This window comes from Amblyomma americanum, chromosome 11 (assembly GCF_052857255.1).
Source record: "Amblyomma americanum isolate KBUSLIRL-KWMA chromosome 11, ASM5285725v1, whole genome shotgun sequence".
In the NCBI taxonomy this organism is placed as follows: Eukaryota; Metazoa; Arthropoda; class Arachnida; order Ixodida; family Ixodidae; genus Amblyomma; species Amblyomma americanum.
In genome coordinates this window covers 87,999,557-88,071,645 of record NC_135507.1, presented here as the reverse complement: position 1 = coordinate 88,071,645, position 72,089 = coordinate 87,999,557, and the positions used below count along the sequence as shown (strand labels likewise).

At 47.3% G+C, this 72,089-nt stretch overlaps 2 protein-coding genes across 2 annotated transcripts; both read right to left on the bottom strand.

Moving 5' to 3' along the window:
- Positions 1-33,157: 33,157 nt before the first annotated feature.
- Positions 33,158-34,322, bottom strand: LOC144111370 (transcription factor Jun-like). Its single transcript, XM_077644651.1, has one exon. It carries the CDS (start codon positions 34,189-34,191, stop codon positions 33,334-33,336), a length of 858 nt encoding a protein of 285 aa, XP_077500777.1. The 5' UTR covers positions 34,192-34,322; the 3' UTR covers positions 33,158-33,333.
- Positions 34,323-45,189: 10,867 nt separating this feature from the next.
- LOC144110978 (gamma-secretase subunit Aph-1-like) lies at positions 45,190-71,636 on the bottom strand. The gene is made up of 6 exons (XM_077644052.1): positions 71,269-71,636; positions 67,521-67,664; positions 65,160-65,245; positions 62,563-62,685; positions 56,455-56,582; positions 45,190-45,960 (listed from the first exon to the last, which is right to left on the bottom strand). Exons 1-6 carry the CDS (start codon positions 71,379-71,381, stop codon positions 45,784-45,786), a joined length of 771 nt encoding a protein of 256 aa, XP_077500178.1. The 5' UTR covers positions 71,382-71,636; the 3' UTR covers positions 45,190-45,783.
- Between the last annotated feature and the right edge of the window lie 453 nt (positions 71,637-72,089).

Here is a 72,089-nt window from a genome sequence, read left to right as displayed (position 1 = left end):
GAATTTCGGTCGACGCTGGACCGCCGGCCGTTTTCGTGACGAGGCCTAGCGAGTATGCAGGATTCGTGTGTGCGATTTCGGCGATTGCGGAGAGCGAATTTGCGAGTCTTAGAGCCTGCAAATACCTGTCGAGCGTAGTTTTGGCTACAGTGCCCTAGAAGCGACGACTGCCTACATCGCTGGACGCGGGTACAATAAGGGGGAAGTGCCGATATGTGACCCGGCCTGCATAGCATGTGCAGAAGGCAGCCGGCAGCAGCCGGCAGCGTCGACTGTGGACGACAAATCTGGTTGTTTTCATTAATTCAAGTAATGTCCGAACGCATTGTTAGCTAGGACGCTTTAAAATAAAATACTGATCACATAAGAAGAAGCAGATACAATTAGCGGGAAGCGCCGGTATGCTATACGCGAAGCGTTTCCCAAGCAGGCGATATAGCATCATCGGCGCTTATTGCAGTGTTATCATGGTGTGTAAATGGGTAAAAGTGCAATTTGTGAGCAAGAGTACGTAATATTTAAGATAAGGAGAACCCACCTTGCGTTTTATGCCACGCAAACTTGCGGTACTGTTTGCGCATAGCCATGTAAACAACCTCAGCGCGGGGCTGCACTTATCGTAATCGTCGCACTCCTGGGGCACAATGCGCCCGCACAGCAAAATGCTGTACTATTATTTTGAAGCACTCATTTAGACGGCAGCGTCTATTCATCGGTGCGGGCAGTGAAAGCATTCGAGTCGCGTAGGGTTTTGCAAGCGGCTTGGTTCCTGCAAAATTAAAAGGGTTCTACGAGTCGAAGGAAATGTATGTTCGACCTACAAACGCGTACATGCAGCGGGGAACTCGTCGCACCCGGCACTTTTCTCTGCTCTTTTCGTGCCTCAGGGTTACTCTAGTAGCCCCTTGTGATAATTTGAGTTTAATTATCGAGCCGATGAATAGCGGACAAGAAATTGGTAGCTAGCTATAAAACGCCGCGGCTATATCACGGCGCACATCGGCGAATGCATGAACGGCATGTGCCGCTTTTCACATACGGGGGCACTTGACTGCTTAAAAGAGACCACACTCGTGACTTACGAACAGCATGCTTCTAAGTTTAAGTAATAAAGCGGGGGTCCATCGATTTCTGTTTCCTCAACAATCGGAAAACGGGCGCCACGAGCAAGTCCGCTTTCCCAAGCATCACTCAGCTCGCATACAGTTGAAGGCTTCCCAAAAGAGAACACGGAAAATGCATTTTATTTCGCTAAGCTAAAAGAAAAAACTTTTCGAGCGACCGCTGCCTACGGTGTGCACCGAAGCACCTCAACAGCTCGCAGCAGACGACGTGGGGCGCGTATGCCCTCATGACGTCAGCGATCAGAGGTTGCCAGACCAGCAAGCAAATCGCAGAAGAAACGGGAAAAAAAATTGGTGTTAAAAATATTTACCGCACAGAATCAACTGAAAATTCGGGGAATTGTAATTTAACCTGTTGGGAATTAAAGGCGATAAGCAGGGTATGCGTGAAAATTGGCTGTCATGGCCCCTTTAATACGCAGCAGCCGCCGCGGAGACTCAGTGGCGATGGCGCTAGGCTGCTGAGCCGAAAGACGCGGGTTCAATCTCCGCCGCGGCGGTCGCATTTCGATGCTGGCGAAATTCTAGAAGCCCTATGTCAGTGCACGTTAAAGAACCCCAGGTGGTCGAAAATTCCGGAGCCCTACAGTATATGCGAAAAACGCTGGACGCTCTTCGATATAGGAAAATTGTTAACTAGCTGCAACAGATTTCACTGGGCACTCAAGTGAGATGTCACGGTTATGCGGACAAGAGTTTTAATCACCTTGAACCCCGTGCAGTTTGTCCCTCATTTCTCTCGATGCGTCGAACAGCACCAGTATTCTCTAGTAACTTTCTATTGACAGGAGTATATACAGGGGAGTAACGTTCTACTATATTGCCGCCAATATTTGCAGTGTTTGTTCGTTTTTCAAATCTGCCGCGACACCACCTTATCGCTTTGTTTGCGACGCAAGACGCGACTAGATTTATCTCGATTGATCGCAGCCAGGCAAAGCTGATTCTACGTTGTTCCGGAATGTTCTAGTAACTTTGCGGCCTTTATCTCGAATGTTCGCTATCAGCTTTAAATTGAGCACGGCCGACAGCGGCGGGCATTCTGTTCGACGACCGCCGAGCACGCTTGTCGCTTCGCCGCCGCCGAGTGATTCAGTCCATTTTGGGTGCAAGTCAGCCCAATAAACAGTTCTTTTAGAAGATCCTTTCGTCCGTCTTCATCGCTGCCTCGACTGCCGTCACCACTACGTGACATCTGGTGGAGGTGCGGGGTAGCCTTCCATGTTCCGGACGCCCCCTTCAAGTCGTGAAGCCAGCCCTGAGCGCTTCGCACCCGAGGACGAGCCAGCAGCTCAGCGAGCCAGCCGACGTCTCCAGGGAGAGGAGCCTGAGTTCGGGAAACTGCCGGACCGCACAAGACAGCGAAAAGACGCGGCTACGAGCACCGCAATCTCTTCGATGTCGACACCGATCATACTGCAGCAGCCGCGGGTGCCGCCAACTTTCAATGGATCCCTAGGCGAAGACCCTGAAGAATGGTTGGATCAATTTGAGCGCGTGGCGTCATTCAACAAGTGGGATGATGCGGCAAAGATTGGACACGTTTTTTTCTCATTGGATGGCTCCGCACGCACGTGGTACGAAAACTACGAGTCGTCCCTTACGACATGGGAGCTATTCAAGAGAGAACTATTGAAGGTATTTACCAGTGTCGTGAGGAAAGAAAGAGCCGAACGACTCCTCGAGTCCAGGATCCAGCTTCCGAATGAGCCCGTCCGCAGCTACGTCGAGGAGATGAAGCGCCTATTTCGCCGCGCCGATCCCGGGATGACCGAGGAAAAGAAAGTTCAGTTCTTAATGCGCGGCGTAAAAGAACAACTCTTTGGCAGCCTCGTCCGTCAGCCGCCAAAAACGGTCGAGGAATTCATGCAGGAAGCCTGCACGATTGAGAAGACCCTCGACGTCCGAGCTCGGCAGTACAACCGCCCTTCCTCTGCCTATGCAATCCGTTCGGACACGCCGGCCACCACCAGCGACAGCTTGCGGGACGTTATCCGCGAAATCGTCCGAGAGGAGCTACGCCTATTACTGCCATCCTCCCCACAGCCACAAGCATCGACTCTGATGAACGTGGTACGGGAAGAAGTGCAACAGGCACTTGGCACCCCGACGGCCACAGAACCCCAGGCCATGACCTACGCCGCTGCAGTAAGGACTGCTCAGCCCCAACGACAACCCCCACGTCCTCCCCGAGATGAGCCAATCGTTCCACAACGCCGCCTCCCAGCCCCTACCCGCCCAGTCTATGACCGACGCTCAAGCCCCAGGAAATGCGACGCCTGGAGGACTTCCGACAACCGACCGTTGTGCTTCCATTGCGGTGAGGCCAGCCATATTCTTCGTCACTGCCCGTACCGACGTATCGGTCTTCGAGGATTTGCCGTTAACGCCCCACGACCACGCTTCGGACAACGTCCGCACGAAATCGACGAGTACCTGCGTCGAGAAGAGTACACGCCGAACCGCTTTTCGCGCTCACCATCGCCGTCAACCTCGCGCTTTGCGTCGCCACGCCGCAGCTACGCAGCCGCGGTACGAGGAAGGTCGCCCAGCCCCCGTAGGGGAAACTAAAGGCAGCAACCTCTGGAGGTGAGGTTGCTCACGAGCTAAACGCCGAATATCCTCCACCGACCACGCCCCATGAAGACGCTGCACCCGCGACGCCGCATGAAGAACCGACACTCGCTGCACCGACGCCGCACACAATGAGAACCACGACGCAAGCTACCTTGAAATCGACGCCGCCACCCAGAGGAGCTTCGACCACACGCCCAACCCGTGACTCGCATACGCGACGAAGCCGTGACCCGACGCCGAGAGCGACATGCAATGCAAGACCCAGGACCTCCGACCTAGAAGTGACTATCGACGGCCGGAAAGTTACCGCTCTAGTCGACACAGGAGCCGATTACTCGGTGATGAATGGAACATTCGCTGCGCAGCTCAGAAAAGTCACAACGGCTTGGGACGGCCCACAAATTCGCACCGCTGGGGGCCACCTCATTACGCCATCAGGACGATGCACAGCGCGGGTGACTGTCAAAGGACATACCTATCCTGCGACCTTTATTGTGCTACCGCAATGCTCCCGCGAAGTGATCTTGGGTATGGATTTCCTTAATGAGCATCAGGCGATCATCGACCTGCGATCCAAGCTGATCACGCTTTCGACGGACGAAGCCATCGCTTCGATGAAAACTCGGGAAAATCACGTTGCCCTAAGTGTCCTGGAGGAAGAAGTGAGCGTCCCACCCCGTTCAAGCGTTATCGTGACCGTAGGCGCCACGAAAGCCATAAACACTGAAGCCATCATCGAGGGGAACATGCAGTTGCTACTAGACCGAGGAATCAGCATCGCAAGAGGCATCGCACATTTCCGCAATGGCCAGGCCGAAGTACTGCTGACTAACTTCAGCGAAGAATTCCGGCATATTAACAGAGGAACGACGATTGCTTTCTACGACGAAATATCTGACGTACGAGATTCCTTCGCCCTCTCCGACCCCTCGGCAGAAGATCCGCCTGACCAAGAGAACTCGCCCGCTTTCGACATCAACCCAGCCCTGCACCGGAACAGACAAGACCAGATCCGCAATCTGCTTCAAAACTACAGTGAGTGCTTTTCGACATCGCCGAAGGTGCGACAGACGCCAATTGCCAAGCATCGCATTATAACAGACCAACACGTACGACCTCTCCGTCAAAGCCCCTACCGTGTGTCTCCACGAGAACGACAAGCCATCCGGGACCAAGTCGAGGAAATGCTTCGCGACGACGTCATCCAGCCCTCAAACAGCCCATGGGCGGCACCGGTTGTTCTAGTGAGAAAGAAAGACGGCGCACTTCGATTCTGCGTGGATTACCGCCGCTTGAACAACATAACAAAGAAGGACGTCTACCCCCTCCCCCGCATCGACGACACACTGGACCGCCTCTGCAACGCCAAATATTTCTCATCGATGGACCTCAAGAGCGGCTACTGGCAAATTAAGGTCGACGAAAGAGATCGCGAGAAGACAGCATTCATAACTCCGGATGGGCTGTTTGAGTTCAAGGTGATGCCATTTGGTCTCTGTTCCGCACCAGCGACGTTTCAGCGAGTAATGGATAGAGTGCTTACAGGCCTGAAGTGGCAGATTTGTCTGGTATATTTAGATGACGTCGTTGTCTTCGCCTCGAACTTTGAAGAGCACCTCAAAAGACTTCGAACAGTACTAGACGCAATCAAGTCGTCTGGCCTAACCTTGAAAGCAGAGAAATGCCACTTTGCCTACGAAGAGCTGCTGTTTCTAGGCCACATCGTTAGCAAGGAAGGAGTACGCCCAGACCCGCAGAAAACAGCTGCTATTGAACAGTTTCAACCGCCGGCCGATAAGAAAGCAGTGCGCAGATTTCTCGGACTATGCGCATATTACCGACGATTTGTGAAAAACTTTTCGCGCATCGCCGAGCCCCTGACCCAACTGACGAAGGCAGACGTGCCGTTTAAATGGGAAGCGCCGCAAGCAGAAGCCTTCAAGGAACTTCAGCGTCGTTTACAGTCCCCACCGATCCTTGCGCATTTTGATGAAAACGCCGATACTGAAGTTCATACCGACGCAAGCAGCGTGGGACTAGGCGCCGTTCTCGTTCAAAAAAGTGACGGGCTGGAGAAGGTCATCGCATACGCTAGCCGTTCCCTTTCCAAGGCCGAGGCTAACTATTCGACCACTGAGAAGGAGTGCCTTGCCATCATCTGGGCTACGTCGAAATTCCGCCCCTACCTCTACGGACGGCCGTTCAAGGTGGTCAGCGACCACCACGCGCTCTGCTGGCTTGCCAATTTGAAGGATCCCTCTGGCCGACTCGCTCGATGGAGTCTGCGTCTCCAGGAGTTTGACGTCACCGTCGTTTACAAGTCCGGACGCAAGCACACTGACGCCGATTGCCTCTCACGAGCCCCTGTAGATGCACCGCCGCTGGACGACGATGAGGACGCCTTCCTGGGACCCATCAGCGCAAGCTCTTTTGCTCAGCAGCAACGCTCGGACCCCAACCTAAAAGGCCTCATCGAGTACCTGGAAGGCAAGGTTTCTTCACCCCCCGCTTCATTCAAGCGAGGACTGTCTTCTTTCTGTGTGCAGAATGAGGTCCTTGTGAAGAAGAACTTTACAGCGAACAAAACAGCCTACCTGCTTGTTGTACCTACTTGTCTCCGCGAAGAAGTTCTACAGGCTTCACACGACGAGCCGACAGCTGGACATCTCGGGTTTACTCGCACCCTCCGCCGCATTCAAGACAAGTATTACTGGCCCCGACTGTCTGCCGATGTCGCACACTATGTGAAAACATGCCGAGATTGTCAGCGACGAAAGACTCCTCCCACACGACCAGCAGGATTTCTGAACCCCATTGAACCTCCCTCAAGACCCTTTCAGCAGATTGGCATGGACTTGCTTGGCCCTTTTCCAACGTCAACATCTGGAAATAAGTGGATCATCATAGCGACCGACTACCTGACCCGCTACGCCGAGGCGAAAGCCCTACCGAACGGAACAGCAGCAGAAGTGGCCAAATTTTTCGTGGAGTGCATTCTTCTTCGACACGGCGCCCCCGATGTGCTCATCACGGACAGAGGAACAGCATTTACGGCGGCACTCACGCAAGCCATCCTGCGCTACAGCCAAACCAGCCACCGGAGGACAACTGCATACCATCCGCAGACCAACGGACTGACCGAGCGCCTGAACAAAACCATCGCCGATATGCTCGCTATGTATGTCGATGCCGAACATAAAACCTGGGATGTCATCCTGCCTTACGTCGTCTTCGCCTACAACACCGCAGTGCAGGAGACCACCCAGATGACGCCTTTTAGGCTCGTCCATGGCAGGGAGGCCACGACCACGCTAGACGCCATGCTGCCCACCGTTACAGAAGAAGAGAACGTCGACGTTGCCGCCTACCTTCAACGCGCAGAAGAAGCTCGAAGGCTTGCCCGATTACGGATCAAAGATCAGCAGCGGTCCGACGCCAGACGCTACAACCTAAGAAGACGCAACGCGGAATACAAGCCAGGAGACCAAGTCTGGGTGTGGACGCCCATTCGCCGCCGTGGATTGAGTGAAAAGCTTCTGCGCCGCTATTTCGGCCCGTACAAGGTTCTTCGTCGGCTGGGTGAACTGGATTATGAGGTCATCCCTGACGCAATGACTGCATCCCAGCGACGCCGCGTACGACCAGAAGTCGTCCATGTAGTCCGTCTGAAGCCGTATTATGCCCGCTAAAGGCCGCTGCATTTCCATGCTCTATTTTCGCAAGATCTGTTTTTTTTCCCTTACTAGTCGCATTATTTGTTTTAATGCATCGGGTCGATGCTTCTTTGAGAGGGGAGTAATGCCGCCAATATTTGCAGTGTTTGTTCGTTTTTCAAATCTGCCGCGACACCACCTTATCGCTTTGTTTGCGACGCAAGACGCGACTAGATTTATCTCGATTGATCGCAGCCAGGCAAAGCTGATTCTACGTTGTTCCGGAATGTTCTAGTAACTTTGCGGCCTTTATCTCGAATGTTCGCTATCAGCTTTAAATTGAGCACGGCCGACAGCGGCGGGCATTCTGTTCGACGACCGCCGAGCACGCTTGTCGCTTCGCCGCCGCCGAGTGATTCAGTCCATTTTGGGTGCAAGTCAGCCCAATAAACAGTTCTTTTAGAAGATCCTTTCGTCCGTCTTCATCGCTGCCTCGACTGCCGTCACCACTACGTGACAATATCTTTATTAACAAAGGTGCATAGAACGTAAAAATTATTTTCTAGTAACTTTCTACTCACAGGAGTCCATACAAAGGAGTAACTTATTACCAACATTCTATCAACAATCGTTGACAGAATGTAAAACTAACTACAAGGTTACTAGAGTTCATAGAAAGTTAATACAAGTCTAAAGAAAGTTGATAGCCATTTTTGTAAAGGTACGGCGTCCCTCATAACCTGAGTCGTTGGGACGTTAAACCCCGTGCAAGGGATCGACGATTCCAGGGGCCACTAGGACCCATCGCCCGGTCTCCGTATACCACAGCTGCAGGCTCCCCTCGAACCCCCCTCACCTCGGTTATGGGCGGCGGCGGAACGAACGCGCTGAAAAGAAGCCCAGGTGTGAGGCTCTAGCACACCTGACAGAGACAGCCGCGCGTTCCTCGCATTCCGGGCTGCTTCACGCTCGAAGCCCCCCCGTCTTGACAGACACCGGACGCGACACGAGCAAACCTTTTAAAAATTGTAGTCTTGTCAAGAAGGGGAGCCCCGTCGCGGTGGCTCAGTGGTTAGGGCGCTCGACTACTGATCCGGAGTTCCCGGGTTCGAACCCGACCGCGGCGGCTGCGTCTTTATGGAGGCGAAACGCTAAGGCGCCCGTGTGCTGTGCGATGTCAGTGCACGTTAAAGATCCCCAGGTGGTCGAAACTATTCCGGAGCCCTCCACTACGGCGCCCCTTCCTTCCTTTCTTCTTTCACTCCCTCCTTTATCCCTTCCCTTACGGCGCGGTTCAGGTGTCCAACGATATATGAGACAGATACTGCGCCATTTTCTTTCCCCCAAAACCAATTAAAAAAAAAAGAAGGGGAACAATGGCAATGACAGATGGACAGCGGCGGCCAGTTTTGAGAACCCCAACGAACCGGTATCGGCGTGAAATTTAAGCCGCGTATGCTAATCGAGAATGTCAATCCCCCTGGGAATGTCGGGACCGAGCGGGCAGGCAAACCTGCGGACCAAGGCTTGCGGCGCCTTCTGAGAAAATGGGTTTTTCGTTTTTTTCTTTTTGGAAGCAATTTGATGCCCATTTTTTGTGCTGTTTACTTCAGGGAAAGGGTTATGTGCCTTTACACGGGCAGCCTTAACCGTGGTTAAGCTTAACTACAGTTAAGGCGTTTAACCACGGTTAGAGTTAACTGCAGTTCGCCGCGCTTACACACAGTTTAGCTATCTCGGTTAGTGCGACGAAACAGATCATGTGATACTTGCCTCATTGAAGTTAAAACGTCGCCCACTCAGGCGTATTAAACAGGGCTACGTTGAAAAGAACACATAAGAGGAAAAACGTTGTTTCTTGTGCTAAGGCCGGCTTAAAAACTTTTTTCTTTGTGGTTGTCGTTAGCCGAAATCTAAAAACAAGTTCTAAACAATGATCACAGTCGACTTCGTAGCCGACTGCGCGTTCTACTTTGGCTACTTCAGCCTCTTTTCCCCGTGACTGCTGGCTGCGACGCATCACTGCTCACTGCTATCGTTGTTTATTTTCGTGGCTTTTCTTTCACAGTGCATGCAGTGCTTGTCTAAATAAGTTCCTTCGGACGTCTTGTGTGTCAAGCCTATGTTGGCCCTTAGCAGGCCTGTCGCGAACGAGGGCGACGCTCAATTTTGGGCTGCATTCGTGGCATATCAGGCAGCGCTACAACGCCTGCGCATACAGATGCTGGCGCTGAGCGCTGAAATTGTCATGCTTGAAGAGACGAGGAAGTGACACCGGGGGCTTCCGAAGCTCCTTTTGTTGGCGGCGGCGCACCTGTCCGTCCGTGATCTGTCGGCGTACCCGCGCCCAGACTCGTGGTACGAGACCACGCTTTCGCACCTGCCGGACAGCGGACTCCGAGAAAACTTTCGGATCAACCGCGGCACATTCCGGTACACGGTGGCTGTTTGTGGAAGCATGAGCCGGCAAGATACCAACATGCGGAAAGCGATTCCGCTGGAGAAACGCGTGGCGATCGGCTTGTACCGCCTCGTAACATCAGCAGAAGAGCGGACTGCTGCCAACTTGTATGGCGTGAGCACTGCGTCAGTTAATTTAATATTTCACGAATTTTGCAGCGTGGTTGTGGAGCAGTTGGAAGCACGATTTGTGCATTTCCCAACACCAGCTGAGCTTCACGAGCACATGTATAAATTCACAGCAGTCACTGCGTTAATATTTCGCGAATTTTCCGGTGTGGTAGTGGAGTAGTTGGAAGCACGATTTATACATTTCCCAACACCAGCTGAGCTTTACGAGCACATGTGTAAATTCACAGCAGTCTGTGGTTTCTCTCAAGGTGTCGGTGCAGTGGATGGTTGTCATATCGAGGTGTGCCCCCCAAAGCAAGAAGCTGCTGAATAATACAATCATAAGGGGTGGTACAGTGTCGCTCGCTGTCGTCGACCACACATGCAGGTTCCTATGCACGAATGTTGGGAGCCCTGGTAAGAACAATGACCCGGGACTGTTTCAGAAGTCTCGACTCCCAGCTACTCTGGCTAGCGAGTTGTTCCGACAAGAAGCATAGCTCATTGAATGTGTGGGAGTTGGCACAATTCTTGGTGATCAAGCTTTCCCCTTGCAGACGCACCTGATGAAGCTGTACCCCTTCCAGGTGCCTCTGGGCCCCCTCACAGACCTTTAACTACCGGCTGCCGAGTGCCAGACGTGTTGTCGAAAATGCTTTTGGACGTGTCAAGGCACGCTTTTGAATGGCGCTGAAGGGCCTTGAGTATGACATCCACAATGTCAGTTATGTGATCCGTGCTGCTTGTGTGCTGTACATTTGTGAGCAGCTTAGTGACCACTGTGATTCAAGCCAGTTTGGTGTGGTGCAGAGCGCTGATGACAAACGGCCTCAGCCGGTGTGCACAAGCAACCGGGAAGAGACGTCAGGTGTGGCTGTCGGGGCACCCTGGCCAAGCACCTTACCTTGAGCTAGAACCCAGTCCGTGGGGAACTCAAGAGCAGCTAAGAAGGACATCTCTACCAAGAGGGAACAGCCCTGAACAGGGCTATGCACACATTATTGAAGGAGCAGACTCTGGGTTCGGCTCACCTTAAATGGCTACCATTGCACGCACATGATGCATGCTCCCTACTGGGGTGAAGGTTATGAGGGTTACAACTAGTGTAATTTTCGTAACCTACATGTTCTTCATAAAATAGGTTTGGTTTATGGAGTTCAACGTTCCAAAGCGGCTTGGGCTATGAGTGGTGCCGTAGTGAAGGGCTGTAAAATTTTCGGCCACATGGGGTTCATTAACGTGCACTGACAATGCACAGTACACGAGTGTCTTGCTTTGCACCTCCATTGAAAAGCCGCCGTCGTGGCTACCAACTACTAGTATTCCTTATGACAAACAAACCTTCACCTACATGCAACCATCTCTAATGAACTAATAATGAAGATTTCATTACTTCCTGTAAACAAATCTCTTTCTTCAAACAGTTCTGCTCACAGACGATAGTAAAATTCCAGCATGAGCTTTCCATTTTTATATGATTCATTCTTGTTGAGCACTGCTGTTTATGTTGCTGTTTCATTTCCATTGTACTATGTTTTTCATTGTTGTGTTTGTGTCACATGGTCTGCGTATTGGCAGCTATTCTATCACTTGCTGTTTGCTTATAATTTTCGTGTATAACTGGCCATCGTCTTGCCACATTGCCAATCAGCAACTTGTTGGTACCTTGTCAAGCGCAACACAAAACACAACACAAAACTTTCAGCAGTAAAAGACCTTTCATCTCATCACATGCTGTAATATCAAATAACTTCCAGCTGTTTTGATCACTCTTTATTGAGCGAGTTATTATTTTCTTTGTTGTTCAGAAATTTTGCAACCAGTTGCACCATGCTTGCATTTATGGCATTCGCTTCCTTCTGAAGGCGCACCATTATCTTGCGCATTTTGTGTGCCTTGCGGTCTGCCTTTGCTGCTGCCTTGCTTTCTCATTTATGGACGGCAACTAGCTGCTCTATAGCAGATCCTTGTCGCTTGTGGCGGCTCTTTTGGGGTTCCCTTCTTTTGGCGCTTGTGCCAGCACCGGCACTGCTCCTTGCCCCTGCAGTGGCACTGTTGCTTGTGCCAGCACTGGCTCTGCTTGTGTCGCCACTGCTGTTGCCTGTACTTTGCAGTACAGGTACTGCAGCACTGGCACTGCAAATGGGAGAGCTGGCCGCAAGTTGTGAGAGGTCGTCTCTTCTGCTTCCTTCAGGCAGGGTGTCCTCCCATGACAGGAGCACTTCTGAGCCGTCCAGTGCCTCATTGACAACTGGCAGCTGCACATGATGAAACATACAAGTCAGCATGTTATCATCTCTGAAAAGAGAGCAATCATCCGCTTCCACAATATATTAGAAAAACACAAACTTGTGATGGCCAAACTGGAAAGAAGGCAGCGGTTCAAATTTTTGTTTTCCTGAACATAACTAAATAGATATATGAAGATCCAGACATGTACATCAGCATTCCCTAGCCCCAACTTTCACATGAACCAGTGGGTTCAGTTCAGTTTTTTCCTGAATACTGTTGCGGAGTGCAATCGCCTTCCTTTAGGTTTATGTGACTCAAAATATTTTGTGAAGGAGTTGGAGAATTTTTGTACAGCTCCTAGTGTTGGCGTTGTGCTGAGTGTTGGATTTTATGTCCTTTAAATGACTTGTGGATGTTGCGGCGGCTAATGGTTTTATTGCTTTTATAATTGTGTGCCCCTCCTGCTTGGGCCAAAGTTATGGCTCGCAGTATGTACAAATGAATAAATGAATGAACAGCTGAACAAGACAGTATACCAAACTGATCAATGCCAATAACAAGCAATATGTTAAACATTGGTAAGCATGGTTGACCAAGGGTAAACCGAGCTGATGAGGTTGAGTTGAAAAGAAGTACATGGAAAGTGAGGAGCGAACTCTGGCACATCTAGGCGCTGCGATTTGAAGACGCAAGTGGCATTTCCGCTCCCGATTGCCATTAATGCCCATGGTTGTGGGATTAGATTACTCTATCATCCCCCGCCCCCCAAGTCTGTCCAATGGTTCTAAAGGAAGGATTGCTGGGTCAGTTAGTTCATCATTCAAGGCTTAAAAACAGCACGAAAAATGGGATGATACAAAAAGAAGGAATAGACAACACTGAACCTGCAATTGAGTGTATTTTATGTGAAATGAAAACAAATACAGAAAGCATGCACAAAGAGCTCATAGACAAAAACGCAATACAATACAGATATTACTTATATACTTCGAACGAAGACAGCGCAAAAAAGGACAACCACAGAAGAGGACATGACACAAAGAATGCTTCTCTTCTGTGGTTGTCCTTTTTTACACTGTCGTTCATTCCAAGTCTGAATCACCAACTAGCCCACCACTTTGTTTTATTGAATTACTTGGACATTACAGATATCACATAGAAATTTATTATCTCTTTGCTACTTCCGTTCAGTGTCCCTGTAGAGAAACAACAATTCGCAATAACAGCTTATGATCCACAGATTGCTGTATTACTGCACTGTATTCAAGCCCAGTTGCTAATAGAATCATTGGACAAAGATGAGTATCATGAATGGTCATACAGCACTAGCAATATTAATATATCACACAAATAATGGCACCGAAATTCTGGTGCGTGCCATAACTTCATCTTACTAGAGACTTAAGTCGTATCCATCCGCAGTGTGCGCCTTTTGACATGATTCCCACCCAAAATAAAAAGGACGTAACCTAAACCAGCAATGCACATTGAACTCCCTGTACAACAAAGTGGTCTTTTCTCTGGCATGGTAACATTAAGTATATGGGGAGACAACCAGCTAACTACCGATATGTAGAATTGCTAGAAAAAAACAAGGATTTATGGACGAGCAGTGGGAGTAGCTTGACTAGTTGGTTCACGTTTCATGACAAAGAACAACAGCACAAGGCAAAAATGTAGACGTGGAGGTCAGTGCCCATGTTTGTGGGAGTGGTTCACACAACTGATTGAGTCTGTTCTTTATTACCTATTGTTGGCCAGCATTTTATAATGAGTATAAGTTCCGCACTGAGAAATGAGCAGCAATAGAATTCTGAAGTGATCTGAACGACAGATTACATGCAATGGTATAAATCACAAATTACCTCTAAACTTTCCTCGACTCGCAAATCATCGTTGATGGGAAGGCAGCCGAGGAAACTGGAGCTGCCAGTAGAAAATCCATGAGACACCAGGTGACCCAGTTAAAGTGCCTGTCCATTGAAGCTGCATGGACAAATAAAAATGATGTGAGCTATTAAATGTGTTGCTAAAAAAATTTGAAGGTTGTGATCAGAGCATTTCTCTCAGTGGATTAAGCTTCACTGTACACATTCTCAATGCAAGAATAAAATTTCATAGATAAGTGTCTAATGCATATGCACAGGTACTGCTGAAATTAATGCATGCAATTTACATTTGCAATGTGGCTAAACTACATCCTGCTAGTTGCTGCTTTGCAACTGAGGCTACGACTGCATTATGGTTAAACTATTTTCATTCGAGCAATATCTTACTTGGTTAATTTCTAGATTTATTTCTTTCATATATATTTCCCAGGCTGCACTGTGTATGGACCTCTTGCATGTTTGTAAACAAACGAGGTGGCGCTGCAGTCGCTATCGAGCTCGTGGTAGGCAAAAGGTCGGGGAGTGGCGTCGCGGATAGGTGTTGAGCGCGGGTTTTCAAGGCTTGTAGGCACGTTTCCAGTTTCTGCGAATCATAGCAATGGTCGATGCTTCCAACTTAGTAATTTGTTGAAGTACACGAGCTCGCGTTGGCCACGTGCGGCCTATAAAGAGAAATAGTTTGCCACTGTATTGTATATATGGCTAGTAGTAAACATGTAGAAAGCGTTCCTGCCGTTTATTTATGCGCCAGGCATTGAATAAAACAAGTTTTGGCACTCTGCACTAGCCGGAATGATTTTACTTCGGGACAATAGTGAGGGGAAGTGCTGGCCTTGTTTCGTCGGAGCAGACGTGCGCTCATCGTCTGCTGACATATGTACGTGTCGCGCTGTGCGAAAAGTGGGGACAGCGTCGTGTCCCTGATCTCCTCTGTCTCGCTTAGCGCTGTTTTTAGCCGCATGACCACGCACCAGCCAGGCCGACTTGTCCTCTTGTTAAGCTGGTCGATTTGGTGAAAATTTTTGATTTCTAGAATTATTTCTTTCTTAGCCCTGAAGTCTAGTTTCGTGACGAAAAATTATAGCAAAATATTGAGTACAAATTTATAAATTACGCTTTTTAGAAGTGTGGTCGTCAAAAATTGTGAGGTAATTTCTTTGATTTCAATGCCGCATTTCTTTGACCAAAGCGAAAGCGAAGATGCCATAAGCTTTAAGGTTCGTTTTGTGACCTCTCACATTTTCTGCGACTGGATCGCTCACCTTCGTAATTCGCATGAAAATCAAATGATTCCATTTGTCGCAAACTATTCCTGAGACGTTGAGGAGCGTAATAAACCTCTCGATTTTTTTCCCTACACGTGCAGTACTGTGTTAGTTATTTCTTGTAAGAAACGTTTTCATGTAACTATGCATGCATAAGTACGTACTGATCATATAGAAAAAGAATTAATCGCGTCATCGTACAGAACAGGGCTTTATGTACATGCTGGCATAAAAAAACTGCGCACTATCTACTCAATTATTTGAGACCTTGGGGGGACTTGACGACGGTGTTAATTATAATTACCCAGAACTGCACCAGGTATAGCTATAAATAAAAGGAATTACTGAAACTAGCGTAGGAATTTGATATTTGCACCAAGTTTAGTTACATATCACATGCATGAATAACGAACACTTTTCATTGCCGCGTCCCCTCTCAATCTCGCCACGTGTCTGTTAGTAGCACGCCTGCGGCTGCTTCTTTCCAAACAAGCTTCGCGATCATGTACTACATCATGAAACATGACACATGCATGATGCAATGAAAAAACATATGGCGTTTAGCATACTTAAGGTACGCTATTCTAAGCACACCAACGCGACCGCGCAAGATTGACACAACTTACCAGACTTTTTTCTACTCGAATGAAATAATTACGTCGTCATATGAAGAAACAGTTTCAAGTAAATATTAAATGTCATAAAACGCGCCATTAAAACATGGTGTGCTATTAACAAAAAAACGCATTCCTTGGGGGCGAGTGAACCTGTCGGCGCCCCGTGCACTCCGGCTCAAGGTGATAAGTACGTGTGCAGCTGCATATGTCTTTTTTTTCCTTGAGCAATTATAAGCCTACTATCCTGAAGGTCAGATGAATGAACGCAGTAACTTGCATGCTATTAAGTGCATTGAGTGGCACTGCCTATCGAATCCCAGACTTCGCGCTTTACTACCGTGGCCCAATGCCTGTGGCCAGTTTCCGAATGCGGCATTTATGCGCGAGAAACCTATCGAGGCTAATTTATTATTTTTTATGCTACTACGCGGATCCAGCAGTGACGCAGCTGGTCAATACATGCTGCTTCTGCAGTTCACAGGCTTGAAGCAGCCGCCGGTAGCTGCGGCAGCTGCGGTAGGCACGGGCAAGCGGAACCTGTTTTGCCTACCATGCGAAAGTCGCTGCTAACATCAGCGCCACCGCATCTTCGTGACGTCGCGGGGTGAAGGAGGTCCATACTACTTCACAAATGCTGCTAGTACACAGTGAATGAAGCCTGGTAAAGAAATATGAGATAAATCTAGAAATTCAATTAACTACATTGTTGCTCTAGCAGGTGGCCAGAAATAGCGACGCGTACAGCAATGCTGTCAGCGCTGCAGCTCGCAATTTGCAAATAAAAACGACGAAAAACACGTGTGTAACGAGGAAGACGAAGTTTGCATGCAGCGCCGTGCACGCGTGCACGAGCGGGGATTCTAAGTGCTGCGTATGCTGCTCCTGCCTGAGGACATTACTCTCGAGTTCTTACTACCTCAACAATGCATTCTCAAGATCGTCTTCGACACTCCAGAACTGTGCGACGACGGCGAAGAGAATCGACGCGTTGCTCCAGCGACAACACATGCTACTGTCGCACATGCGAGGCTGACGTAAGCAGTTCAGCTGCACTATGAAAACAGCGCCAAGAACCCGATGGCACGAACATCGTTCGGTAAAGGTCGCACTTACCGTATTTCTTGTCGAGGTTTTCCATTTTCAGCTTCACTTGTTTGCTGGTGTATGGGCCTTGTCCCGGCGGCAGCCCGGCGTTCAGTTCCGCTACAATCGCAGCATATATCTGAGCGTTGCGCGTGTTACCGTGTCAGATCCGTGTCAGATGTGTATCAGGGCCGTATCAGGGTCGCGGTTTTTGAATCAAGCCAGATGACACAACTCTGGGAGGACGAGTCGTTCGATGTTGCTACTGCCACGGGCGCCGCCATCTTGTCGGTTAAGGTGGCAAACGGTGGTCAGCAAGCTCGGTTTGGGTAACTGTGGTTAGGTGGCGTAACTGCAGTTTCGTCTGCCGTGTGAGCGCGGCTAACTATAGTTACGGGGAACCGTAGTTACCTTAACTGTGGTTAAGGTCGCCCGTGTAAATGCTGACATTGGAAGGCCAACCATACACCTGTTTAACCATTCACGTTTATAGTTTAACGTGACTGGACGTTAGTGAATATGGGCCGGGCCTTTAAATCTTTAAAACCAGGGCCCGGAGCCCTGGAAAGTCGTCCTGGGCTAAGGTCAGGTGTAATGCATCTTCGGCTATGCCGAGTAGGGGCCTCCCCTAGTATTAGCCAGTTCCGCCTTTTTGCTGTTTAATTTTTTTGCCGTGTTAATCGTCTCTCGTGTACCAACTTGTTTGTAATGTAAAACAATCAAGTGGTACTCCCTTCAACACCTGCACCCTTATTCGTCATCAAGGCTGTCTCTGATGGGGCACCCCTGGTGCGAAAAGAAGCCTTCGGTAATCAAATCAAGCAACCGTCTCGGGTGGTGGGCATCTCTGGTGCGAAGCTGAAGAACCTAGTAAGGCTCTGCAAGAAAGACCATACTCTAACTTTACTCCCCATAAGCCATAAATCATTCATACGTAACAGCTCCACCGCCTACAGGCTAACCATGCTGAGTGTAACAAACGCGAAATTGACTGAGATACGCTGTTTTCACTATTTAACATTGATGCAAAGAAATCTAGTGGCCCCTAAAATATTCCTAATCGATTTCTTAGAAGGTACGCTGAGCAGATGCCCAAATATCTCTTCCTTCTTTACAATAAATCCCTGTCTACTGGCGACGTATCTAATGAAAGGAAAAGTTCTAAAGATTTACATAAATCTATAGACACTAACAGCGCCTATAGACACTTTCAGCTCTACACAACATATACAACCAAGATGAACATGCAGTATATGTAGATGCCGCAGAATATCCCCAGAAACAAGCGTTCGCACTTACGGCGGTGGATACGCAAGGTAGACTGATAGTCTCCGGCACTACCATAACGAAATCCTCGGAAACGGCAGAAGAGGAGACAATCGCCCTTGCTATCATTAACACAGAAGCTACTACCATACTCAGCGACTCTAAATTTGCCATACGCAATTATGCGAGGGGCAGAATTTCTCAGGCAGCAATGAGCATATTGGGTCAAACCGAAGACTTAGACAGAATTATTGAATTGATATGGGTCCCGGCTCACTCGGGGAACCCTGGTAACGAAGCGGCACACATAACAGCTCGAGGATTCGTCAGCCGAGCAGGGGACGCTGTCGTTGCTGAGAGTTTTTCGAAGGACGGCCTATCATCTTTTCACGATATTACTAATCATTTTAAACTTGAAAGGAGGATATTCTCTCCTCCAGACAAAGCCTTTAATAAGGAGCAGGAGTCCACTTGGAAACGACTCCAGACGCGATCCTTCATGACGCCTTACCTGTTGTCAAAATTCTACCCCGGTGAATACGACCCTGCATGTACATTATGTGGTGATTTAGCCACTTATGATCACCTATTGTGGAATTGTAAAGAGGAGCCGCCCCCGAAATCTCTAATACAGGTTCCTACTCTCGAGCAGTGGGAGGCCGTGTTGGTCAGCTCAGACTTGGGAGTTCAAACCCGGGTCATTGAATGGGCTACCCAGGTCGCTGTCAGGCGTGGACTGATAGCCACCTAGCACGGATCGTCTGCATTCTGCCTTTTCTGACGAATTAAATGTTTTCCAATCCAACAGCGCCGAGTACACATGATCAGAAGCATTTATATTTTTTTAATCTCTTCTTCTAAGTTTAATCTCTTCAATATAAGTTATCATGTGTTTGAAACACATAACTTATATTGAAGAGATTAAACTATTTTATCAAAATCAGCATGGCTTGAGAAAGGGCTTGTCCACAACACATCTGGTAGAAACCGTACATGACTTGGCATAGACGACTGATATGCGCGGGCAAATTGATACGGTGTTTTTTTTTTACTTTTCAACAGCTTCTGATTGCGTGTGGCATCCCAAGGTGATCTACAAAATCCAAAACTTTCTTAGTACTAGTAGGATATATAGCAGCTTATCTGTTTTATTGTAAACAATCTGTTAAGTTCAAATGTCGCCGCAGGGGGGCATCTGCAGCTTGCAGGCGTTGGTGAGTGGCGACACCACGGGTTCCCGAGCATCCGCAGGGCATCCCCGCAGGGGAATGATGGTGAACAGTGCATCACGACGGACCCGAGCACCCGCGCTTCCCCGTGCGTGGCATCGCCGTGTCCGGGGAAGAGGGGTTCCTGGTGGTTGAGCCGATGCCGAGCGTTTGGACCTTTAAGGCCCCTCGGCGGACGCAACACACCACTTTGGCCCCAGCTTCCTGTAGACGGCACCCCCGGCCTGATCCGACCGGGGGAAATCGGCAGTCGCCTTTTCCTATCCTCCCCTCCATCTTTCACTTTCCTATCTCTGTCTCAACTCTCCTATATCCTACTCGCTTCTTGGTTTTTCCTTTTTTCCTGGTGGCGAGGGTTAACCTTGTGTGATCAGCTGCCCTGAGTTGTGTCATATTTGGTTATAGTTGAGGTGTACAGCTGGCGTAGGCAGGACTTGCTTTCAAGTTCCTGTCCCGTCCTCTTGTTGGACTCTGTGGTGGGTGGCTGGCACCATGACCAAATAACTACTTTTTTTTACGGCTCCCCCCCCCCCCCCCTTCAAAACCAGATCGCTCTCTCAAGAAAGGGCGGAACGAAGCAGATTTTTTTTGTCAAAAAGAAACCGACGCTCACCAAGTTTCATGTAATCCACAGTCAAAGCGATGAAAAACAAGCAAGAATAAGTTCTCCATTCCTTGAGTCTAATTAACCGATACTTTGGGCCCTGGCTACAGGGTCTCAAAAATGGCCAGCGGTGACCTTCTCCTCGAACTGCGCGAGTGCATCCAGTTCTCGAAACTCTCAAACGTTGCTGCTATAGGGGACATCCCAGTATCCATAACTGCACATCGATCACTTAACACAGTCCGTGGCATCATCTCTGAAAACGACTTCATACACCTAACTGAAAAAGAAATGCTGGAAGGCTTGTCCGACCAAAATGTCAAAGATGTATACAGAATCAAAATCCGGAAAGACAACAAAGAAATAGATACAAAACACTTGGTTCTAACATTCAACTCAAGTACACTACCTGAAACCACAGAAGTAGGATAGGTAAATTAAATGTCAGGCACTATGTTCCGAACCCACGAAGATGTTTCAATTGTCAAAGATTTGGCCACGGCTCATAGAGCTGCCGCGGCCGCGAAACTTGCGCAAAATGAGCTTCGAAGGATCACGTTTCTGAAGAATGTGACGCAGAACTATGCTGCGCAAACTGTGAAGGAGATCATGCTGTATACTCCAGGGCGTGTCCATCCTGGAAAAATTAAAAGGCGATAATCACCATAAAGACCAAAGAAAACATTTCATTTAGAGAAGCGAGAAGGCGATTTGCCCACGCCAACCAATTCTCCTTCACAGCGAAATCCAGCTTCGCTGATGTGGTACGCAGGGGCGTAGCACCACACAGCACTCTGGCACCTGCCGAGGCGCCTTCTACCGAGCCCATGGCAGGGCCACCCACGCCCCTGGCAGGGACAGCGAAGGCTGCTCTGTCACCCCGAAAGCAGGGAGCGCTGGTCCATGGCTCGGCATCCCACGCGACTTCCCCCCGTCGCGGGAGGTCTGAAACGCAAACACCCGCGGCGACGCCCCTTTCCTCCAGCACCTCTCGTGAGGTGATGAACACAACTCCTCCCTCGCCCCCGCTGCAGCAGCGGCAAAGTTCTCTTGAGCGCAAAAAAAAAAGGGGGGGGAGGGGGGATAAGGTCCCTATAACAGGTCCAAAAAGACCGACAAACCTAGTTTCTAAAACTTATGCTTAACTAGTCTACAATCGTGGCTTTTCTAGTTCACTGAAACTGTCGTGGACTTATAAACAACTACACTGACGTAACAGATATTTTAAATTCATTCTTCCCGGTAGCACTGTGTCTCCAGGAGACTAACCTAGGACCCCAGAAAAAAAAATTCTTAAAAAGTATCAAGTCTTTCGATGTGACCGAGAGACCTCAAGCAGGCTCTCTGGAGGCGCTGCTATAGTTGCCCAGGGTGGTGTTGCTACTCGCAAAATTGACCTAAAAACCTCATATGAGGCAGTTGCTGTCACTGTCCTCGATTTTAAGACGAAATGTTCCATATACATTGAACCTCACCTAACAGTCACACTTCACGGTTTAGAAAGTCTTTTAATACAACTTCCGGAACCATATCTTTTAGTTGGGGATTTTAATGCTCACTCCACTTTTTGGGGAAGCAAACAAACGGATGTCAGAGGCCGGATTTTGGAAGATTTTATCCTCTGCAACAATGTCTGCCTCCTGAACACAGAAAAATATACTTGCTTTTCTCCAAGCAGTGGGAAAATGAGCTGCCTAGATTTATCTTTTTGTTCACCAAGTGTTTTTGCCGATTTTAAATGGGATGTTCTTGACAACCTGTATAGGAGCGATCACCTTCCTGTCATAATAAGCCTGTCATCCTCACCAACAGTCATCCCGACAAAACCACGCCGTTGGAAGTTACATTTAGCTAACTAGGAATTGTTTAGAGAACAGGCCAGTTTAGAGAATATTGCTTTAGAAAATCGCGACATAGACGAAACAAAAAGACGCATTCACATCATGCATCCTTACTGCCGTACACTTATCAATCCCAAAATCATCAGGAGTGGTCCGTAAGAACCACTAAGTGTGGTACACACGTGAATGCAAGGAAGCAAAAAAACGGCAAAATAAAGCGAGGGGAGTCTTTCGCAGATACCCAACACACGAGAACTTTATCCATTTCAAAAAGGCCAGAGCACAAGCACGGTATAATCGGTGCAATGCCGAAAAAACATCCTGGAGAGCTCATGTGTGTTCTATAAATAGTTCAACCCCATCGAAGAAAATGTGGTAGCAAGTTCGAAAATTAAACGGTAGCTACTCACCCTTCACAGTTCCTTTTTTAACAATACCCGGTACACAAACAAATATAGGAGACAAGCAGACATATTCGGGGAGCACTTTGCTGCAGTTTCAAGTTCATCACATTATAGCCAGTCATTTTTGAAATACAAAAGCACGGCCGAAAAACACAGGCTCCCAACAAGTGGAGGGGTAAATGGAAAATACAATTGTCTAATAAACCTCCAAGAATTAAAAGTTACTGTATTTCGACAAAACAAACTACTCCAGGACACGACCAGATACACTACGAATTGTTTGCCCATCTTTCCCAGCCCACAATACAGGCACTCTTGAATTTTTTTAACATAATATTCACAGAAGGAAAAATGCCTAAGGAGTGGAAGAAAACCGTCATAGTGCCATCCCTGAAACCTGGGAAACCACCTACTTCCCCAAGTAGCTATAGTCCGATAGCCCTCACAAGCTGTCTCGCGAAACCTTTTGAAAGTGCCCTTAATATAAGATTAACATTTGTCCTTGAATCCCACGAACTTCTTGATGTCCATCAATGCGGTTATAAAAAGGGATGCTCAACGACAGACCATTTAGTTCGCCTCAAAAACACAATAAGAGAAGCTTTTATACACAAACATCACTGTCTTGCCGTTTTCTTCGATACGGAGAAAACGTATGATACAACCTGGAGATTTGGGATCCTCCACGACCTAGGTATACGCGGCAGGATGTTGAACTGCCTAAATGACTTCCTTTCCGACCGCTCATTTCAAGTACGCCTGGGATCAATCGTTTCCAGGAACTTCGTTCAGGAGAACGGGGTTCCTCAGGGGTGTATTTTAAGCACAACGCGGTTTATTGTGAATATGAATTCCATAAGGAAAATAATCCCAAAGTTCATGATGTACTCAGTCTATGTCGACGACATTTAAATAGCTTGTACATCATCCAATGTAGCAACATGCGAGAGACTAATACAGTTAACAAACTAGAGACATGGGCAGACAAAAATGGACTCCAGTTCTCCACATAGAAAACAGTGAGCGTGCTGTTCGCACTAAAACGAGGTCTACAATCCAACCCCAGCTTAGATCTAAACATAATCGAACTTCCTATAAAAAATGAAGTAAATTTCTGCGCATTATCTTTGACAAAAAGCTGACGGTCCTACCACATATTAATGCTCTAAAGAAGAAAGCCTCCCAGTCTTTGAATATACTTAAAGTACTTTCCCGGAAACACTGGGGTTCTGATAGGATGTGCATTTTACAAATTTATCGGTCTGTTGTTCGTTCTACCTTAGACTACGGATGTATAGTTTACGGGTCAGCGAGACCTTCGTACTTGAAACGACTAGATACAATACATAATTTAGGTTTGCGTCTTTCCTCTGGTGCTTACAGGACGTCGTCCATGAATAGTCTTTATGTAGAAATCAACGAATCGTCACTTACAGATAGAAGAACCATGCTCACATGCTCATACATTTTAAAAATCCGTTCACTGCCAAAACACCTACGTTCTACAATAGTCACAAAGTGCCCATCTAGAACCGCTCGCTATCAGGCCACTCCTCCTGCGTTTTGAAGAGATGTGCCAAAACCTCGGCGTACTAGATACATTGCCTGGCATTGCTCGGAGACGTGATCCGCTACCTCCATGATACAATTTTGCTGCAATCTGTGATCTCACTCTTACTCAGTTCCATAAAAAACAAACTCCGCAACAACATATACTACAAGAATTCCTTGCACTCGAAGAAAAATACAGTAGTTTTACGCAGTTTTATACAGATGGTTCAAAAACAGACGTTTACGTAGGAAACGCAGTGGTCCGAGGGAAGTCGGAGAAAACAGTACGACTTCCGCAGTGCTCATCCATCTTCACTGCAGAATCTTACGCAGTCTGTGTGGCCGTAGAAAAAATAGAAAACGAAAACCTTACCAACAGTATTATTTACACAGATTCCCTCAGCATACTTACAGCTCTGCGCTTCAGAATGCAGTCACTCCGATTCTTGGTGACATCATATACGAGGTAGTAACAGCGACAGCTCGAGGAAAAAACATAAAACTCTGCTGGGTTCCCAGTCATGTCGCATTAAGAGGCAACGAGAGGGCGGATTTCTGTGCTACTAAAGCTCGTGGCAAGGAAATAAAAAAAGTAAATATACCTTTTGGGGATTGCATGAACTTTGTACAGCGTAAATTAAAAGAAAAATGGCAGTCCGCATGTAACAGCGAAGTGAATAATAAACTACACTTGGTAAAACCGGTTTTAGGTGAATTTAAATCATGTGTTCACCAGGAACGTTGTAAGGAAGTGATTTTATGCCGTCTACAGATAGGCCACATACACCTTACGCACAACTTCCTGCTAACAAAGCAAGACAAACCTGTTTGCGAATGCGGAGATGTTCTTACTGTTAATGACACTTTATTTTCATGTGTGAAACTTGAAACACCAAGAAAAAAGTATTTTACCCAATTTTATAATGAATGCATTCCTTTTCATCCAGCACTGCTCTTAGATGATAATCCCATTGTTAACATACCTTCCGTTTTTAGCTTTTTGAAAGAAGCACGGGTACTTGAAAAACGAAATTTTGAACCACTGGTTCGCTTTACTGCATAGTACACCTCAGCCACTTTCTCACTCTAGCTGAGAAGAAGGCTGGGGCATTTTATTTGATTAGTTGGGAGCCTCAGAATCGTTGCCCAGCCAAGGATAGCCGCTGAGGCTACGTTACCTTCTCTGTGGCTTTTACCATTAGCTATTTCCAGATTTCTTCTCTGTTTTTTTACCAGGCAGTTCAATAATTTTAGGCCATTTACATCAACGACGATTGTTCATATTCCTAAACATTCTACAGAAAACCATTTCTATACATTCAGCTTGGCGTATGTATAGAACCCAACACAACACAACACTTTTAAGTTCAAAGGGTGGTCTTCAGAGTGGGTGAAAGTAACTTCCCCGCATGGCACAGTATTAGCGCCGATTCTGCTATAATCAATGGCATTGACATAACTGTCAGTATGTTTGCGAATGATTGTATAAAATACAAGAAAGCTGCTAGTCGACAATATAAGCTCAAGTAAAGTGCAGCGCTTTAAGTAACACAAACTGGCGCCACGAATGGCAGATGACACTAAACCTAGATAAATCAGTTACGACGACTGTATCAAGAAAAACAAGAAAAAGCAAACCACTCGCTTTCCCCCACAAAACTGGAGACCTTTCACTAAAGGCTGTCGATAAATATAAGTGCTTAGGCGTAATCACATCTTCAAACTTTAAATGGAACAAGCAGGCATCGCTCGTAACATCGAAAGCGTTTATCGCTCTTTGTACCCCGAGAAGTTCCATCAAATTCGCCTCATCCGACCCGGATTGCTTTCATATACAGTCTGGCACAAATGTCTGCGCACCACGCGTTCCTCAAACGAAGCCGATAGCTGTATTATTAGCCGGCAGCTGATGGCCACACTTGTGGAGATGAAAGAACAAAAATCTGACTTTCACCTCCACAAGTGTGGTCTCCAGCCGCCGGCTAATAGCATGATCTTCGGCTCCATTTGAGTAACGCGTGGTCCACAGACTTTTGTCCCCGACTGCACATGCCTCGGGCGATCATTCTTAGAGAAGACCATAATATGCTGGTTTCCACACACAAAACCTTAATTACCAAATTACAAAGCACACAATGCAAGGCTATCAGATTCCTTTGCAACAATTATCGCCGCCTCCCTCCCTCTGCGCTTCTTACACAGGCTAGTCTTAGCATTGCACTATTAGTACCCCCACCACGCCTGAAGTTTACTTATCTTGTGATGACAGGAGCCATTAAAATTGACAGCGAAATGCTACAACGCGGCATTTCATATATTGAGCAAAATACGAACTGCTCAACGCTGCATTTAACTTCTGTTTCCGCCAAATGCCATACGCAATGACATCGTTAAATGTTTGTCCCTTGAAGGTTTCTTTTCGCAGTGGATTCCAAGAGAAGGCAAACGTAGCAGGGGGCGGCAGAAGGTTAGGTGGGCGGATGAGATTCAGAAGTTTGCAGGCATAGTGTGGCCGCAGCTGGCAAAGGACGGGGTTAATTGGAGAAACACGGTAGAGGCCTTTGCCCTGCAGTGGGCGTAGTCCGGCTGATGATGATGATGATGATGATGATGGTCCGACTTCAGAGTGTCCAGGATTCGTTCTTTTGATCTGCTGCAAATCTTGTGACATTTGTGTGATCTTATAATAAACTGCACATCTCCAACCAAAAAATTTAACTTTAATCCAACGTTCCGAAGCCGACTCGGCTCCTTCATCAGGGGTGACTGAGGGCAGTAGATAGCGTCTTTTAAGTATGGAGGGGAGTGGGGGGGGGGGGGGGGGTGAAAAGAACAGCTGTGTCCCGCAAAGCGCGGAGGAGGAGTTTTAAGATGTTAGTCACGCTGGCGCACTGCAGGGAGGTGCTGAATGGCGACTTTTTTTCTTTGAGTTGGCGAGCGAAGTCCCTGGGCATATACTGGGGGAAGGTTTCCTTTTGTGCGGTTGATGTTGTTAGGGGTGGTTTGGATATGCCATGATTCCAGAAGGAGCCTTTTGTGGTCATTTGTTTCGGTTCCGAGGATGAGTGTTTCTTCGAAGTTGATTCTATGGTCGGAGTCCTCGGTATGTTCGGCTACTGGATTGCGCTCTCTTGCGAATTTGCGGACGTCGTTTTTATGTTGCCGAATTCTTTCCTTGAAATTTTTGGTTTCGCCGATGTAGCTTGGATCGCAGTCGGTGCATGGAATTTTGTAGACAATGCCTTGGGCTCTTTCTCTCGGCGGCCGGTCTTTGGGAACAGGTAGGCAAAGCGCAACAGTGTTTGTGGGCTTGTGCGCAACCTGGAGACCCGATTTTTTCAGGATTCGGGCGATGGTTTCGCTGACACCTCCGACATAAAGTAAAATGACGTATTTTGGTGGTGGCATTAATCTTTGTGCGGTGATTTCTTGGCGAATGTTGTGTTTTTGATGTCGAATGGTTTTTTTTAATAAAATCTTTTGGGTAGCTGTTCATGATGAGTTCTTTGAATATCGTGCGTTGTTCTTTTTTTTCTGTTAAGTTCTGTGCTGCAGTGCGTCTCAACTATTCTGAACAGCGTCTTCACCACTGATGCTTTATGGACTGTCGGGTGGTTCGAAGAGAAGTGGAGATACCGGCCTGAGTGAGTTGGTTTGCGGTATACGGAGAATTGAAGGGTATTGTGGTTTCGGGACACGAGGACGTCCAAAAACGGCAGAGAGTTTTCTTGTCCCACCTCTAGCGTGAACTGAATGTCAGGTTCTACGGAGTTTAAATGACAAAGGAAATTTTGAATCTCAGATCTTTTGATGACGGCGAAGCAGTCGCCGACATACCTGAGGAAAATCTTTGGTTTCGGGTGGAGTGAGTTGAGGGCTCGTTGTTCGATGTGTTCCATGGTTAAATTGGCCATGACGACAGAGATGAATGCTCCCATTGGTGTTCCTTTCACTTGACGGTAAAACTCTCCGTTTGACAAGAAGTATGTGTTTGATAGGCACAACTCCAGGAGGCAGCACACGTCATTTACAATCAGCGGGGTTCGTGCGCTGAGTGTGTCGTCGCGTTGTAGGGCGCCTCGGGTAGCGGTCACCGCAAGCTTCACGGGGGTTTGTGAAAAGGGACACCACGTCGAAGGAGACAAGGCATTCGTCGGCCTCAAGGGACGCCAGTTCGACGAAGTGACTGGAATGACGGATATGGGTCACTGTTTTTTTTTTTTTTTCCGGTTGGGGATATGAGTTTTGTGAAGGTATTCTGACAACGAGCAAAGAAGGGAACACCAGAAGTCGACAATCGGGCGCAAAGGGATCCCCGGTTTGTGGACTTTGGGCAGGCCGTAGAATGCTGGAGCCGATCCGTTGGTGCTCAATAACTGAAGGTAGATGTTTCGGAAGGTGGGGTGTTTTTGGAATACTTCTTTCAATGTTTTGTTTAGCCTTCCTTGGGTAGTGGTTGTGGGGTCCTTCTTCAATTTTGCATATTCTTGACTGCTGAGTAAGGTGGATATTTTCTCTTCGTAGTCCCGTCTGGCCAGAACGACTGTTGTGTTGCCCTTGTCCGCTGGGAGGATCACTATGTTGGTGTCTGTCTTGAGGTCTTGCAGGGCTTGCCTTTCGTCCGGATTTAGGTTTGATTCTTTTCGGTGTGCTTGCACTGAATTGAGTATACCTATTGTTTTGAGCCTGACCTCTTCTCGTAATCCAGGTTCCAGTTGCCGTATACCGACTTCAAGCGCAGATACGATTGCTGGAAAGGGGGGGGGGGGGGGGGGTCTGTTAACCTGCAGGTTGAATTTGTGTCCCTTGGCTAGGATTGACGTTTCGGCGGTTGTGAGCTTCCTGGAGGAGAAGCTGGCGACCAGGTCAGAATGGTCCGGTGGGGGTTGTTCGGGCCGGCGTTGAAGTTTCGACAACTTCTCTGTCTGCTTGGTGCGGTGTTTGTCGGCTTCTGATGATGCGGTTTCTTTGGAAAATGCCTCGATAGACGTCACTAGGTTGGGCATCTTGTGCTCGAGTTGTCGGCGGGCGAAGAAGGCGTCGATAGAAGGCGTCGATTTATATGCCCAGGAACTTCGCTCTTCAACTCAACGAAAGAAAGTCGCCATTCACCACCTCCCTGCAGTGCGCCAGCGTGACTAACAGCCAAAAACCCCCTCCCCCTCCCCTGCGCCTTTCGCATCGCAGCTGTCGTTCCTTTGACCCCCCCTCCTCCCCACCATACTTAGAAGACGCTAGCTACTGCCCTCAGTCGCCCCTGATGGAGCTGGGTCGGCTTGGAAACGTTGGGTTAAAGTTAAAATTTTTGGTTGGAGATGTGCAGTTTATTACAGGTCTTCAAACCCAACCGGACAGGCAAATCTGTCAAAATGTTTAGTTTTCAATTTGTGTGTTCTGGCCGGCGGTTTTGTTTCAATTATTTTTGCTCTTAATGTCCGCTGTGCTATCTAGAAGTTCATAAGACTCAGATATGTTTATGTCGTCTTTCTGAGCCAGTATATTAACTATATGAGACATGCAGCCTGTCACGTGTTTCGAGGTCGACGTACAAGTTCTTTCCAGGAAGCCAGATGTCATGTGTCCGCCCTTTTATGCTGCTGCGTAACAGACTCCAGGATAGGCGATCAAAGCCATAAACTGTGCTGAGACAAAAAGAGAAAGACAACAGAACGGCACGAAATGTTGGAATCATGAGATCGATCTGTGGAACGGAGGTCGCTGTCAGGAATACTCGAGCCTTCTTCCACAGTAGGTACCACAAGGAGAGGCTTGTTCACATAATTTGTGCGGCCTTAGCCCTTGTTGTCTCCTTTGTTCTGTGAAATGTTGAAGATGTACGATACAGCGCATATGGTTCTTCTGACGTGGCGAAGTGACGCAGCTGCTGCTGTAAAAGTACACGTGTTCCACTTCTGCCTTTTTATCACATTGCTCCTGTTCCTGGTGACCCTCTAGGCCGCAGTAACTTGCGAGAGAGCGTTTTGAGCGCGGTTAGAAGTGCTGCTGTTCGCCCAGTGAAAACCGGTATGGCGCGATTGCTCTCTGCTCAGCGCTGCGACGTCATCCATTAGTGTGGGGCGTTCGTAACTCTCATACACGGCCTCCAAAATCGGGCGACGCGGCAGGGCTCAGGCAGGTTGAGCATACCTTGCCATCATGCTCAAACTCGAAGGCCATGCCTCATGAGTAGCTGTTGTATACCTTTCTCATTTGCTGATGAGTTGTACTAGTTTGGTAGCTGTCGTCATCAGTCGCAGAAATCGATCTGGCCTAGACGTACAACATAACGGACTCAAAGATAACATACTGATGACCATTTGAGCATCCCCTAGCGGATATCAGTGACGCGTCTTTTGGCAGCTGGAGCTAATACTCCATAAATTACATAACCGTACCACGGAGAAGCTGCTAGCTGTTTCGCACGATTAATCACTTTGTACAAACATTCGCTGTTTGTGCTAATGTTTATATGATTCGCATTCGATTCGGTTCTATGACTATTCAATTCGCATAATGGTCGGCTTTAAAAAGTGCTATCCGCACACATCTACTTTAGCCTCACCTTGCTGCCAACCTGACATTACATCCTTACGTCGAATCAGCAGTCAAAGCGATCCGAAGAAAGCAAAGACAGTTTGGTCGACTGCGTAGGCGAGGGGCATTGTTTTTTTATATTAAAAAAATAGCAGCGCGAAAAACGGAGACAAAGGGGCGACAGGCAACAACCGAACAACAAAACCGCAAGGCACGTGTTACAAGGTTGGGTCAAGATAGGCAACCTCACTATCACGCAGGAGCAGAGATGGAAATTTGCTTACGCACAATCTCGGTCTCTTATACTATATTGTGACAGATTGTATAAAAACCGCGACCAATTCACCAGAGATATCGCCGAAGCATACCAAGTGCAGAAAAAAACCGAGATTGTGAGTCAGCAAACCATCTCTGATTCTGCGTGATAATCAGGTTGCCTATCTTGTGCTTTTGTTGTTGCCTGTCATTCCTTATATTTGTCTGTTTCCTGTGAAAAAACTTCAGTTCAGAGTCACCACTTGGCCCGTGTTTTTCTACTCTTTATCTCCGTTTTTCGCGCTGTTAATTTTGAATAAGTATCACCATATACTCGCCCGCCTAGCTATTGTGTTGTTTTTTGGAACAGCTAACAATTATCCTTATCGCCTATTTGCAGAATACCAAAACTAGCGTATTTAATACAGTGTTATCGGACTGTTGGAATGAATTGAAAAAAAAAGCCGGCTGATAGAATGACAAGAAAGGGCTCTTTCACTGAGATACAAGCTATCATACAAACAGATTTTCTAAATGGCTGAATTGCAGACATTTCGCTTCTCACTGATCCCCCCCCCCCCCCCCCCCCCCCCCCCGTCCTGCAAACCTTCACCATCTGATATCATCTCTTTTTCTTTCCATAGTTAAACGCCTGGCTACCATTCGTACACATCAAAGCGTGGGCTGAACATGTGTTTTACCCAACAGAAAAGGACGCGATAAGCTGGATGCAAAGCAAGGGCATAAGAAAAAAAAAGGGCCTAGGTTCGTCCAACTTGTTTGTGCATAAGCTACAACTCGATACAACTCACCACAGATACTTACAAAGTATTCACCGACTTTTAATACTTACGGAGGCTAAACAGCTGTGAGCATCGCTAGAATGGTGACTCCGATCGAAGTAGCCGTATACATATGTCCAACGATGGCTCCCTTGAACAGGCGCGTGGACGCTGTACTTCGCCGGCTGCTGTCGCCGAGAGACGGCGATAATCGGCGGCAAAGGCCCATGCCCCTGGTGCCCAACCATTATCGTCGACTGTCGGCGCTTGGGGAAGTGCGGAGGCCACGTGCTCTCGTGTTCCCTCTCATATTGCATGTACCTGTACATGCAGGACCACTTATCGCATGACTGGCAGAATCCAACGCGTTCAAGTCGGGAGTCAACAAACGCAGCGTGCTAGACAGAGCAATCGCTTGACTCCAAAAACCATTGTCGATTACGCTAGAAACACCCCTACTGTGTGTTTCCAGCTGCAAATTCCAGTGGGAGCGAGTACGGGACAAAATTTGTTAAACATGCAGCATACTGCACAGCATGTAATATGCACTTCACTTACGTTCTGTTTAATAAAGACTTCTTCCCTACTGCTTTCCTTTCTCTTTCAAGAGAAACTCCTCGAGGAAAACAATATTATTTCTGTGATTTTACGCGTGAGAGAATTGTAGGTGTGAAATAATCAGGCGCAAGCTAGATCTATACCGGCCAACAAATGTGGTTCATTTCCACTAGCTACGATAAAAGAATAAAGCAAACGTGGCGACTTGATCACACATGCGACATTTTCCATCGATAACGCGCCGTCGTTCCCAGTTAAAACAGCAGGCCGAAGTGCGTAAAAACGCCGTGGGCGTTAGGGCGTACAGTGCGCTAAGCTACGCGGCCTCGCCCTCTGAAGAGAAAGCGCAGCTGCGACGTCTGCGAACCGTTACAAAAAAAAAAAAAGCAAACATCCAAGGAGCTGAAGAACAAGCTACAACCCCGACGGTGCGTTTTAATCACAACTAGCGAATCTTGGGCCCGCGGAAAGTAATTATTCAAAGCGCGTTACGCTCTACCACGACGCAAGTCCGGCGGGCGAGCGTTTAATTAGCGCTCACTCCCCAGAGTCAATTGCATCATACGAGGCAAACGGAAAACACATGTCCGCAGAACAGGTATGACGCATGGTGAGAACATTCCGTGCGCGTACCACCACCCCGTTCGGCCAGATGTGAAACCGGAAGTTCCGCAGCAACACTCGCATTCCGTTAGCGCTCCATAGGATCACAGAAAAACTCGGAATTACGGTTCAAAGTTTTCCCAACTACCGCTGCTGCCGATTATACGATAGCGCGTAGAGAGATTGAGCTTCGGGTGTCGGAAAACAAGTCAGGAAAGCCGAACTGATCGCGGCGATCTTTATCTCAAGCGGTTGTCGGCAAGCACTATTCGGCACTTCCTCAACAACAACGGCATTTTTATGCCGCGGACTGCCGCGCGCGCGCGCGAGTTCGAGCACACGAACGCCATGCAAACAGAGGGCGTGAAAACAAAGAAACGGAGACAAAGCGCTCGCCGACCTTGGAGCCAGGCAGGCCGTGCGCACACGCACAGGGGACAACGCGTCGCATGAGCACGGCCTCCAAAAGCGAAAGGGCAGCGAGCGCGATCGAGCAGCGCGCTTACACACACACACACGTTTTTACAACACAAAAGGCGTTTATTGGACACGCCCAAAGGGGAGGTCCCACCGCTTCGAGAGTCCGGTCTCCGCGTTGGCAGCGGCGTGTTATCTGTGGTGACGATGAATGCGAGATTCGGCAGTCCTATGTACAGCACTGTGTGAGGCGAGTGTATAAAACTGAGAGTCAGCTGCTACGGTACGGGTGGGGCGACCATGATCTGGCAGCCCTGTTTGACGTGCACCAGAACCTCCTGCTTGAGTCGGCACACATGGTCCCGCATTGAGCTCACCTCGGCGGCCAGCTGAGAGTTCTCCGTCTTGAGCTCGTGCACTTTCTGCTCGAGCCGCGAGATGCGCTCGAGCTTTCGCTTGCGGCACTTGGAGGCGGCGATACGGTTCCTCAGCCTCTTGCGTTCCAGCTTAATCCTCTCTTGGTCGCGCATGTCGATGGGCGACAGCGGCGGCGTGGCTCCGAGCCGAGGCACCGTCTGGGGCTCGTCCTTCACGCCGCTGGTCGAGTCGCCCGCCGCCGAGTGCTCGGACGACGAAGGCAGGATGAAGCTGTCGTTGGAGGTCGAGGCGCCCGAGTCCGACACGTCCGGGCCCGTAAGCTGAATCGGTTGCACGGAAGGCTGGTGTTGTGGCTGCGGCTGTTGTTGGGGCTGCTGCTGTTGCTGATGCAGTTGAGCGAGCGCGTCGACAAATCCGCGCGCGTAGTTCTCCTGTTCCTCGGTCGCGGTTCGCGAGAACAGGGTGGTAGGCGTCGGCGTCGTAGTCACGAGTCCGTTCTGCGCGATGATGAGTCGCTCGAGTTCGGGCGACGCCAGCTGCAGCATGTTGAGGTCGGGCGAGGTGAGTAGGCTCGAACACCGAGCCTGCTTGGCACTACGCTCGGGTCGGCCCGCGCTGTTCAAGTCCAGGGTCATGCTCCGCTTGCGCGAGCTCAGATCGTCGCGCCGCGACAGCTGCTGTTGCTGCGTTGGCTGGTGCATGGTCGCCGGCCGTGCGCTACTACCGCCGCTGCTGTCCTCGTAGAAAGTGGTCTCCATCGGCGGCGCACGCCTGCCGCGCCCTTCTTCCAGCGCTACGCGAAAACTCAGCGGGCCGCGCGACGATGCACCACGAAAACACGATACACGCACACCACACACTGCGGGGCGAAAGCGAAGCCCAACACGACTGTGAGGCTGTGAGTCACGCGCAAATCCCCCCCGCCTCGCCTTTATAAACTGGTGACTCACCCACTGACGGTAAAAACGTCATTTCCATCTGACATCATAAAGGAGCAACGTGATTTGCTAGAGGTGATGTCATGACGTTCACGTGATGTGCCGTCACTGTTTTGGTTGTTTCCAGGAAAAGCGGAAATGAGGAAAGGGGAGAGTTGTTTTCGCATATTCTTAGTGTGGATGTTCCAGTGTACGCGTGGAGCAAACTAGCCTTGTAGAAGCGCTGTCGTCGCTTAGGATAATAAATAAAGCATTTATTGCGATATATTTCAAACTCTAAATTAAAATAAAATTTGTTTTAAACAATGTTGTTACAAATTGTTTTCGAGTGTTTTACAGTAAAATAGTTTTGAAACTGAACTTGTTATACAGTTTTTTCGCGAGCGATTGCAGCGCGGAATTTTTGGAGTGGTCAATTTATGCAACTTGCCTTTCTAGACGCAACAGAGGCATTCCTACTGGGTTCACACTTAAAATTTCAGGCTCGCGGCTGCCCGCGTGGGATGAGGGTCGGTTGGTGGTTGCTACGAGCGGCTTTTTCCGGTTCGAAATTAGCGATCGCGTCATACACCCCGCGGTGTTTATGCTCGATCCTCTCCCGTGTGCGGCTAACAACGGTGCACCTTGACACTCCGCGCAAGTTTTGCAGCCGCGCCTACGATTACGCTGCTTGGAGAAGCGTCTGCGAAAGTGGCGTATGGAGGCCTTAACTGTGAAATCCAGCGTTGAGCATTCATTAAAAACTTCCAAGGAGCCCAAAATCGACCCGAGCATCCCGACCGTTGCACTGTTGTCAGCTCGCCCAGAATCGGTTGCTTTGTGACCCTTCAGGGAAAGTAAATAACCATACACAAATCTCGAGCGCGTTACCCCCTAGGCTGGGGCAGCCAGCCAAGTTGACGCCTCGCGAAACAAGCCGCTTGGACGGCGTTCCAGCGCTGGTTGCCAGGTAAAACAAAAGAAATGAAAAGTGCGCGTCGAAAAACATACGCGTCTCTCTTGCGCAGCGCTTCCTCCATGCTTGCGCAAGTAAACAACACGAGACCAAAGGGATGCCGACAAGGGGAGTTTAATATCAGCGTGGCCTCATCTGGCCACTGCACGGCGATAATTTTAGAACGCGCAAATGGCAACCACGCCTGTATCCGTGCGATGGAAACGGTTGGAAACCTTAGCCACCTTAGGTCTCAAATTGGCCCTCACTTGCGCGCAGTAATATCAAATTAAACAACCACAGTAAGACAATACAATTTTTTATTGAAAATACAACTGACGCTGGTTTGAGCCCTAGGCCGTCTGGCATCGCGCCTTTCGGTCTTCCGTCGTGCTAATAAGCGAACACGTCGCATCCTGGGACTTTGTGAGCTGGCGTTGACAACCGACCCTCATATCAAGCAGACCGCTTGAAGTACGCTGCGCTGTCGAGATCTTCCTTGTTGAACGGAAGCTTCTTCTTCTTCTCCTCAAGACCTAATCTTTTTTATTTTCCTGAGCGAGAAGACTGCAGATTGTTAGGAGTAGAAGCAAAAAAAAAATTAAATCTCCTGAATTTTGTTTTTGGAATGTGCAGATATATGATTTTGTTGTCGAGATAAGGTTGAGAAAAAAGTGACATTTTCAAACAGCCCTAATTTCTGAATATTTGCACAAAAGAAAACATGGTGACCTTACGAAATGTGAAATTTCGCGGCTCGTAATTTGCCACAGTGTTTATGTAAACCTTTGAGGCCGAATTGTAACACAAACTTAATGAGGTATTTCTAGGAAGAAAGTAAGCGGTCTTGCACAGGCAACATTTTTTAGTACAATAGTGTCAAAAGAACAAGATGATATAGACATTAAGCTTTGCTGTGCACAGTCATGCCCCACTATGTATGACCCGTGTAATATGAACAATTTTTCTTGGGACCAGGCTTTTTCAATGCATTCATGCCTTGTTACTATCAAAAACACGCTGTCCGGACAATAGAAATGGTAAAAATATATACAGCCCATTTGGACACACATATATTTGTCGCTTAATTCATACAGATAGCGATCAGAATGAATCTCAACTGTCTCAACCAAATATTTTTTTTCCTATATTTTGATTGCAGGACACCAGCAAAAGCAATGTGAAAGTGCAAATGTCTGAGTAATAGCCTTTCTTTTGTGCAGTTTCATGCTTTTGCGCTCTCAACGTGACCGGTTGCCACGCATTACCATCTGCCATACTGCATGAATAGTTGCCAAGAGTACATATTCTGCAGCTTCTGCTATGTTGAGGGTCAAATGAGTACAAACGTGTACTAATGGTGCGTGGGGTGTGGAAAATCATAGTGGAGATCCACCATCACGCCATGAGCTGATAATGTTGTACAGTACACTACCACATTACCCGAGATACTACATTAACGGACTTACAGCTCTCCAGAATTTGTCTCATTTCCACTTCACTACCAGCCAGTATGCACAGTAGCATGTTTTCATCAAAAAGTTTCTATAATGTTTGTTTTTTTTTTGTTTTTTCTTAGCAATTCGTTAATACAGACAACTTGCTTTATGTACAGTTGCTTGGAAACCAAGGTGTCTAATTAACAAGGCACAACTGTAATGCTTACATACTATATCATTCCATATATAATCAATGGTTTGACGAAAATTCGTGATCAAGGAACCTGTACGAGGTCCCGAAACGTCTTGAACTTCACGACTTGGTCAGTGACCGTATTCCTTTTTCTTTAATCGTTCCATATACTGTAAGACAAAATATTTTTGTCACAGGATGCATGTTGAAAAGTGGGCATTAACAGGAGTGGCTAATAAAAAATTACGGTTTATTTGCATAGTTAGGCCAAGTATACGAATTAGGTATGCTAGCAGTTGGTTTTCACTTCGGTTCCGATGTTCAGATCCAGAGTTCACGGATGGCAGTTGTTCAGACTTCGATAATGGGTTAATGTCCACAGAAGTGAAATTGGTCATTCTCTCCATTCATAGATCCCTGGGAGTCTTCGTACTACTTCTGGCGCAGTGGTGCAGTGGTCAAGCGATGAGCCACTGCCCTTCTATGGCCGGTGCTCCCATCAGTGGGACTTGGGCTGCGATCCAGGATTCTCTTCCCGAGCAGCCTGTCATGATTAATTGAGCTGCTGCCTGCCACAAAACAGGCATCAGACAACGGCTAAATGCAGGGAAAGACCACCGTAAGTGCTAGCATGCTAAAAAAAAAACTCGGTTCCCGAGACCCATGCACAATCATTCCACGTCAAAGGCATGGGATGCTTTGTGCTTGATGAAATGGTTCTACCACACTAAATCATGCAAGCGGAGTTTGCCTCGCTCCGTGTTCCTGCAACTGTGATCTACAGGCCATCACGAGTCGCACATAGGCTCGCTGAACTGGTGCACTAGTTCTACTCGAGATTCCACAAATGAGTATATTAAATGACTAATGTCCTTGAAGTGCTATTATTGAAGATGTGCTCCTACCTTGCCTTACATTCCCCGTTAGCACAGTCGTCCACACACCTGTCTAGAGTGCTCAAACAGCACGCCAGAAAGAAAACGAATCATTTATTTATAAGTGGCCTGGGGTTCTAAACCCGACGTCATCGTGCATGAACACACCCGTGGAATGTGCTTAACTCCTCATGCATTTCAAAGCTAAATAGAGTCCACTAGACAGCGGTGATTGTCATAAATGCATAACAAAGCACACAGTTTGAGCACTCTTGACAAGTGTGTGGAGGACTGGACCTTCAGAACTGCAATAATTACTAAATAAATTATGTTACCCCTAAAGGCTCTGACAGTGAGGGTACTGACATGTACAAATAAATTTTTTTTTGCCACTGTCTTGCCAACTGTACATGGGTGCCGAGGCCTCGGATGCCAGCCTTTTGCCTCAGCTCCCCCTTTCCATGGAAAGAAAAGAAAGAATTGAATTATGTGTGCAGGAGAGAAGGGGGGAAAGGGACATGCTCTTAATAATAACAAGTTGATGCAATAGGTTTCAATAAATCATACATAAATTAATGAGAAAAAAGAAATAATTTAAAGATGAACAAAAGATGCAAAAGAGATGTGCAAAATATGGCAGAGAGTATGAAAATTTGTCACAGCGAGTCTCCGTTGCAACAAATGAACTTTTGAAAAGTTTTGACGTTCACTTGTGCAGCGATGTCTGGCTGCAAACAGTTCTATTCAATAATAGTGCAAGGAACGAATGAGTTGGCATATAGATACAAATGGCAGGTCAAGCATTTAACTTTGAAACTTTTATCACAATGCGGAAGGATGACTCGTGCAATGAAAAGCAGAAACTGCTGACCCCTTAAGTATCACAAATCAGTGAACAGGATGCGGGCAGAGACAAGAGTAGGAGGTGAAAGTCTGTGTTTCCCCATCAGCGACACTATCATTTTGAAGTTTTCTTTTGAAGCTGTCTGAATCAACATTTACTCACTGGTAGATTGGCCTGATGAAGCAATTGGCCTGCCATTCACTACAAAACTCATATAAACCACGAGCACAGAGCGCATTTTTCACTCTGCAGAAGCGGAATAACTTACCATACAGTAGTGGCGAGGTCTAGGCTAATCGGTTGAACGTGATTTAGGCGGAAAAAACAGTCACAAGTGCACTGAGGTGGAATCGAGCACAAGAGTGCGTCTGTATATTTTAGTGTTTCTTTTTTTTAATCCACATTACTTACCGGTGCTACAGACATGTCAAAGCATTTGGTAGAAAACAGTTTCACTAAGTGTTGGAAGAACTCCGCTCGTGGTGGACGACACTGCGGACAACTCTGTGTATGAAAATTGACACCAAGACCAAAGAAGGACTCCGTCATTGTCGTTTGGAAGTGAATGGCAGTGCGGCCCAGCCTTGGGTATTCGTGAAAAAAGAAGGCTGCATTAACAGCCACCAATGGTGACACCTGTATTTAATTTTTTCACCCTTTCTAGCCAACAAAATTCACATTTTTAGTGCATTATACCGCATTAATCCATTGTTAACGGCCAACTTTAGCATGTCCACAGCATCCCCTTGAACACATAGAAGAAGAGCATGTGTTATAGTAGGACACAACTTTAAAAAAAAAAAGCAAAGGTTGGTAACAATTGGGCCATGGTATCTTGTATCACTCCGATGACCAATCAGAACAGTGAATAAAATCAGCATTTTGTATCAAACAAACCAGAGGCATCAAAATTCTTGAGCTTATGATTTCTTCACATGTTTAGCTTCTTGCTTAGGTAACAAGAAAAGCTTCAACGACTGTCTGCTTGTCAAGGCGGAATTTCGTTTGGTCATCCTGAATGTGGCAAGTGCTTGACTGCAGACTTGAATTGTATCCGACTGCAGAGATATGGTATGCAAGTTTGGGTGTTTCCAGCCAAAGAACTGTACAAAGCTGGGACTAGTCACTTTTTTAAGTGAGTTTTCAAGCCGGCATGGTCAAAGAGCTCTGGTATGAAATTGTTTGGAACTGTACCTGTGACCACAGCCACAGACAGATCAATGAGGAGCCACACCCAGCTGGGCAGACGTAGCAGCCTGCTGAGAGATCATCCTTACGCTACTCTATCTCCAGGCCACGAACAAAGGACATGAAGTAAACACACGTGAGAACATCGATGAACCTGACAACACAGTCACCGCATTGGATGGGAAGCAGTGTGCGGAAAGGTTTTGCTCCGAAAGGTCTGCGGTTAGACTAGACTGTTGTTCATGCTGAAGCAATAATGATGAAAAAAAAAAAACACTAATTATGAATGAATGATGGATTACAGGACAATACATTGAAAGCATCACAGGAGCTGAAACATGACAGCTCCTATGACGTTGAGAATCTTGGTGGAGCAACTAAACCCATCCGTAACTTTCAACAACCTCAGCTCAACTCTTGAACATTGCTGCCTGCAGTGTTCATGCGTTTTTGATCTGTTTTAACATCTGCTCAACACGAACAGCTAGCCGGCTCTAGCTACAGTCATTTTGAAATTAAGAAACCGACACAGGCACCTATAGTTGGATACCAGTAAAAAATGCCCCAGCAAATGCCCCTCTAAGGAGACCCCCCCACCCCATGGCATCGACCGGTTGTCATAATATCGCAGTTAATCCCCCTGCACCTGCTACCATGACATCGTAGATGGCTAGCAGGAGCACGAGGTCTAACCACCGCATCACACCAATCGGCCAATGCCATTGGCTGGAGGACTTGCTTTGAGAGTCAGCACTGCATTGTTTGCTTGTATTGAACTGCAGGTTGCCTGCACATTTTAAAGCGAAAGCTTTATTGGCCGCAAAATCGCAATTTCGCCGTGGCGGTACTCCATCGAGGCACGTGACGGTACAACGCGCACCTCGCCGCAGAAGGTTACTGTGCTTCACGCGCTCGCCGCGCCATCTGGCATGACGTCAGACCATGCCGCTTGGTAGGACGTAACACCGCTTTCCTCGTCGTTGCGCTCGCCTCCGCTCGCTTCGCCAGCTGCGTTGCATGCGTGACAAGATGTCACAGGATTGAAAAGGAGACCTGGTGTGCGCCGCAACCACAGTTGAGGCGACAGTATGGACGGCGACAATTCTGATAAGCAGGAGGAGGCCTGTAATCGACAGCGGAACGAGATGAAGAGGAAACGAATCGCCCAAGAAACGAACGAACAGTGCACCGAACGAGTGGCTAAACGCTGCCGTGAATATGCCGCCGCGAGACAGGCACGTTTAACGTCCGGTGTCTTGACCGCTGGCAGCAGCGACAGCAGTCGGAGGAGAGACCTGAGTCCTGCTTCACTGAAGACGGCCCGTGATGAACGATGGAATGCGACCAAGAGACTTCAGCGGCGGGCTCAAGAAACCGAAGAAGAACGTGCCGTTAGCCTAGAGAATAGGCATAAGAGTGACGCGACCCCTTCAATCCTAGGATAGCCTCGGTGCTGAAATCAAACATGGACCTACAGGTCATACTGGACCTTTATGCCTGTGCTTCATACGTTGTGGAACATGTGAACAAGGCCGACCGGGGAGTTTCACACTTGCTTTCGCTACATATATTCTGGCATAGCCGAGCTAAGCCACTGCCATTTTTTCCTTAGTGCTGCACTAAACTAACCCCATCTAACTGTAATCCTGAACTGCCAAGAAGCCACCTAATCAATAAGTTAGTTTCGCCTCTGCTTACTTTAGCACTGTGACATGCTCTTTTCGCTCGCTGTCTTGTTCTATTTTTGTCTTTGAGCACCAAGAGCAGATGCACAAATACCCTGACACTACACGGCGATATGGTTAGTAACTGCAGAATCATATGCAGAGGTGACTGTAGACCTCCTTTTGCAATGAATTAACACTGTTGTGGATGCAAAGGAAACTAGGAACTTGTTTATTGTGCTATGAAAAATTTGACAGTAACTCTACAAGGTGATGCCTTGATATTAATGGCGCAAGGGCAGCCTGGTGAAAGAGGGCCCTGGCCAATGCGTTTGGTTTGTGTTGGGCAGGGCCAAAGACATTTTCCCAGGTGTTTCATCGCTGAGAAGGCGAGGTGAAGAAAGATTGTACCCACTGGATAACCGGTAGGTCTTTCGTGGCACTGGGGATCAAATTTCGTATCTAAATCAGGCCTGGTCAGGTTTGGTGACACAGTACCAGACTGCCGTAGGTCAAGTTTTGGCGATGACAGTTTTAATTTTGAACATTGAAAAGTAAAATAGTAGTAAGTGCAGCTCAAGAAAATTTTGCACACTTAACGAAATTTGCATGTGCCACAGTGATAAGCATGAAACTGTTGCATCGGTTAGATGGGAAGCCATTGAGCTGTAAATGTGCGTCATTTTTGTAATTTCCAGTCTTTTTTTTTTAGAGTGCCGTGCTGGTTCTAAATAACTACTCACTGAAGGCAAAAACCGCTCGGAACATACCAAAGTCAACATTTCATTAAAACAGTGCAGAAGCAGACTTTTTTTGGTGCACTAGTTTTGTAGCGAGAGCTACACTGGGCTACCAGTCGAGCATTTCGCGGTACATGCGAGAGGCCAGTTGTGCGCATGCGCCGTTACCATGGAAACCGGAGAGGAGCAAGGTGCGGCGTGCGCTTCGCTGTCGCCGCAACCGTGTGCCCGCTCCACCGTCGAAACCGAGTGTGACGTCACGCGGATGAGCAATTGTGCGCATGCGCCGATACCATGGTAACCAGACAGACCCAACAGCTGCGCCTCGTTCTTCATCGCCGCCTCGCCGCACGCCGCTCTATCACTCGAACCGCGCGCCGTCGCATGCACAGCATTGCGTATAAAGGGCGGAGGTGTAATGGGCGGCTGTATCGCAACGCTTGATATGGATGCACAAAAGGAGAGTCCAGCCGCTGCTAAACGGCGGTATACACAAGAGAACGTTAACTCTTCTGATCCTGAGGTTGGCGCCTGGCAGTTGGCTACTCAACAAAGAGGGAATGAGCGTCACAAGGCGAAGAGAGCAGCGGAGACGCCCGAACAGAGAGAGGAACGCCTTGCCAAACGGAGACGCCAGACTGCCAAACGTAAGAGACGGCGCATAGCCGCCGAGAAGGAGCCTATGGAAGGCGCCAATCAACGAAAACCAACCGAAGAGGATGTGAAGGCCCGTCGCGTGACTGAGCACACCATTCGAGTTTCCGAAAAACAAGCTCAGCCAGGGAAACGCAACTCTCGTTACGTATATCCTGGCATAGCCGAGGTAAGCCACTGCCAATTTTTTTTCAAGAAACTTAAAACGAAAGCAGCCAAGTCGAACAAAAGTATTGTTTTACATGTCAAGTTTTTTGCTCACTGCACTTATACCAACAGCTACTGCTATTAACAACACATACTCTTAAAACGTAAATACATTTATCCTCCATCAAAATGTGGTCGCCATGGATTGAACCACTAAGCTTGGGATTAGCGGCTGAAAACCAAAGCCATTTGCGGCGGATTGAATCCAAAGCAATGGATGCTAAACATACACGTTCTATGCCCAAATCACAGGTATAATGGTCTTTGAAACGATAGTTCATTGACTTAGCAGCTGAACTAAGTGTTGCTATGTGCACTGCTCCAAACATCATTGAATAAATGGTTTACCTCCTGATTCCGCAGTGCTGAACTTTATTAAGATTCCGATAGCCTTCAGTTGGTTACAGTCAGCACTCCTAAATACAGCATGCTCATAACTAGTCTTAAATATAGTGATTAATGCACTACAATTGGAAACTGCAACAAACTGACTGGAAATTACTCTGCAGCAACAAGAAATACAGAGCACCTGGTGAACTGTACAGAAAAATTTTAACGTCTCTACAGACACAGCAAAAATCCCCCGGACACGTCTGTGCTAAAACACACAACCGTCATCATAGCATGCCTGAAAAAAAAAAGTTAATTTTAAAGACGATTGTATCTGTACTGAACAAACAACGTGCTTTTCAACCTTGCTGCTTAATTTTGTTGGCCGACTGCATCTGATTGCACGGAGTCCTCAGCTGTGACGGTGGCACCTTAAGTGTTCAGTTTGAAACTCTCATCAATCACAGACCCTGAGCGAAACAGATATCTGGGTGTGTTGATGTGCTAACGTCTTGACATTCTGCATAACCCACGAGATGATATCTGAGACATGGACCTTAAAGGAACAACTTCATCTAATTGTCACTTGTAGCAAAATACGGTTGCTTGGCTTTCCGTAGCTGCGTCTATGTTCACTTGGCTGCAAAATGTGTATTTATTGCTGCCAGATGTAACGTTCGAGATGGAACGATGTTTACCACCACTTGATTTTAAGTCGTGACACCAATAGTGATGTCGAGACAATTATTGACTCCGCGATCACTGACTTGAAGTGGATGGTGGTGGAACCCAGCCTCAGAGATCTGCATACAAAAAGGACTGGTGGAATTGCAGTCTGCTTATAATGAAAATGGCAATACTTGCATTTAATTTTCAGGTGATTTCTAGCATTCAAAAGCTCCATTTTCAGCGAAAGTAACCAATTTGGCATTATAGAGTGGTAATATGATATAAGCCTACCAAAATTTGGCCTTCATTTTCGTTTAACACATCGCAGCGATAAAAACTTTGAGGCCTAAAATGAGTTTGAGAATCTTGGCTGTCTTCATCTCAACTGCCAACAGTACATGCCCATGCAATGCGCGTATTGTTAACAATGAAAATACTTAAAAAAAGAAGAGATTGATGCGCTTGACGCAACTACAGTAGAATCTCAATGATACAAATCTCATGGACTGCGATAGATATTCATATCCAAAATTTTGGAAAAAAAAATCGGGATGCAGAAGCATGGGAAATGCATTCACATAGATTTGTTTACGGCTGACTGAGATTTACGTACAACCACACGGCCACAGCAAACTACTTGCGGTGCATGCAGCGAAATAACGATCATAATGTCAGCGATGTAAAGACAATGCGTAGTGCTCGAGGGAGTGGTTGCAGCTCAAGTGTTCTCATCATCCGTAGTGGTGCAGGACAGCATTCGTAACATGCAAAATTCTGCACATGGTACACAACGAACTCTGGCTGGGGAATTTTATGAATTCATATTATCCTGAAATCCGTAACAACTATGTTCATTATCATCAAGACTCTTCTGCATGTCATCATCATCATCAGCCTGACTACGGCCACTGCAAGGCAAAGGCCTCTCTCGTCTAAAAGCACTCTTCAGCTCTGTCTTTTTTTTTTTTTTCACAAAGATGTTCGACACAGCTTCCATCAATATGAAGAACCAAAATGCAAGATGGGATGCTGACCCACTAGCATTTTCTTTGACACATCAAGAGACTTGAATAACCATAGATTTAAAAGTCTGACACAACCATTTTATTCTTAACCTGAAGTAACAGGCCTAAATACAAAGACAAAATAATTAATTATGTGTCAATAAAAACAACGTAAAGTTCAATGATCTGAAGAAAACGTATAAATAATCCCTATCAGGCAGTCAATTTTTCTGGTCAGAGCAAAACAGAACAGTGGCTATAACGAAGAACCCGGCCGAGCTTGCCAAGGTGCATCCGTCACAATGCAGCCACGCATCTACGCAGTGCGCTACATTTGCCAGCGGCACACTCACAGCGAAAGATGTCTTGGCCTTCGTCGTCATCCCAGTTAGCTTACAATCCTTCTTCCAAATCCCTGACCAAAACGTGCTCACAAGGAACGCAGCACACAACTTCTTGCTGTGTGCACCGTCTGATTACATTCCTATCGCCTGTGCATTTCACTCCTTCCACAGCACAGGTCTATGAGACGTGCGTCTCGTGTGCCTGATAGGCACGTGATAAGAAAACACACGTGTCTATAAGAAACACAACAGGCTGAGAACTAAGTAAGGAGTGGGGACACATCAGTCGTGCAGTCCAGTGGGCTGGGCTGTTGCGAACGTCTGAGGTCATTGTGGGGACGGCTGAGACTGTTGCTGCTGCTGTGGAAGGCTGAGCCCCTTGAAGCGCAGCAGTGCGTGCAGCCGTCCACCGGCTGCGTGGAAGGCCAGCACCGCCGACACCAGCAGAAGCAAGTAGATGGGCACCAGGGAGGCAATGTGCAGGCCGGATGGATTCAGCAGCGTCTGCGCATTGTCAGAGCAGGACTCGCAGTCACGTCCCAGGGATGTGGGTTGTGGATGACTCCACATTCGTCCTGCCCGCCTACGGTTCTTTTACGCACACAGAAATTTCCGGAAATTGGTGCACTTTACCAGTTTGTATTAATTGAAACGTTGAGTAATGAACTGACAGCCATGTGCTCTGTGGTAGGATGTCGCAATCACTGTGCCAAACAGCAGATGATGGAAAACATCATCATCGTCATTATTATTATTATTATTATTATCGTATTCACTCGCGTAATCCTCGCACTTTTTTTCCCTGAAAATCAACACAAGTTTGGGGGTGCGATAATTATGCGGGGAAAATTTTCAAGCAAATGTTTCGGAGTGTTAAGTGCAAAGATGAATGGGTGCAAGATCAGGATTGTCAGGTCTGCAATTGTAAATATAATGAAAACATTACTTTCAAGCGTAACTTACCTTCGTTATGAAAGTACAGGGTGAACGTAAGCTCAAGCTGCTAAAGCACTTTATTTGCCGCGTGCAACCTCCCCGTCACTACTCGCGTTGCGTACGTCCTGCAGGCAATTCTACTCTTCATCAGAGTCCGTGTCGACACTGGAATCGATGGTTTCTTCATCTTCCGATGCTTCTTCATCGTCCCACACCAGGTGGTCCTTGGTCGCATCCAGGGCGTTCGAAATTCCTGTTTTCTTGAAGCTTCTGGCCACCATGTTTACATCAATCATCCCCCATGCCTCTGATACCCAGCTGCACAGCAGCTCCACGGACGGTCTTTTGATCTTGCCGCCCGGCGTCAGAGCATGTTCACCTTCGGCCATCCATTATGCACACAGCCTCCGGACGTTATCTTTAAATGGCTTGTTCAAAGATACGTCAAGAGGCTGTAGCATTGATGTGAGGCCGCCGGGTATAACAGCCAGGTCCGTGCGCAGTTCCTTGAACTTCGCCCGAACCGACTCTTGAAGATGGCCCCGAAAGCTATCAAGCACGAGGAGCGACGGAAAAAGAAGCGCTCCCGGTCGCCGCCCCCACACAGTCTTCACCCAGTCCACCATAAGGTCCGGGGTCATCCACCCCTTTTCTTGGACGCGCACGTGTATACCAGGGGGAGCTTTCCTTTCGGGAGGGTCTTCCGCTTGAAAATGACGTACGGTGGGAGCTTCCGCCCGTCCGCCGTCACGCCTAGCATGACCGTGCACCTCTGTTTTTCGGCACCTGTAGTCCTGACGTGCACAGTCCGAGCGCCTATCTGTTCGACTGTCCTGCTGCTGGGCATATCGAAATTCAGCGGAGTTCGGTCCGCGTTCCCTATCTGGGAGAGCAAGAAGTTTTTCTCCTGCCGGATCCTGATAACGAATCGATGGAAGTCCACTATTTTCTCTTCATAGGCTGCGGGCAGGCGCTGGCAAAGTGTCGTTCGCCTCCTGAGCGACAGTCCATTGCGCCGCATAAATCGTGTGGCCCACTCGTTACTAGCGCGGAAGTCTTGCACCGGGATGCCCTCCTTTCTTGCGATTACGAGCGCCTGGTTCCGTATCAAATCAATCGACACAGCACACCCATCCGCTCATCGAGCCTTGATATATTCCAGTAAAGAGGATTCGATGGCAGGAAATTTCCCAGTCTTCGGTCCACGGAAGGCCCGGCGCGTCTTACCAGTCGTCTTGAGTTCGTCGTGCTGCCGTCTCCAATACCGAACGCAAAACTCGTTGACGCCGAAGTGTCTGCTGGCGGCGCGGCTGCCATGTTCCAACGCATACTCAATAGCTTTTAGCTTAAAAGCAGCTGTGTAGCTTGCGTAGCGCCCCATGGCGAAGCGGCACAAAGAGCACGGTGCAACACGCAAACAAGGCAAACGAGGCCTACGAGACACCTTCGCAAAATGGCGTAGCGGTGGTGAGTGGATGAGCGGTAGCGGCGGTGGCAGCGGATGATAGCACAGTACCGCCTCCTAGTAGCACGCGCGCCCAACCATGGCAGTTAGTTGTAGCCGCAGTCAATAGATGGCGATCGCTACGACAAGCAGACGGCTCGCGGCAGTAATTTTGGGGGTGCGATGATTATGCGGGGGAAAAAAAATTTTTCCAATTTTTGATAGCCAATGTGGGGGGGTGCGAGCATTACGCGAGTGCGAGCATTATGCGAGTAAATACGGTATTATTATTATAACACTGAGAGAGACTGTCCCATTTTGCTTGCACAACGGATGCAATCCGATAACAAACACGCCTGTTGTCTTGTTTGTCGAAATTAGATTTGCACTACGATATTACACTGCACAATCAAAACATCACCAATCTAAAGATATTTCCAATTCTATTTAGAAAACAAATGCACTTGTCAGGCAAGTAAACAGTATATGACAGGACAATGATGCAATGGCTATGACCAACTGTCCTGTGCCTCGAATGACAACAGGAACAACAAAGAAGGATAGAATTACTTTGGGAAACAATGGCGCTATTCGTATCTGTGCTCGTGTTGGTACTTGCCCTGTCTGCAAAGCTTCCTCAAAAGGACCATGGTACCGAGGACATGAAACCAAGAAAATAATCGCCAAAACTGCTTGCTAATAATAACTTTACAGACTTTAGTGACAGTTTTCCCTTTAAAGATACTATCGGAGATAGCACTGCTGATATGCTTGCAATTTCTTGGGCTCGCATTGATATCTTATGCCGTGAAAGCATAAATTTTAGTACTACACAATTCAACAAAACAAAGACAAAGTATGCATAGCAACCTCCATGTCAATAGATGCACAGTTTTATTTTTAGCTTGGGCAAAGCGTTAGAAAAAGGAAAACAGCCTTGCATGCCTCCAACAGGGAAAGGCACTGGTACGAGGTTTTAAAAATTGAGCATACAAAAATTTCAGTGCCTCACCAGGCAATGCTGTACTATCGGCTTGAAAGAAAGAGGCCATCATTAGTTCTGAACACAGTACGAGCTACAAGACGGCTGGCCTAGACAAAATACCAAGGGTGACAACGTCATAGAGCTACATCCATGAAATTCAGTTCAAAATGAAAGGATTTCGATTTTGCAGGCCCTGGCCCCAGAAGAGGAAGTGCAATGTGAAGCTATCGGCAAATGCCCCTCACAAAGCAGCGCAGACTTGAGTCTCATTACTTTCTTTTTCTTACAAGTAATGTGCTCATGTTGACACCAAAAACAGCAACAGCTCAGGGTAACCCTTATCAATCAAGCAACTGCCAACCGCTGCCAACAGTTCCCTGGTTTCGGATTCAGGGGCAATGCATGCAGTAAATGCGGCGCACCACTGTACACCGTGCTGTTCTAGTTCGCTGTGACCATGGTGGAAGGAAAAATTCTGAAGAACTGACAATGGTGATGAGGTTTGTGCATGCGCCACCTATGGTTAGTCTGAAAAAGCGACCGCCAGCGCGAGCACGTTGGGTAAGTGGCTACAACGGCGTGCAGTTTGAATCATCGGTGGCGAAACCGATTCGCACCCTGAGTTAACGAGGTGTTCGCACACGAACTGTGCGTACTGGCAGGACAGAGTGGCTTAGTTGAAGTTATCCAAAATCTTGAAATTGTAACGCTTTCATGAGTAGTACCTATTATGAGAGCATGGGACTTGCTACTACTTATGGGTAGCCCGAAACCACTTTTAGCCCCACAAATGGTGCAAATGTAGGTTGACTCCAGAGACAGACCCCCATCACTCGAATTCTAAATGGCCGTTTCCAAAAAAATAAAAATAAAAGATGGCAGACTTGCACGCTTCAATACACTCTACCTTTTTCTCTCGCATCACCAGTGATTAAGAGATGACCAGCCAGCACAGTAACCGCAATAATTCCATTCATGGCTCGTGAAGAACCATGAGTGGAATCTTTGCGTTGGAGCAAAGTTCCATGGATCATGACGGTGTGCAAGAGAACATACGTGCCGGCAGTGGGCAGTGCCCAATTGAACGGAGGTTCAATTCTCATGGTGGTGCATAGGATGGATGTGCAGTGTATCCTGCAAACGGGTCACCTTAGTTTCGCTCAGGTGACTAATTTTGGAGGCCCAATAGCATCGAAAGCTGTCAGCTATACAGCTCATTTCAAGCTTCCTAGCTTCCTTCAGAGGTGTTAAGACTGAATAAACCAGTTCCTGGCCGTAGCTTGCAAGCCACTCTGGCAAGAATAGACTTTTCTATGGTAGTGAATCAAGGTTTGTTGTAGGAATAAAATATTTGGATTCTGAAGACCTATTTCACAAGAGGCCAAAATCTAGGGCATTATCAAGTTCCCTTGTAACAAGCTGCTACACAGGTTCAAAGCATGCAGCAAAAGTACACAGAGAAGAAAAAGCCTCCATGAGCATGACTGCGGGCTGTTAATTCAACATGATAAAATGTGCAAGAATGAGCTGTTGATAAACGGACGCACATTGGCTGCACTTTGAGGTGCGGCCTAGAAACAGAGCTTAAGCTAAATACTTTGCAATGCATCTTCACGACCTTGGAAACAATGAATAAGGTGCTCCGTGATACTATTGGGTACTACTACAAAACACACAGTGAGTGAATCGGGACAATGCTCTTCCCGAACAATGCTATTCCAACTGCGTGCCATTTTTGTTTCTCCCAATTTTTCTCACTGGGTCAAGCGACGTCGCACCATTGCAATCACTCGGCTGCTAACAAAGAATGAAAGCGGGGTGAGGTGTCGATTCATTCAATTGCAAACTGAGAGACACAAGAGAATGGGACTGAAACATAATAAATAAATTATTTCAGTTGCGATTTTGCTACTACTACGCGGCTCTAAGACACATGCCATGCTTAAGACATCAAAGAGCTGGACAAGCGCAGATATGCACCTCATCCTCATGATTTTGGTAGGTGCTAAGTGCCAGTGTGCAGTATTCACACAGGTTGCTGTTAGCAAACATGCACATGGACACAGCACGGTACCTCTGCCACCTGTAGTCTCATCACAAAGAGGAATTGCATGATAACATAGTGTGATGACCCCCATAATGCGCAGGTCCACATGGGACGGAGAGGCAAAGAGACACCGTATGGCTCAGTTTAAACAAACAGATATATTCAATAATTATACATGATTAAGATTCAGAGGCTGGGGCGTCCGAGCTTACGTGCCGACGACTTCATGGGGGCGATGGAGTGGCTCCGGAGTTGGGCTCGAGCGGTTGCTGGTGGTAGCTGCACGCCGTCGGGTTTCGGCGCTGAAGGCCCTCTTGGCGAACGATGTCGTCCTGAGCGTGCTTCTTCCGTACTGCTTCTCGATTTTTATATCCTCTTCTCCACACTCCCTAGGGTGAGGACGCCCACGCCGGAGGGGAAGGAGGGGGGGGCTAGGGCTTTCACTTGGGCGCACAAACATACCACCGCACTTATTGTCTCGCCCCCCTCACGTGTTGAGTCCGAGGGAAAGAATGTTGTCTTCGCGGTAGCGCATAGCGTCGGCTGTGGTACGGCGCGCTCTGGCCCGCTGACAGTTCCCGCGGGTCACCGGCCTCCATTCTTCATCCATCAACTGACACTCGCTCCTGGAATGTGCCCGGGAGGGCCGCCCCTGAAACCGCCACGCCAATTGGGGAGGATAAAGCCTGTTTCCCCGCGGCGGCGGCGGCGGGTCCGGTTGGGTCCGGTTGGGCTTAAACCCCTTCGTTCTGGTTGTCACTCTCAACGAGCATGGCTGGGTAATTGATGATGCCTGTCATCTGGGTCTCCGTCTACGCCGCGCCGTCGAACGTGGAACCTCGTAGCACACACAAGGAATGTACCTCGTAGCACACACAAGGAATGTACCTCGTAGCACACAAGGAATGTCACACTCGCTCACCCTCCAGAAGAATGTTCTCCGAACATTTGAGTCCCTGCAGCTCCCCTTGTCTTTCTGAATCGCCTCGCACAGTGCGTCCGACAAAACACTTTTCGCTGCACTCAACACCACTGCACAACACCATATGCCTCCGCTGTCATAACTGGCGTCTCCAGGGGCAGCACTGATCTTCTTTTACAGATAAACATGAAACTCAGCACCCAAGCCTCTCCTTTCTAGTCCAAACTGGACGAAATAAATTTACCACAGTTACAAAGGAGCTCCCACTTCTAGCACGATCACGGCACAGACAAAAATATAGATAACGAAAGGAAGTAGGGCAGGTTCTGCATGCGCTCCGCATGCTCTCCTGTGAAGGTGTTACTTAATGACAGAAAGGTTTAACTACCAACTCCGATAACTTAACACATAAGCACATAGCAATGTTATGAGCTGTGGCATTACACAATTCTAACCAGTTCAAAACTCCGCTCTGTTTACACCATTAGTCCGACTTAGCTTTCCGATTTCGCAGCGGATATCGGCCTTCATGAGTCATACTAAGTAAGTCTGTGACCCTTTGTCTGCTTTGGGACTCGCGAGGGCTCGTGGCAGGAGCCTCTCCTGGTGTTATCTGCGCGGCAACCTCGCGCGCTTCTTCTTCTAGCAATGCATGAAGTAAATCCGGTGGCATTCTGGCCGTCACCTCTGGCGCCTGCCGAACAAATGCAGGAGAGGGCGTTTCTTGCGAACTATCTGCGCGCTCCGCTTCACTTCTGTCCCCATCAAAATCCGCGCTTTCCCTTTCCTCATTTCGTGAATACTGATCCGGTGCCGACTTGAGGCGATTTGCGTGTATCCTTATCAAGCGCCGGTTCACGTCTCGGACTCTGAAGTTTACCGGAGAAAGCTTCTCGACAACCTCGCACGGTCCTCTCCACTTCGTCTGGAACTTACGAGCTAGCCCAATCTGCCTTTGGCAGTTTTCAATGTACACGCTGTCCCCCACATTAAACGGCGCGTCTCTAGCACTGCGATCGTGCACCTCCTTCCTGCGCTTCGCCGCTTTCTTTAAGGCCTCCTTTGCGATGTCCCTCGCCACTTGCAAGCGCGATTCTAGCTCCACCTTATAGTCGTCCAGTGAAGCGTATGGGACACGACGGGGGCCCTCTGGCACTTCACTAGGCTGGTCCGGGTCTCGGCCGTAGAGAAGAAAGAATGGCGATTCGCCCGTGCTCTCGTGTGCTGCGGAATTGTAGGCAAACATTGCATACGGGAGCCACAAGTCCCAGTCCCGCTGGTCGCGCGAAACAAAATGCGACAGGAACCCGGCCACGGTTTGGTTCAGTCGCTCCACCGCGCCGTTGCAAGCCGGATGGTACGGTGTTGTCTGCTTCTTAGCGATCTTAAGCAGCTCGCAAACTCTCCTCATTAGCTGCGACACGAAGTTCGTTCCCCGATCTGTCAAGAGTTGCCTCGGGGGTCCATGTCGGAGCACGATCTGTTCGACAAATGCTCTTGCAACCGTGTCTGCCTTCTGATCTGGGAGTGCTACCGCTTCCGCGTATTTTGAAAGGTGATCGACAAATACTAAAATGTACCTGTTTCCGGAAGTGGTCGTGGGCAATGGGCCCATTATGTCCATACCTGTCCGCTCGAAGGGAGCCGAAACCTCAGAGAACGGCTGAATTGGAGCTGGTCTTCGTCCCTTGGGTGTTTTTCTTTCGAGACAGGAATGACACTTCGCACAGTAGTCTCTAACATCCTGTCGCATGCCACTCCAAAAGTACAAACGCTCCACACGCCTGCGTGTCTTCGCTACGCCAAAATGACCGGCGCATGGCGCATCGTGAAACGCGCGAAGAACCCTTTCTGTCCACGACCGAGGTATGACGACTCTCTCCCAAGCGGTTTTCTCTGGTCTCCCTTTCCTGGTTGGCCTCGTGCGCCGACACAGGGTGCCGTCTTTGTCAATGAAATAACCTAGCTGTTCGGGGTGAGACGGTGCGCCCTCTAAGCTTTCGATTATTCGCTTCAGGTCAGGATCTTTGCACTGCTCTGTGCGTAATTCGGCGGGGTCGACTACGGGGACAAACTCATCTATAGCTGCCACGGCAGCTGTACGGCTGAGTGCATCAGCATTCAGATGTGTCTTTCCTGACTTGTGCTCAACTTCAAAGCAGTATTCCTGCAGGTGTAGATTCCATCTAGCGAGTCGCGAGCTAGGGTCCCTGACACTCATCACCCATTTCAGAGGATGGCAGTCTGTGACTAGCTTGAATTTGCGGCCGTAAAGGTAGCATCTGAAATGCTTTACTGCCCAGACAACGGCGAGGCACTCCCTTTCCGTAGCTCCGTACTTTTGCTCTGTGGGGCTCAGCTGTCGGCTAGCAAAAGCAACGGGATGTTCTTTGCCCTCGATAACCTGATAGCACGGCACCAACTGCGAACTTTGACGCATCTGTGGCCATAACGAAGGGCAAATTAAAATCCGGGTGGCGCAACAGCGGTGCACTCATTAGCTTCCTTTTCAGGGCCCCAAAAGCATTCTCCGCGTTTTCGTCCCAGCGAAAGGCGACATTTTTGGCTGTTAAGGCGGTGAGCGGCTTAGCGAGCTTGGCGAACTCCTCTATGTGCCTTCGGTAGTAACCGATCAGGCCGAGAAACTGCCGGACCTGGCGGACGCTAGTCGGGGATGGAAAATCCGAGACACACCTTAGTTTCTCAGGGTCTGCACGCCGTCGGGTTTCGGCGCTGAAGGCCCTCTTGGCGAACGATGTCGTCCTGAGCGTGCTTCTTCCGTACTGCTTCTCGATTTTTATATCCTCTTCTCCACACTCCCTAGGGTGAGGACGCCCACGCCGGAGGGGAAGGAGGGGGGGGCTAGGGCTTTCACTTGGGCGCACAAACATACCACCGCACTTATTGTCTCGCCCCCCTCACGTGTTGAGTCCGAGGGAAAGAATGTTGTCTTCGCGGTAGCGCATAGCGTCGGCTGTGGTACGGCGCGCTCTGGCCCGCTGACAGTTCCCGCGGGTCACCGGCCTCCATTCTTCATCCATCAACTGACACTCGCTCCTGGAATGTGCCCGGGACGGCCGCCCCTGAAACCGCCACGCCAATTGGGGAGGATAAAGCCTGTTTCCCCGCGGCGGTGGCGGCGGGTCCGGTTGGGTCCGGTTGGGCTTAAACCCCTTCGTTCTGGTTGTCACTCTCAACGAGCATGGCTGGGTAATTGATGATGCCTGTCATCTGGGTCTCCGTCTACGCCGCGCCGTCGAACGTGGAACCTCGTAGCACACACAAGGAATGTACCTCGTAGCACACACAAGGAATGTACCTCGTAGCACACAAGGAATGTCACAATAGTCTGCAGCTGGACTACAGTCGGTCGCACAAAAACATGGCAAAAAGCAGTGCATAGAAATGGGACAAGAAGGGACGACAGTGATGACCCTGCTTTGCAAAACCTCTTATTTCATTTGGCTACACTTCCTTCAATATCAAGCCAATAACACAGCCAGAGAGCCCTTTTTTCCTCCTTGGTGGTGACGACCACAATCAGGGCAGAAAGAGAATTTCTCAGGTTGGCTTGACATACAGCACACCCTTGACAGAAATGCGAAAGCAGTAGAGCGCAAACTGTGGCTAAGGATGTAAGAATAGTTTATGCTTTATGAGGGTTTAATGTCCCAAAGCAATTCCGGCTACGAGGGTCGCCGTAGTGAAGGGCTCCGGAAAGTTCGACCACCTGCGGTTCTTTACCGTGCACTGACATCGCACAGTACACGGGCCTCTAGAATTTCGCCTCCATTGAAATTCGTCCGCCGCGGCTGGGATCGAACCCGAGCCTTTCGCGTCAGCATCCGAGCGCCATAACGACTGAGCCACCACAGCAGGAAAAATAAAAAGAATGCAAACTTGTAGGCAACGAACCAGCAGACTTCATGTTGGTAATTACTTAGTACATTGCTTTAGACGAAGAGGTTACCACTTGCACAACAAAATGTGCAAGGTATGTCTATTCAATGCTTGAGCGTGCAGCAAACATGGCCGCAGTAAGATCAGGTAATATAGGAAATTATTTGTCATAGCGATGGGAATACAATTGTTAGTTCTCTGGACTAGCCGATTCTGTACTGCAATAAGTAATGAAATTCCTTCCCTCTTCTTCTTATAGTAGCTTCGGTTCGATCCCGGCCACGGCGATCGAATTTCGATGGAGGAGAAATTCTAGAGGCCCGTGTACTGTGTGATGTCAGTGCACATTAAAGAACCCCAGGTGGTTGAAATTTTCGGAGCCCTCCACTACGGCATGTATCATAGCCTGAGTCGCTTTGGGACGTTAAACCCTCTAAATCAAATCAATCTTATAGTAGCTTCACATTAACATTACCCATTATATTCGCACTTATTTTGAGTCACAGTTGCTTGTGAGCTGGAACAGTGGCACATGCCTCTGCTTATAGACCCCCCACACACACAAAACGTATCAAACTGATTGCCTCAAAAAGCCGGCAAATGTGAAGCAATATTTGAAAAGTAATTGTGATAAGATGTAGCTCCAGCTAGAAATAATTTTCAGTGTAACCTTGCTGATCTTTTACAGAAGTACGACACAGCTGTCATTCAGAAGTGATTCTGGATGCACACTGAAGCCAGCGGTGCTTGCGCAGGCCACTCACCAGGCAGGAAGCGACTAGGTGGGTGATGACCACAAAGGCCACCAGGGGCCACCGGCCGTGGTCCAGGGCATGGAAGGACACCACCCCCCAGAAGGTGTGCAGCAGCACAAAGGCACTGGTTGTCAGTGCTGAAACACAGCAGCCAAAAGAACACGAGAGAAGGAATTAGCAGCCGTAGGGGAATACCATGGGGCAATCCACGTGAACTAATGTCTAATGCACCATTACAAAGAAAACATGCAAGCAAAAATTTGGTGCCTGTATTCCTTTAACATAAACAAAAGCCAAACAGTGTGAAGCACATGCTGCTGCTTGCCACTGTCGCAGCTGCTTTGGCACTGAATGAATCTTCACTGGAGGTGCTTGAATCGTATGAATGGTAGTTAAGGGTTGGAAAGCTTCAATCAGGGCTACAACGGGTTCGTTGCTACATTCTTCTTCAATTTCATCTTCCGCATCAACTTTGAAGTAGCAGCGCCAGCATGTCTCAAGTAGATTCAAGTCTTGCAAGGACATCCCTGTGCGATGCCAGCAGTTTGCAATGGTGGCCACATTAAGTGCACCCTTCCCACGTTTGCATTTCTTTTGACACTTTCACAGTTACTTTTTGTTCACCCTTTTGGTACACTGCTTTACTGCCAAATGGTGTCACTGCATTCCCTTGGTGTAAGGCCCCACCTAATTAATTCCCAGAAAAAATTACAGAGGGCACTTCAGATTACTTATGTGTTTTGAAGGCAATAACATTCATTTTTTCATCTACATTTTTTTCTTCCTTTCCAACAACACATCTAGTCATCAGCATGCTGTCGTAAGGCAACACACACACTAGGTTCACCTTTATTTGCCAAGACCCAACGCAATTTTTTGGCCTATGGATCGCGTGCCACCCTCGCAACCTGAAAGTACTTGGTTCAATTCCCCGCACCTTCAGAAGAAGTTTTTTCTTCGTTGATGATGTGATTGGAAGTTTTGTGGACCACTTTTACTGGAAGTCGACAATGACACCAGGTTTCGCTGCTTATGGGCCATGTAATACCCCTGTCACACGGCCAGTTTCAATCACCCTCGAGTCGAGGGTTTTCGAGATTTTCAATCGCCATCGAACTCGCCGCTGCTACACGGCAAATCTCAATGGCCATTGAAATGGTTCTCGTGTCTTACGCCACGGATGTGTGGCGCCAGAATAGCTACTTTGGATTTTGCAAAAATAACAAAAATATTTGATAAATGTATACTAAATGCTGAACTACACGCATATGCGAAAGTCGTTCAAAACCCTTTTAATTGCACGTACGCGACGGACATATGCAGACACTGCTGTAGTCACTCTAATACAAGACGAGCCAAAGCCCAGCCAATCCAACTGCGTCGGAGCGCTGCTTCGTCAGGCTTAAGACCTGGGAAATCGCCATGATACCTGAAAAACAAGAGCTATTTGTCTCTTGAAACCTTATGCGAGGGTAAGAATGGGCAAATCGAAGCCGAATACAACACCTTAGAACACGATATTGCTTTGAGGGATTAGCGACGAAGCTGTTATCGCTGTGAAGCGGGCGGGCAGGGTGCCGCCATGTTGTCAACGTTAAGGGCACAGGGTAAGGTAAAATTAGAAAAAAATCGTTTTTTTTTTCTTTTGGAATTTTAGAAGTTCAATTCTTTCTACACATGTTCCATGATCGCACTTTCCTCAGAACGCCATATTTACGGCTGAAAAACGCTTTTTCCGAAACCAAGTAGTGAGCGGCCACGCCTCCTTTCAGGATTAACGTCAATTTTTTCAACCAAAAAGTCCACCACCTGATTTCAAAACTTGTCTAAAATCAGCTACATATAAAAAATTGTCTGGTAACTATTGTACAGCTCCTCTTTTTTAGCCAAGACAATCCTGAGACGCTTTGCACGTTTTTTCCACGTTTCTGCAACCTTCATGCAGCTGCGTCCGAGTGCTATCCCTTTCGATCAGTATTGTAAATTGTGCCGGTGTTGGTTGCTGCTGATAAGTTGTGATGCCCAGGGCAAAGAAGGCCTTCATCAGGCGTGAATTTCACGGCAACCGCTACGCTCATCGTGAAAAAGCAAAAGGATGTCCACGACCGAATGAGATCCCGAACGCTGAACGCGCCAGCTCCTCGACATCGAAGCTTTCAAGATTTTCTATGTGCTTCCAGGAAGAGGATGTGCTACAGAGCAGCAGCCAATATGCCTTAATGGACATGGACGGCATTTGTGCCGCAATTACACAGATTTGTGTGTGCAGAGAGTGCGGTGGAAGTGTTGAGCTCATCGAAATTGTGACAAAACGGGTAGGTGTTGCAAGCGTTTACAGTTTGAACTGTGAAGTGTGTAGTGCCGCACAACGATTTGAGATGTCGAAGAAAACTACTTCTGGCCTCTATGAAGCCAACCTCAGGTTAGTGTATGCCTTGAGGTCCATTGGTAAGGGAATGGCTGCAGGAAATATACTCTGTGCTATGCTAAACCTTCCTAAGCCGCCGACAAAGTTTGCGAAATACAATCAAGAGCTTCTAGGTCACATCGAAGCTGCTGCTCAGGAGTCGATGAAAAGGGCAGCTGACGAAGCTGTGCAGCTGAATGAGGGGGATAAAGACATCGCAGTTGCTCTTGATGGAAGCTGGCAGAAGCGAGGCCATACTTCCAATAACGGCATAGTCTCTGCGACCAGTGTAGACTCTGGGAAAGTGCTGGATGTGGAGGTTTTGTCTAAACGTTGTCCAAAGTGCAGCATCAAGGGTACAAACAGTGACCCCCTTCATAGAGAGGTGTGCCAAAGCAACTACCAAGGCACCAGCGGTGGAATGGAAGTCGCAGGAGCACTGAAAATTTTCGGCAGGAGTGAGGAGCTTCACGGCGTTCGATACGTCAAATACCTTGGGGATGGTGACAGCAAGGCTTTTATGGCTGTGAAGGCACAAATGCCATATGGTGATTCCGTTGAAATATCCAAGGTTGAGTGCATAGGGCACGTGCAAAAAAGGATGGGCACAAGGTTACGAAGGCTAAAAAAAGGAAACAAAGCAGGAAAACTCTCTGATGGAAAGAGCCTCTCGGGCCGAGGCCGACTGACTGATGCAGTAATAGACAAGCTCCAGACGTACTATGGTTTGGCCATCAGAAGAAATGTAGGAAACCTGGATGAAATGCGAAAGGCCGTTTGGGCAACCTTCTTCCACTTATCGGCCACAGACGATGACCCATGCCATGGACTTTGCCCAAAGGGAACTGATACGTGGTGTGCCTTCAACAGAAGTCAGTCAGAGGGCAAGCCATTTTTCCACAAGGAGAGTTTGCCTGCATCTGTCTTGGAGGCTATCAAACCCATTTATAGGGAGCTATCGAAGGCTGAGCTCCTAGAGAAGTGCCTGCATGGGCGAACTCAAAATGCAAATAAGTCGTTCAACCATGTTGTTTGGGAACGCGCGCCAAAGAATGTGTTTGTTAGGCTTCAGACCCTACGGATGGCAACACTGGATGCTGTTCTTTCATTTAATGATGGTAGCATCGCACGGGCCAACGTTTTGAAGGCGTGTGGATTGAACCCAGGGAGCAACACCATCAAGTGGCTGAGGGAAGCTGACCATAAGCGCATGTACTTTGCGGACCGAGCAACACGACAGCTTACAAAAGAGGCCCGACAGTCAAAACGACAAGCCGAAAAGCGAAAAAATGACGGCGACAGTGACTACAAAGCAGGGGGCTATTAAACCAATTACTATGGAGGCGTTTCTGCGAATAAAAAATGGTTTTTCACATCTTTTTTCTCTTTACGCTCTATTATCTCAAAACAGTGTTTTTTCTTACAAAGGTACCATTATTTCCAATGCCTTTCAAGACAGACGGCTGATTTTTTTTTTGCAATCATCTACATAAGTGTTGCCAACTACTGAACTAGAATTAAGCAATTTCACTGAGCAGTTATTCTGTTATGAATTTTGAAATGCGCAAAGAAAGGCCAGATTTGTGGACTACCGGAAAAAATTTTATTAAAAATCGAATTTTCAACACATTTTCAGTAAAATTTCATTCAATTTTCAGTAAAAAGAGCATAAAATTTGGCAAACAATGATATATGTATTATTAGGCTACTGTTATTAGTTAGTGAGAAACATGTACCTCAACATGGCCTAAAATGCATGGGAAGTATAGGGCTTACCCTGTGCCCTTAAGTACGCAAGCAACGCAAAGATTGCAACGCAAAATTAATGCGCTTAAAACAAGTCTAATATAATTTTAAAATAATTTTACAGACTGCTTGCATTAAATTTTATGCGAATAATGTTTGTTCATGTTTTTGCACCGTGAATGTGTCGTGTACGAAAGTGCGCTTGGCGCCGCTCGAAGCAACGCTAGCAACCTTGGGCAGCGCTCGAAGGCCCTCGAAATCTCGATGGAGTTCTGCGCTACTCCGTTGACTCGATCGCCATTGAAACTGCCCGTGTGGCAGCGCTCGATCGCCTTTGAGTCGATAGACTATCGGTTCGAGGGCCCTAGAAATGCCCGTGTGACAGGGGTATAAGGCTTTCCCCTTGGCCCGTACCAATTAGCAATTTTTTGGCCAAAAATGAGTGGTGTCAGGCTTAAAACGCATGCTAAGTGCGAAACATGTTTCTCATGCACAGCTATAGTCCTTTAGTGTTAAAACTGGAACCAGAGCAGTTGCTGACAGCACCTCAACTTTGGCGCAATGAAACATTGGGCTGGACGAGTGTGACTCGTCATTCGCGTTATTGGTACAATGACGAGTACAGCTCTGTGTTGGTGGTTAAAGGGTTAATAAGCTGATTAACGAGAAATTGAGCACCAATCATTCCCACCACTGAAGGTCTACAGTTTGCAGCTGGTCCAGCACCATACACTGCATCAAAAGCAGCTCAGTAGTGCGATTCGGTGGTTCGAATAATGCCAGCACCGTGGAGATCATATTTTAGACGCCGTTTAATGGCAGGTAGAACAGGTGAGTTTGAAAACTCTTCCACCAAAATTAAGTGGCAGCCAGCACTCGCTACTAGAAAGAGGATTTCTTAGCCGCTGGTCTTCAAAATGCGGTTCAGACTTCTACAGAAGCCCCCTAAAAATAGTAGATGGCACCCAAAATTTGGTCAGCTGCAAAAGTTTTCAGTGTACCAAGCCAAGGAAAGAAGCCTAAATTTCCTTGTACCACAGTCAGGCATTCTGCCTACAGCTGCATATATGCAGGTGAGGATATAAGTTTAGAGGGGGCAATCTACATCTCAGCACAATTGCCGCAGCTGCTGTGTCCCCTGCCAACAAAGGGGATGAATATTTTTCACAGCGTGCACGTTCCATAAATGTTTGCAGAGGGCTATCCCACATGACAAAACACGTTGTGGGGCCAGTTGGTGAAGCATAGTTTCTCGAGGTTCTTTATAGCGCTACAAAAAAACAAGGACACAGGAAGAAGCACACAGGACGGGCGCCGACTTCAACTAACTGCAGTGAGGCCCACTGCCGCTCGTGCAAAGATGAGAACGACCAAAACTGTGAGCCACGACTTGAGCGTATCAAAATTCTAAGCAGAAGCAAGGCCAGATTAGCCCGCGAATTGGCAGAAGCATTTTTTATAAAACAAGGGGCGACACGTCCGTCAGCACCACACCAGTTTCCCTGCGAGATAGCGAATACAGATTATTAAAAAGACGATAGCATACAGTCTGCGCTCCCTAATCTCCTGAAAATATTTCACCCGCATGCGCTCTGGCCCTTCGTTGTGTATAAATGCAGGTTGTGGAAGCCTCACTGAAGTTAGTCGGAGTCAGTGCCCGTCCTGTGTACTTCTTCCTGTGTCCTTGTTTTTTTTGTAGCGCTATAAAGAACTTCGAGAAACTATACCACATGACCCTGCATGAAAAAAAAAAGGCAGATTAGTGCACATCCAGGGATCAGTTTCAAAGTTTAAAACTGGTCATAATGTGGTGACATCTACGACATTTTTTTTTTTTTGCCAGTCGAAAAACACACCTCACATGGCAGCTATTCAGCAAAGTTAGCTCTTATCCCAGCATTCCCTGCCAAGCTGGACTAATAGCCTACACTGTGAAAGAGAAGGACAGAGACAAACTCTGGCACCTGAGGTGAGGAAGAATGAAGACGAGCCGCCGTTCAGCCCGACCGTGCCAGGACCCACGGCATCCGCCAGCACGTTGAGCAGCGAAAAGACACCGCTCATTACGCCAAAGCCCAGGCCAGACACTGCAGAAGGAAGAAGAGGCAAAACATACATGACCGAAGAGAGTTTTTTGAAAGAGTGCGGACACCAAACTTTTGGTTCGCCTTTTCAATTCTTTGAAGAGGTGCGCAAGACAATAGTATAAATGGTTCACCATGAGGAATTTGTATGTTTGGTTTGGTTTATAGGGGTTTAACGTCCCAAAGCAACTCAGGCTACGAGAGATGCCGTAGTGAAGGGCTCTGGATAATTTCGACCACCTGGGGTTCTTTAACGTGCCCTGACATCGCACAGTACACGGGCCTCTAGAATTTCGCCTCCATCGAAATTCGACCGCGCGCTTGGTAAAAAATTTAAAACTGATTTTTTTGGCCTCATTTTGTTTTGGTCTCAACAGCCAAACGATGGCACAGAAAAACTGTCCTACATTCGCTCTTGTGGCATTTTAATTCAATACTGCTATTATACCAGCTTGTCCCAAGTGCCCAGGATGACAAATTGCGCAATCAAGCTCTGTTATGAGTGTTCAGTCTGCACCCCTAATGGATGGATGTTGCAAATAAAGATTTGATTTGTGTGCTTCAAGTAACCTACACGAAACTTGCAACATCACAGCCGTGAGTGGAAGAAATTCAAACATAAATTATTTACTGAGCACGATTTCATGCAACAATATAGGTTTATATTAATGTCTTCAACACCATTACAAGGGAAGAACACATTTAACAAAGATAGTGCCTGTACGCCTTAAAAAAAGAAAGCACCATGAGCACAGGGTGCTACAAGCAGTCATCTGAACTGACAACATGTGAACTACCTAGCACTGCAGGTTAGAGCACTAATTTATAATAGAACAACAACGCAAAGATAAGCTGAAGACTGACACATGTTCAAGATGGCATAAGCATAGCATCAAGGCCTGCATTATGTTAAAGCAACACCAGCATTTGTTTGTAAACTACTTGAAAAATAACCACAAACAAGTTAATCTGCTTTGCCTGCATTCCTACAGACCTAGGAATATTCTTCTTTCCTTAACTGAAGACTTTTTTTTGAATATGTGACTACCACTTTCTGACACTGAGAACAACTCCATTCAATTACTGTTCTCAGTAAAAGCGGGTTCTCTTGCTCTAAGTAGGCTGACATTTATCTAGAAGCAACAGAAGTATTTATGGCTGAGGAAATTGGATCAAAATATTTTCCTGCCCCTCGATTCAAACTCACGACGTCCGTACTGAGAAGAACCAGTGGACACCGTTTTTGAAGTGAATGGCGGTGTAGTGTTGTCTCTGGGATCCGCATCCAAAAATTGGTGTCGATGCAAGCAGTTTATTCACAAAAGCAGCCGATGGTGGCAACCCCTGTATCTTAATTTTCTTAGGTATTTCCTAGCTTATAAAAGCTCCTGTTTTCGATAAGAGTGGTCTCTTGAATCTGTCCTCATTGTCTCAAGTCATCACCTTCCCAAATAAATAAAACAAATTTCTAATCCCGAGAGCAACACATCAGCAGTCAGAGAGGCTGAATCTGAGGCCTAGCAAACAGGACACAAATGCTTATAATTAGGGCCCTTTGCTGTTGAGTAAAACCAGGCTTAACCCAATCCTTGCGTCCCAAACAGATTTCTTAAAAATCAGCTTAAACCCGACTTCGAGCTGAACATGCAACCTTTAGAGAATGCAGTTTTCCAGTGCACAGAGCTGAAGATGCTGGATGAAAATTGGCCAATATCTTGCACTCAATCCAGAGGTAAGTTTTCAATTAACAAATGGTTTGGAGCCTCTCTTGACGCTTGTTGACGCTTATTATTCAGGATGTGGCCAGATTTGAGGGCAAGTTCAAAAGGTATGTTTCAGAAGCAAGGGGAGAAAACATGGCTACTGATCAGATATCCCATTGGTATCATTGTACCAAAAGCTACAGATGCTAAATATGTCTTGTATCCGCATACCAGCTGCCACACATGCTCACACAGGCTTTAAAGACTTCGCTGAAGTTTGTCTCAGGAGAACCCCCCCCCCCCCCCAATGACAAACCGTAAGAGGTGCAGATCTTGCTATAAAGCAAGAACCCAAATGTTCCCCCCTTCTGACCTCGTTTTTCATTTGTCATTTCAGCACCTGCTAAACCATGAAAAAAAAAAAGAACAGTTGCTAGTTAGTGCTTCACCATTTTGTCTATATCAGTCCTCACAACTTAAGTGTGCACACAGTTGTCTTGTGCTATCAAGCAGTAGGGACGTCCACAATGAATGAATGCCATCCAGACACCCCTTAAATTTTATTAGAATGACCATGCTTTGCCAGCTTCCAGAATCCTGAATAGTTAGGTATTCTCAGTAACATTTATATATCCGACTTGTAATGGTTGCTCCTTGATGCACCAAACCCAGAGGCCTACCAGGGCTCTCTGTATGGCACAACCCTGACCAAATAAGTGGGCTCGTGCACACTCCGTGCAGAGATGCAGGCAGAAGCAGCCAGGTGCCACTCACCATACGAGAGCGTCGTCCGAGAACTAGAGACGACAGCACCATCTGCGCCCACCTCGGTGACCTTCTTCAGACCCAGCTCTGCTTTCCTGCACAGTGCCAGTCATGTGCCCCTCAAATGAGAAAATATCGCCTTACCTTGATGACGCACAAGAGCTGCATACCGCCACAGGACAGAAAAACATTGGAGGGGACACTTAACCCCCGCCTTAAGTATATGACGCTATAGCATTAATGAGTTAATGCCCATATATGCGGAACTGGTCATTCTCTACTTAACATTCATAGATCCATGGGAATCCTCACGCCATTCCTTCCGCAATGGTGCAGCGGTTAAAGGTTCACCAAAGAGGAATCTGAACGCGTCTTTTTATTGCGGGAACTCTATCTAAAAGTTCCAGGCGTTCTTAGAAACTTCGAAATACTGTCCTGTGGAGCAGATTACCCTAATTAAATAGGATTAAGCATCACAGCTGCGGCCATTTGGAACCCTGAGCAAGCCTACGTTATCAATAACACCGAATCCTTGCAGAACCGTGCTGTCCGCTTCATATTTTCAGAGTACTCACCCTTCACAAGTGTTACAGCATTAAAAGAAACGTGCCGAACTGGAAGATTTCTCATATCCGTAAACTTGCTCGTTTAACACTTTTCCATAAGCTTTATCACCACCCCTCCCTTCGAAGTGATTTGTTTCAGTCACCTCATGGCATCTTTCCACGCCATGATCATTCTTTCAAGACTAAACGCGTGAAGTGTCATTCATCGGCTTACGCCAATTCATTTATTCCCCGTACTATCATTGAATAAAAATAGTTTACCATCAGTCATCACCACAGAAACTGACATCTTAAAATTCCAAGAGTTTCTTCGCTGTGACGGAAATGTGTAAAATTTGCTGTTTTTGTTTGTGTTCATTTTTCCTTTTTGTGTTATGCCTCATGTTTTAATGTTTTCTTTTTGTTGTATTGCACTTTTTACTGAAATGTATCGCATTTATTAATGACTGTATCTCCCCCCCCCCCCCCTTCCTCTATGTAATACCCTCTCCTGAAGGGCCTTTAGGGGTAACAGGAATAAATAAAATTAATTAATTGAAAGAAAAACTTTAAACGACATATGCGATTTCTGTTAGGAATAGAGGGTAATGCATTTTTTTTGAGGAGGTCACTGACTGATGCTCGCCCGTAAGTGATAATTATATATAAACCTTACTGCTTTCTTTTGGATTCTGTCAAGTTTATTTATGTTTGCCTTTGTAAAAGGATCCCAGATATTTACTGCATATTCTAAGATTGGTCTAATAATAGTGTTGTAGGCAAGGAGGCATGTACCAGGGGTTGCTAACTTAAGCGAGCGTCGTAAGAAAAGAAGCTTTTGGAGAGCGTTTGCTGAAACATAGTCGACATGCTTGGTCCAAGAGAGGTTATCAGAAATCCATAGGCCTAGATACTTATGTTGTGTAACTTTATGAAGAAAATTATTATTAGCAGTGTAGTGATATACAAGAGGGTTCTTTTTTAGTTTTATTCTCATAAATACAGTTTTTTCAAAATCAATTGATATTTGCCACTTCTCACACCAAGAAACTATTTTTGCAAAATCATTATTCAGCCTAATTTGATCATCAGTTGAACTTAATTTCTCATATAGCACTCAGTTGTCCGCACATGACGTAATATGTACTGACAGGTCTTTAACAATATCATTAATAAATATTAAAAACAATAGGCGGCCGAGGACGGATCCCTGCGGAACGCCAGAATCGACAGGAACGTGTTATGTCTTTATGGCAAAAAGAGTTAAATACTGAAGTAGCATTGAAATTGCATTCAAATAGCAATGAAATATTGAAACAGCACAAAAAACAAGTTGCTTTAAAGTGGTGTGATTTTCGGAAAAAGTGGTCTTAGAAGAACAGTCCCTTTCCTTCATTTTCATATGTGGAGTTTTCTTTTGCACAAATATGCCCTTGAACATAGGACAGTTCCAGGGACATTTCTGTCGAAAAAGTGAACAAGTTACAAGTTTTCTTTAAAATGAGAGTTCTCCAACATTGTGATGCAAACATGTGATGTGTACAGTTCATTGTGATGCGAACAGCTTTTTTTCACACTCATGATACAACACTGATATTCTGGCTATGTTCTAATGGCATAAGGGTACACCACGTCTTACAATGTCATCAAAATCGGTGATGCGGTTCACAAGTTGATCGTTACGCCCTGCATCGATTTGTAGAGTGGTTTTTCTTTGCAATGCCATTGTTCCTGCTTGCATCTACAGGTGCACCAATCAAAAGAGAAGCAATCAGCATGAAGCACAACTCAGGGCATCAAAAATGTGAGCACAGAGCGTGCCCACCTCAGCAGCCGGTAGAAGAGGAAACGGCCGGCCTCCTGGAAGATGACCGAGCAGACCACCCCAAAGGCCAGCTGCTTGCGCAGGGGCACTACCGCGAACCACACGATGGACGACAGCAGCAGCGACAGCAGCCAGAAGAACGCCCTGCGCACCGGTGGCAACACCCCTTTACGATGCTTGCAGTTTTGGTGCTCATCGAAGATGTACCATGTTTCAAACCACTGTTTTGATCCGTAGCAAATGCCTAGCGTAGGATCCAAAAATGTTCAAAAGTACACTGAAAGGAGTGACATGTCAGGTGATGTAAAAATAAGGATTTGTATTAAGGTGCAGTTCCACCAAGGTGGTTTTATGAGATTTAATGAATACGGTGGCGGCAGCTGGCAAAGGACAGGGTTAATTGGAGAGACATGAGAGAGGCCATTGCCCTACAGTGGGCGTAGTCAGGCTGATGATCATGAAGTGACTCAGGCTATAAGGGCCGCCGTAGTGAAAGACTCCGGGAATTTTGGCCACATGAGGTTCATTAATGTGTACTGACATCGCTCATTAATGTGCACTGACGACCACATGGGCCTCTTGCATTTTACCTCCACCGAAATACAGCTGCCACGGCCGGGGTTGAACCCACCATAACCATTGAGCCACTGCGGCGGCAATTACATTAAGGTGGAACTGTCACTTAACAGTTAGCCCGTTGTGCCATTAGCGGTGTGGGCTGGGCAACATTATTTTTTCTCTGCCCACACTAATATATGTCACTTAACAGTCAGCCGAATACACAAAGGTTATAACAATAAAAAAAAAATACAAGGCAAAAAGATGACTGCGGAGCTATGAAAGAAAAAACGATAAAAATCAGAACAGAATTCAAGAAAAAACGTGCATCAGAAAAAAAATAACAATGAAATTAGTACAATGCACAAACAATGCTTTTTTAAATCAGCAGCATTCAAGCTCCAAGTGAAATAATCTAGCCGCCAGCAAACTTAACTTATGCACTCCAGTATTAAAGCGAAGAGCAAAACTGCAAACAGCAGCATATACCAGCAAAAAAAAAAATACAACCGTGGACCAATTTTTGCAGGCATCGGTTAATTTAATCCAGCGTAGAAAATAAACATTGGAAGTGACTTTGCAGCACGCAGCCATAAATACCACAAATTAAGTGAGGCCAAGCACTTTGTACAAACACACACCGCCTCCAATATATTGATGGCTAGTGTATTGGTGGTTATTTCATCCAGCCAGTGAAAAGGCTGCATGAAGTAACACGCCCTATATGAAATAATACACCCTGTATGACGTATCTCAGTTTCTCATGCAGGTGGCCAGAACGATTAGACAACTGATACTACTGCTGTTTACAGCTTAAAAAAACACTTCTGCGACTGAATAGCTAGAATAAACATTGTACTTACGATTGCAGAAGCATGAATACATTCTAGTGTTTGTTTTTGACAGGTGGGTTAAATCAGCTGGCACTCTGATTAACTACCCTAGCGCTCAATTTCGAAGCATGGCACTTGTACTAAACATAAACAGTCCAGCACACAGGTTTAAACTGACTAGCACCTAAATTATATAAAACAGCTGATGCTGGATTGAATCAAGAGTGGACAACCTGCCGCCTCACAACTTTCTCGTGAAATGGTCAAGAGAGCAATGACTGATGTCTGCAACGTATCACAATGAACAGATGGGAGTTCTCCGAGCACCAGTGGTATGTTCAGAAATACGCAAAAGCGGCCACTTCAACATTAACATTTGATTTCATTAATTATTTGCATCCAATGATCAGCAAGGCAGCCTTTCCTGTTCAGCCAGCCGAGCACTTTTTCCAGTAGCAGGCCAACATACACCCAGACAACATGGCCTCAATCTAAAGCTTGCTTCTGACAACAGCACTTTATATCCGGTTGTAAACTCCTTTGTTCTGGTGAAACTACAGATGTTTGGATCTGCATGGAGAGGAGGGCAATATGAATGGGCAGACCCCTTTGGATACCTTTACACAAAATTTTAGCAACAACCTTCGTTATTCAGCAGTAATGAGATAAAATTCACACACAACTCAGCTATAACATTTGTTTCCAAGGCCTGTACATTCTTAAGCTGCTCTATCCGCTCCCAGGCAGGTTTCTGAGAGCCAAACTAAAATTGTTCTTTAAGCACAGTGCGCCATCGGCAAGGAATGAAATGCGAACAAGAAAACTGAACTGGCAATACAAAAACACGAACATTTTAACTCCTGGCGAAAAAATACAAGCGAGGTTGATTAACACTTCAAAAGAAGTCTTTGCGCCTTCGAGTTTAAAATAACCAGATCTAGTATTGCACTTTCCGTGGCTAAGGGCTTTGTATTTTGCTGTTCATAGTTCAGTTGTCTCGTCCGAGTTTCATTTCATGGTGATAGTACCTATAGAAAACTGGTCGTGTTCTCATGCTTTAACTAGAGCTTTCACACTTTCTTCATTGTTTTGCATGCTACTATGTGAGCCAGGCACTTACCATAGCAGTGCGGTATAAAGAAACTCTGCTATTCTAAGTGTACTTTGATGCACACTGACAGCATGCCTTGAAACCAAGCAATCAAAGCAGTCAGGAAGGTCACTTTCAAGCCCTACAATGCCATTCTCTCAATGCTAATGTGCATTCCTGGAGGTTCCTCAGGCTGCAATTTGAACAAGATGGCAGAGGCTCTGCTAAGCGGTCAATTATAGGACTCTCAACTATAGCGTGTCACATTTGATAAGCCTTCTACGCATCCTCAAGTTCCTGTAGCCAAGGTCAACCGAGAGAAACAATATTTATGAGGTTTCAGCACTGCATCAAGGCCCAATCTGCACTGAGAACACAACAAAGCGTTTAGGCAGGTTATCAGAGTCAGTAAACTTAAGACGAAGACATCTAAAGGCATCCCACACATGGATATGTTGCACTGTGAAAACACAGAAGTCAAAACAACTGCGCTTAGGTATGCTGCGAACGTGTGCAGAAAGATCGCGCCACCATTTCCTCTTGGCCTGCGACAGAAGTAAGCAACAGCCCAGTGAGGAAAATAGCAACACACAGGATGCACTCTTTGGGAAGGTACATATGTGCTTCTCATTCGCTTCTGCACAGTGAAGGGACAGACAACCAGTGCATCAGGGAATGCTGTGCAGGCCTATTCACTAGAAAAGCTTGTGTTCACAAAGACTGTATGATCGTAAAACATTCACATGGAATATACAACTGCTTCATAATAGCTTCCTATTTAAAGACGGTGATTTGTGCATCCCTACTCTGAACCTAATGACATAGCGGTTCAATTTTGCACATCTCCCTTTACACATACACAACACTTTAGGGTTTTTATATCCCTTCTGCATGAGATTTCGCTGTAGTGAATAACTTTCGAGACCAGTTTTCTTTTGTTAATTAAGGCATACTTGGAAGTGCCTTCTTCGGTAGAGTTTCCTCCTGCAAATACTAATCTGTGCTAAACCTACGTTAGTTGACATGATTAATCTGACCCGATGTTTCCTGACAGGATGCAAATCCTCTCGCACCGTAATGAGCGAACTGTCAAATTGGGCGCTCAGGTGCCGCAGGTAAAAGTGTCGTATAAGCAGATCAAAAGTGCGCTACTATGATAATGCCAGGCAAGCACTGGTCACAGGTATCACTCCCGCAGTGCGCTGCACATTCACTCTGAAGCACACGCGCGCTCCGTCACGTGAGCGGCGGCAGCGCTTGGACTCACGCTGTGATCAGAATGATTATGCGGATCGGGTCCCTGGCGATGGTTATGGCGAACATGGAGAGCGCCGGTCCGAAGCCGATCAAGGCGCACCCGACAAACTCCATAAGCGTCATGATGCTGCAGGCAGTCAGCGAGGCGCGCCAGCGCTCGCAACGTAATCGGGAGGGCGGTCGATCGGTCAACAGGCGACCACTGGAAGGCAGAGCCCGCAACGGCCCGCTTTAAGAAACTGCGGGCACGACAGCGGCACACCCACCACACCAAATAAATCCTGAATGCAAGCTCAGGCGTACGGGTGGTTGCTGCAGCTCAACCCTGCTCTATCACATTGAGAAACTGACAAAAATGTCGCCATCGACAACATGAATGTGCTGATGATGATGACAATAGATTAATGGCGCTGCATTAGGTGCAGGCCTGCGATTATATATAAAAAAAAATCCTGTGACTCCAGTGGCTATGTCATTTAAAGCGGATGAGCACCTTCCAACGTTTGTAAATAGGGGCAGTTAGAAAGCAGCGCCGGCGCGCTAGGGAGCGTGGCGAACCGACGCGGTCACCGCCTGAGCAGTGGCGCTGCGGTCGCTTTAGGATGCGCACGTCGTCTGCTACGCCCAACATCAGGAGCGTCAGAAAGCCGGTGGCTCACGTGCGTACAAATATATTTAAGAAATACGAGCGTAGTTTTCGCCTTGATCTCTTTCGTATTAATGAAACAAGACAATTTAGTAGCAGTTAAAACCTTAACTTTAGCCGGACACGTTAAAGACGCGTTGACAAACGGCTCCTTGTCGTGATTTCCTAGCTGGGCAAACTTTCAG

Bases quoted from the DNA above. Each gene is read 5' to 3' on its own strand.
- LOC144111370 (XM_077644651.1), bottom strand. From the start codon at position 34,191: ATGGAGACCACTTTCTACGAGGACAGCAGCGGCGGTAGTAGCGCACGG.
- LOC144110978 (XM_077644052.1), bottom strand. From the start codon at position 71,381: ATGACGCTTATGGAGTTTGTCGGGTGCGCCTTGATCGGCTTCGGACCG. The intron at 67,665-71,268 runs GTGAGTCCAAGC...ACCGGTGCGCAG, and splicing joins ATAATCATTCTGATCACAGC to GGCGTTCTTCTGGCTGCTGT. The intron at 56,583-62,562 runs GTGCCAGAGTTT...GCTGTGTTTCAG, and splicing joins TTCATTCTTCCTCACCTCAG to CACTGACAACCAGTGCCTTT.